This window comes from Pelophylax lessonae (genome assembly GCF_965119305.1).
Source record: "Pelophylax lessonae genome assembly, chromosome: 7".
NCBI lineage: Eukaryota > Metazoa > Chordata > Amphibia > Anura > Ranidae > Pelophylax > Pelophylax lessonae.
In genome coordinates, this window is record NC_138774.1 from 72,057,384 (window position 1) to 72,129,472 (window position 72,089).

At 44.2% G+C, this 72,089-nt stretch overlaps 1 protein-coding gene across 1 annotated transcript; it reads left to right on the forward strand.

Moving 5' to 3' along the window:
• Nucleotides 1-3,994: 3,994 nt before the first annotated feature.
• On the forward strand, nt 3,995-14,913 carry LOC309559631 (olfactomedin-4-like). The gene is made up of 5 exons (XM_082262968.1): nt 3,995-4,099; nt 5,336-5,500; nt 6,738-6,950; nt 10,289-10,448; nt 13,979-14,913. The coding sequence occupies exons 1-5, from the start codon at nt 4,043-4,045 to the stop codon at nt 14,788-14,790; spliced, it is 1,407 nt and encodes a 468-aa protein (XP_082119094.1). The 5' UTR covers nt 3,995-4,042; the 3' UTR covers nt 14,791-14,913.
• The last annotated feature ends 57,176 nt before the right edge of the window (nt 14,914-72,089 follow it).

Genomic DNA, 72,089 nt, shown 5'->3' on the forward strand with positions numbered 1-72,089 from the left:
AAAGCATCAATACAAATATTGAAATTTGTGCAGTAAAAAAGGGGATTTAAGAACCATATCCTAAAATAACAGGGTCACACAGGTCCGACATGTTTCGCCGCCATTTTGTGGGCTTCTTCAGGGAACATAGAGACTGGTGACCTCCGAATAGGTTCTAGGTACAAATGACATATTATAAGTATCATATATATTATTTTATTTTAACATTATAGAAAAGTTAGACATAAATCATTTCTGTAGAGATGTCAGACCAGACACTCACCAATATGATAAAATCCGGGGCACAATTAATAGATCAATAACCAATGGCATAATCTGCAAGTCCATCTGGAGAGTGCTCACACTCATGGACAAAGTCCAGCTGGGTATGTCCTCCTGGTGTGGTAGAAACTGGACCGAATTGTGCCCGACAGCGGGGGTTAGTAAAGCGGTCAGCTATAAAAAGGATTAAGACACTGCCTCCTTAAAATCAAGCAAAAAGGAAAAAGAAAAAAATTGGCACAAAACATATATCTATATATGTGTGGTCTGGGGTGGCGTAAATATGAGCCACCATTTACCAGGCCAATATTATCATCAAAGTTTTAAGCCGGTGAAGCGGACATGAATTGGGCAATATATAGAAGAAAAGAGAAAGGAGTGCTTAAACATTTGGTCATAGCTGGTGCCCAGTAAATGTGGGTAAATGTGAGTAGGAGAGAAAGCAGAGATATATTCATAGAATTACCTTAGGCAAAAAGATATACTCCTGCATTGCCCACAATTGGGATGCCTGGATGTAAAGGATTAGAAATGCAATTAAATAGAAGTATCCACTATAGAACCACCATGATAGCATAGTAGTTCCAGGAAAGGAAAGAGCAAGTGTGTGAATCCATAAACCGACATACCAGAAAAGAGATGGTGCCAGGGTTGAAGCGAGACTAAGATCCAGAGAAAGTGTAAATATCCGTCCCTGATGTCCGCCAGACCGGCAAGCCCTCGATGGCAATAGTTACCAGAGCATCCAAACACATACATTTACGGTCCAGCAGGTAACACTGCCATAGTTGTGACCTGCTTAGACCGCGCCGTGTCCGACAATATATATCCGGTCCCACCGGAAGTGATGCGGTCGTAACTGACCTCTGGGAATCACTTCCGGAGCGGGCGCCATTTTGCAATCCCGTCCCGCACGATCCACCGAAGGAAGAGGCGGGGCGGTAGGACAGGATCACCATTCATCCGTCGAAAAAAGGGGGCAGACTTGGGGAACAACATGGGAGGAGGCAATGCAGATGGGAGAGCAGCCTCAACTCACCAACCCTGGCTTAGCGCCCGAGTATCTATCACTGAAATAGAGGATCATAACCCAACCCAGTGAATCTTATGCAAATAATCATGCCATTGCCAACATGTTATAACAGTTTTAGGTTATCTTGTTCCGTACTTAATACATAATTGTTCAAAAAGACAATGTATACTTCAAAACACTAGATACTAGAACATGGCAACTGCAGCTCTAAATAGTTGCTAGAATGCCATCTTTCTGTAAATCTGTAAATAAGAGGGATTATTTCCACTTTAACATCACCAGCAGTCTTCAGGACCACAAAACCTCAATATGATCAAGCTCACTTCCAGCACTCAGATGCTCTCTGAGTGGGGGTGCTGAAGCTTAAACCCTTTTTAAAACACATTCCATTTCCATAGTGGTCCAGCATCCACACTTCAGCCTCAAGGCTCGCTCTGGTAAGGGAGACACACTTGCCAAGTGTCCCAAATCCTGTTGCACTCTGTGCATGTCCCACAGACCTGGATGCTAAAATACTTTGTGCATTGTCATGTGGGACCAACAAAAAGTCTTCTGCCCGACAGTAAACATTCTGCCCAGCAGAAACAGAGCAAAAGCATGGTAGCATGGGATTATGTAAGTAATCACAGTTTACAATCACTGACACCAACAATTTGGTGTAGATCATGTTCACAATCAAATCAACAGTATAGAACTCATTTTGTCCCACTGATAGCAACATTGGGTCTAATTTTATCCCACTGACACAAATAATGGGACCAATTATATCCTACAGACACCAATGAAGGGGCCAATTTTAGTCCACGCACATCAACAAATGGGGCTAATTTCTTCCCACTTACACCAACAATGGGGCTAATTTTATCATTCTGACATTAACTGTGGAACTTATTTTTTACCCATAGCCAACAATAGAATTTATTTTACTCTCACTGACATACTCTTCTTAGAAATGTGCAAGTCCACATCAGGATAACTTGTGCCAAGAAAAGAGGCAGAGACCTATGGGGAAGGGGATACTGCAATGATCACACAGTTAAATTTCCACTGAGCAGGTTTGGCCAGGGACCATCGGCCATTCCTTGATCCAACTGTAAAAGGCTGGAATATAAAACACTCTCTAAGATTTGAAGGTCATTTTAGGCTTTATAATTCTGGTTGAATCCATATGACAATGTGACAGTTTCCTTTAATCTGGTACATAAAGGCATGCCCATCATGAAATCATAAAGATCTTTACAGCAAACCACCTATTAATGATATATTTTTTAATTTATCCGAGTCAACTTTTCACTTTGGTGTCTCAGACAGAATATATTTTAAGAAGGAAAGGCCAGTAAGGGTGGACATACCATCTGTGCACACTTTACAGTTAAACAAAAGCAATTTGGGAGGTAGGCCCCTCTCACACAGTCAGTCACTCTCAGTTTTTTTGGCGGATCTGATCGGACCATCAATTGCCTTCTATGGAAAGGCAGAAGTAAATGGACATCTGATCCTATCTGCTAAAAACAAACGGTTGGGGATCCGTTCCCCCATCGATTTGGGGGATCAGATCAGGTTATAGGTAGAAATGCCCATAAAGGAAAGCAGGCTATGTCCATATCCACTCTGCATGGACACGGACCTGTCATCCGCCTGCTCAGTGAGATCAGCAGACAGATTCTTGTCAGATTCCCCACTAAGCAGGCGGACACTTTGGTGGAGTCTGCCAAGAGCCCTTAGCAATCTACAGTATTTATATTTAATTCAGGCCTGGAAGGTGCTGGAATCCCTTTTAGAGCCATTTAGACTTGGACACTAGTTAGAAATAGTTAGGTGGAGTAACTCACACAGCATTTCCTGTCTGATCGCCATTGAGAAATACAGATTTCTTTTCACATTTTCTTTTGAAACAATAGGGTGTTTGACTATTTTACTGTTTAGCTATCCACTATTTATACACATTGAATACATTTTTGCATTTGGGCAGTAGATGAATAAGGGCCAAAAACTGATCTTACACAGGGACCCTTTGGTGATCCCCTTGTTAAAAAAGATTATCTTGATGAAATATCATTTAGCATTCAGCACACTTAAGATGTGTTAGGTGTGTTTTGGTTCCTTCTACCAGCCCATTTAATAATTTAGGGGCTGGTGGAGCACAGCAGGGGACACCAGCATTCAAGACTGTCAACAGTGTCAAATGCAGCTAATCTCTGAGCAAGATTCATCCCAGCCAAGTTTGGTGGTATGGGCAGCAGGGCGTGTAAGTATCAAATGTTTGCTTTACATATAGACCCTTATTTCATGTTTTAAAGATGGCCACAGAGTCTCCAAAAATGTCTTTGAGGGATTAGGTGGTCATTGCCTTCAGACCTGCAACTTAATATGCTTTTAGGGAAAATAGACTGGTAGAGCTGGATTCAGTAATTGCTATTCCACCCATATAAGGATAGTTCAAGAAGATTCTGCTGGAGGTAAATTTGCAAATCTAACAAAGAGACATTTATGTTCTTTTTACTCTGAAGGTTTAACAGTCTTTTACACAGTTATCATAATGTCAAATCTGATAACAATAATCATGCAATTTATCTATTTATTCATCAATTTTGATACATTTATAACCTTGTTGTCATTTACAGGTTTTCACATCCTACTTTCATGAATACCAGTGGGACATGAGTGGCGGAGGAGTTCCTATATGTACTTGTATATATACTGGGACAGCAGAAGCTCATCAGTACAGAAGAAGACCAGAGAGGCACCATGTACACCTTCTTCGTTCTTCTGCTCAGCATCTGGCAGACTCAAGCTGTCACTTTGGTAAGTCTTAACAGAGATTCAAAATTATTAACCACTGCTATTATTTTAGGGAAAGGTTTGCTGATTTTTTTTTTTTATGTTTGTTTGAAATACAAACCGCAGTTCATATGCAGATAGAAAAATTTGCTGCAAATTTCATTTAATTTCATTTTCGTGAGTTTTTTCTCAGTAAATATATTTAAAGCAGAATTATAGCCTTGCACTAAAAACTATGTGCTGCAACACTTAAAGCTGAACTCCAGGCAAACCGCTAAATGCAAGAATGGATCGGTTTGGGTACAATCAGCCTGCCTATACATGGACTGAATCTCAGCCAGTCCCTGCTGAACTGGCCGAGATTCGACCAGCTATGGCTGGCTTAAGTCTAAACTCCGTTGCTACCAGAAACATTCACTAATTATTGCAATAAAAAATCCCAGTATATTGACAGCATTAGAATTCTGTCTTTCAAGATAAATTAAATAGGTCTTTGGCTTTAGTGTTCAGCTGGTTAGATACATTCTGTATGAGAACATATGCAATGTTTTCAGGTATTTTTCTCTTTAAAGTCTTGTGTCATGATACGTTAAGATTTAAACTGCTTTTCATTTGGCAATGCCTTAGTACAAAAACTAACTGACTGTAGATCTATTTCTGAGAATTTAGGTGGGTTTTAAGCACCTGCAATGCAGTGCATTGACTTTTTTAGGCTGAAACCCTGGGAAAAGAAAGTGCCCTTGCAATGGGGCTCCTTCCATACGCTAGAAGGGTATGTTTCTTACAGTATATACCTGGGATATCAGTAAAAACTCATTTTAATTACCTTATCTATTGATTCTTTGGCAGCTGTGATTTTTACTGGTACCCTTGGCAAAAGTTATCATTCAATCCCTGCAGTGTGTGCAGTGAGAGAGGCGCTCCACAAGAAGTATTTTTATTTTTTCATTCCCTGGAGTTCACCTTTAGCTTTAGTTGAATCAGACTCTATTGAACTACATGGATTCTCTCACGTCATTTTTTTTTGCCTGCCCTAGAAATTTCAGTAAATACATGACAAAACATTAAATGTGAACTAAAAGGTAGTTCCAGTGTAATTAACATATTGTTGCACATATTTGCATAATGAAATAGAATATTTAGAGCCCATAATATAATATAATATATTATATATAATGTTATTATAATAATAGTACTTTTTGTGTTTATCTGTTAGAGCAATGTATGGGTTAGTTATGTGTATGTTTTGTCTTTTACAAGACGCAGAGTTTGATCTCTGAATCTGGATCTGGATTCCTGGATGAGAATGGAGTTTGTTACTGCACCATCAACCTCCCAGATACCACCTTCCCGGCTGACCGCTTTGAGAAACTAGAGATATCAAACCACAACCTGACAATCACTGTGGAGAAAGAAATCACTAAGGTATAAATACTATATTACAAACACAAAGGACACACACTTGCGATGCAATATGGTATGCGGGTCATAAATTAATTATATGCAAAAATGATTGGTTAAACCCCCAAGTCATTTTCTTTACCACTACTTTTTCTTTAAACAAACAAATACACTTTGCGCCTCAAAGATAACCCAAAGATAACCCTTGCTCTGTGGAAAATGATTACCTTAAAAAAAATGACCTTATATCAAACTAGTATTTAAATCCCGATTTGAGGAAGGACTGTCTGTGATCAATCAAAAACAAGTAAAATTGACCAACATCTATCAATATATATATATAATATATACAGTAGCTACTTGTTCCCCGGTCAGAACTGTAATCACAGCATGTGGCAGATGGAATTCTACCAACATTGAAGCTTTGAGATGTCTTGTAACCAAATGCCCAAAATCAAAGGGGAAGCTGATCCTAAAAGATGTAGAAAGGTTGGTCAATAAACCTTTATGAACATCAACCTTTCACTATGTCCACCATTTACTAATTCATACATTATGACAGCCTTTGTGTGATAAACTTTCTTTAGCCCACAGAAATCTAGCACGAAAGGTCCAGCTGGTTAATGTTGCCTCCCAGGCCAAAGATTCTCCTACCCTAAAAATAACACGGGAGAGTGATCATCAATCATCATGGCTGAACTCTGACTTTATTACCTACAAATAATCACATAATCACATTTAACAACTAAATCATACCGATATTGAGAAGGCGGAGGAGGATAAACGAGAGCTGCATTCTTCAACTAGAAGACCACATACTAATTCCAGGAATGATGTGTAAAGTACATCAGGCAATACTTTTATTATTGTTCTAGCCAGAGTGAGAAAGGTTTAAATCTTTTAGATTTTTTTATTGCTGCGTGTTTTTTTTTTTTTTTTTTTTTTGGGGGGGGGGGTTATTTCCTATAATTTCCTATTGAAAGGGGTCACAGAAAACAACCTGATAGAAAATTCAACCTCACTCTATCCAAATGTTTAAAAATAACTAGTGTTGCATTTAAATATATTTTTAGGCTTTCAATATACTGTTGCCCATATCTCCATAATGGGATGCCGATGGAAAAAATCCTGATAGGAGTATTAATTATTTCCTACATTATTAAAAATGAAAAAAAGAAAAAAGTTTTGTTTACAAATATATTTTCAGCAGACTCTATTGTATACTGGCAGTAATAACTACAGGTTTGAATTCACTTTACAGATCTACATCTATCAGAGCACACTGACCGTGTACATAGAGCAGATGAAGAACTTGACCAAACGCGTGGAGATCATGGAGAGCGGAGGTTTCTCTTACACTGAACTGGACTTTGAGCTCATCAAGTTGGAGATCAAAGAAATGGAGATCCTCATAGTGCAGCTGAAAGAGTCATTTAATGGTTCCAGTGTAATAATAGAGACTCTCTACCAGGAGGTAAGACAAAACTTTGTATTCTCATAGTATGGTATGATCTTCTTACTTTTCTTAAACTGTGCAATTCACTGAGAGCAATGCTACCTTAATCCTTGAAGAGAACATGTTCTCAGACCTTCTATTACAACAAAAATCTTCCTATATATGTGCAATCAACATATATATTTTATGTCATGTAAAAGCTCCTCTTGTGCTGATATCCACCAGCCCTGAGACTGCTGCTGGGCATCACCATCTTGTGATATCAGCAGCCCTAGTTGACTCAGAACTGTCACTCTGGGCTAGCGCAGAGAGTAATTAGACACTCCTAGAGCAGGAGAGTGCTGTAATGTGTACAAAAAGAATGTGCAAAGTAAGCCTTGCAAGGGGAATGGCTAAAAAACAATTTCTAAGCAAATTTAGAGGCACTTTGCAAGTCAATAAAACATCAATGCAGTATACAAAAGAAAGATACTGCAACTCAGAATGTAATATACCTGATGTTTTCAACTCCAATTTTTAAAGAGGAACTTCATACCTCCCTTGGGCGTACGTTTAGTAAACTGAGATAAGCCGAGATCTGGATGATCACGGCTTGTCTCAGAGCATTACCGGTTTAAATTACTGAGAAGAGTAGTGGAGAACATATTCTCCTCTTCTCATCTCAGTACACAAACGGCTTGCATTCACTGCAACAGAAACGGCCAGTTTAGTAACACATGATGTCACCTTATCACTGTGCTTCTCTTTGAAGATCTCCTCTTCCTGCTTCTCCAGCTCAGAGGTGGAGAATCAGGGGGAGAAGCTGTGTGATTAGAGGAAGAAGACTTCTTTCTTCCGATATATCAGCACCAGTGGGTTCAAAATGAATGTATATATTGTATGTATGTATGTATGTGTGTTTGTATGTATGTGTGTGTATATATATATATATATATATACTGGTGTATGTGTATATATATATATATATATATATATATATATATATATATTATGTGTGCTGTTATATATATATATATATATATATATATATATATATATATATACATATATACTGTATGTACTGGTGTATATATATAGATAGATAGATAGATAGATAGATAGATAGATAGATAGATAGATAGATAGATAGATAGATAGATAGATATACTGTATGTACTGGTGTGTATATATATATATATACTGTATGTACTGGTGTATATATATATATATATATATATATATATATATATATATATATATATGTGTGTGTGTGTATATGTGTGTGTGTGTGTGTATAGCGGCCAGTATTACCGGGATTTACAACAAAAGACTTTTGAGCGCTGTATTTTTTACAGATTTTATCAGTTTTATGCTAATTATATGTTATTTAGCACTCTATGCACTTTATGATAGGAGGGTTATACCATCCTTGTGCTACTGAAGTTCTATAGAATTTTTGATGATTTTCTGTGATGAATTTTGCTTTTATATGATTTTGTTTGAAGTAGCAGCACTATTTATATTTATTTTAATATCCTGTCAGCGCAGAGGATCACATTAGCCCATTGAGTGGTTTCGTTTGTGTTATTTTATATATATGTATATATACTGTGCATGTGTGTGTGTATAGATATGTTTTCATGTGTCAGAACATGTCATTAAAAGTTCTTTTAAACTTTAGTTTCACTTTTTAAATTTAGGGGCGGCTGTAATCTCACAATATCTCGTGAGATTACAGGCAGTCCACCCAGTTATACACGTATCTCGGCAGTTCTCAGAGAAAAAACTTCTCCTCTGATCACCCTGTGAGAAGTGAAGTTCTCCGCCTTCTAAACTGGGTGCCAGAGGAGATATTTTTTCTCGGAGTACTGCCGAGAAGTGAACTGAGAGAAAACTTCTCAGTTTACTAAACGTACACCTTGATGAAAGCCTGTGACAGTCCATTAGTTGTAAATAACTCCCACCACACCAGAAGATTGCAACAGAGAGGTGGGGATGGAGTAAGATTTTTACTACAGAAAAAAAGTAAGCACAAGGGACACATCCTACTGACTGTTATTTATGTCCCTTGTGTTGATTTTTGGGATTTTGGCTGCACTTAAGCTTTGCCTTCAACACATAAAAGATACTCTGATTCACTGCAACCTGGCCACACATTCATAAAACCTACTGCTTTCTCCTTATGCTGGGGACTCATTGTTTTTTTTTTTTTTTTTTTTTTTTTTTTAACATGGAGTTCAGCTTTAAAGTACTTGTTAAGCCACTCTGGCTACTAACCTCTCTGTCTCCTAATCCTGTGTGCCATCTATAACCGCTTTCAGAGTGCTGCTTGGCACTCACGTGACCAGCCGCCTCTCTCCTCTCCTCGTCTGACAGTTGCAGTGGGAGGGGCCAAGAATCCCACGCTGATGTCAGCCAGGAGGAGGGGAGGAGGAGAGAAGCGGCTGGTCACGTGAACGCTGAGCGGCGCTCTGAAAGCAGGTATAGACAGAATTCTTTTTATAAATCACACACACAGGGGCACACAGTATTAGGAGACAGAGAGGAAAAATGTAGATGTTATTTCAGCAGAAGGGGTGGATGAAGCGGGCACTGTAACTAGTTGACAGGTAGGGAGGGGAGGGGGAGGAGGACAGAGGTGTCAGGGTTCAGCAGCCATAATATACTGTAGTCAGTTTACAGAGGGGAGGGTAGAATCTTGCAGGATCAGCCAGTTTTTTTAGGATAAACAAGGGGCCAGATTGCACAGCACAAGCACTGTGAGGTATAACATGCTTTAAAGGGAAAGGATCCATTTTTTTTTTTTTTTTTTTTAAGGTAACAAACGCTTTAAGAGGGGTTTCATTTGTGATAGATATAAAAAGATTCAATCACTTGTTGTTTTTTTTCTATATCCTTATCAGACACTGGCAGCAAGATCTCCCTCCTCAGTCTTACCTCAAGACACGATCACCCTTTTGTAAATCACTCATTAGATGATCTTCCCAAGCATGATGTAATCTACCAAGTGCAACTCCAACCTTAAATTGGCTATACATGGTTACTTTTTCATTCAATCAGGAGGTAGAATAGAAAAAAAATCTACAGATTCTTCTATCCATCAGGACATTGTGTTGTGACAGGGGGACCCCCGCCACTCTGATCAACAAAAGTTTTCCAGCATGTCCCTTCATCAGAATTTGATCAAACAATTAGCTTCTGTCGAGCAAGGACAGCCACATACTGATCAGAATTTCGATCAGTGTATGGGCAACTTTAAAGAAGAGACATTCCCACCAATCACTTCACTGAGAAGGGCAGGGTTATGTCCAATTTGAAAGCAGTCACAAGTACAGTTTTAAAATTGTTCTACTGGTTTGTCTGTATTTTCTTTGTAGATCCGTAACATTTCCATCATAGTGAACCAGTTGGAAATCTATGATAAGAACAATGTGCTGGTGATCAGACGGGAGATTGAGGCTCTGAAGAAACGTCTGGAGGATTGTGAGAAGAACAATACAAAACCAGATTCTCCTTCCCTTCCTTCACCAGATATTGGTAGGTTAGAAGACTGAATTTCATGAAACAAAGTTATTTTGGTTGTAATTGATTGTGTACTGTCTGCTTCTATTTTATAAAGTGCTGATCACACTGTTGGTACTATATAAATCTATAATTTTTACCAATTTGAACCAATACACAACAGCCACGGCCCCTTCTCACATTTTGTATTTGCATTGTTGGTGCGTTTTAAAAGAGCCTATCATGGACCTGGAAACTGCCTTTGCTGTTCTCTCCAGGTAAACAAAATCTAGGTCCTGGGCTGTCATGCTGAACCCGTGTCTTCATTTTTTTTTTTTTTCTTTTGAGCTACTGTCCTGCAATAGGTATTAACATAACAAGTTCTGATTTTTCTAATCTGAATACTTGTACTGGGCTGATTACTTTAAAAAATGATCAAAGTGGATGAGCATAATATCAAGTCAGGAATGCTTGGTCTTATATTATTATTATTTTTAGGGGTACGTTTGTACACCTGTTATAAACACAAGATGACTTTTTAATCCAGGTCAGGTCAGGGGGAAATACAAAACCAGAGTGTAATGTCTATGGTAGTTCTCTGGGAGAGCACAAGTATTTAGGTTAGGAAACTTGCTTAAATGCATGTGGGTGGGTGCAGCATGGCATAGCTGGTTGCAATTAACAAAACTTCTACTGAAGGAATGGCTCAAAGATACAAACAGCCCAGTGGGACAGCACCCAAGTCATGTGAAGCAGATTCTGATGCACTAACAGCATCTGTCTCCAAGGATGGAATGCAGCCTAGCCAGACTGAGCCCAATGGGGTGGATTCCTAGGAAGGATAGCGTGTCCCAATCCTGTCTCTACTCTTCTGGAACCTTTCCCTGCCACTTTTTACTTTCCCTGACAGATGGCTACCCTGTCCCTACCATAGGCATGTGCAGGTGGTGGGCCTGGGCACACCCTAATCACCAAGGTTGCCAATCATACAGTGTCTGTAAAAAGCCAGTTACTCTGCGTCTCTGCTGCCTCCTTAGCCAATGGGAATGACACTGTACCTACCCCCTTCCCCAGCATGCCTTATTTGACTTTACAACAGGAGGTGGCGGCAGAGAGAGGAGTAAACACAGCCTGCAGTGTGGAAAGGACTTCAGCCTACCAGGAGAAGGTGCGCTGGGCTGAGCACAATGCAGTCAGTACACATACATACATACATACATACACATGCATGCAGGTGTGCTTGAGCTTTGGGGTGCACACCCTAATGCAATAGGCTGCGCACACCTATGGTCCCTACATTGTCCACTACCTATAAAAAGGGCTTTCCTTACCTTAAATCTCGCTCCTCTAGCATCTGGCACTGACCTCCTCTCTTCAACATTCCGGTTTGTGGGTGGTCATTTACTGTACTCAAGTGCAATGCAGGACTATTGATTCTGCATTGTACCTGATTATATCAGCATGCAACTACCAGCCAGGAGCACCTTAGAAAAGACGCTTTAGGACAGTTGTATATGGTGAAGGGAGCTTGTGGGAATGAGGGATTAGGGAAATAAAAGCCCCCTTTCCTGTTACAATAGGCAAAAACTATCATTTAGCCCTTGCAGTGCGAGAAGGGCGGGGAGTCGTAAGAGAATATTTTTCTTTTCCCCAGAGTTCTGCTTTAAAAGTGGGCAGATTGTGATTGTACTGTATGTCCCATCAATATTTGCTTAGTCCATGTATAGCAAAGTAGTAAGTTTACTTAACTGGTTGCCGATCGCCTGCTGCAGTTATACAGCGGCAGGCAGCCGCTCCCAGGCAAATTGCCATACATGTACGGTGCTCGCTCTCAGGAGGCTAGGGGGCGAGCACACACCACCGGTGGCGCGCTCCCGCCCCCCCGCTCGTCATCGGGGAAGCCGATGCAGCAGGCAGGTGGCTCTGATTGCCGTTGTAAACACAGCTGACCGTTCTTCTCCCTGGAATGATCATAGAGCCCATGTGATCCTTCTATATAGGATCACATCTCTCTACGGTCATTTCAGAAGCCACAACCCCCCCCACTGTTAGAACCACTCCCCTAGGCTCACATTTAACCCCTTGATCACCCATAATGTTAACCCCTTCCCTGCCAGTGTCTTTATTAAAGTAACAGTACACATTTTTATCACTGATTACTGTAGTAATGTCACTGGTCCCCCCAAAAGTGTCAAAAATGTCCGTCAGAGGTCCGATTTGTCTGCTGCAATGTCGCAGTCCCGCCAAAAAAAAAATCGCAGATTGCCGCCATTACTAGTAAAAAAAACAATAAAAATGACATAAATCTTTCCCGTAGTTAGTAGACGCGATAACTTTTGCGCAACCCATCAAAATACGGGTATGGCGATTTTTTTACCAAAAAAAATGTAGCTAGCAGAAAACATATTGGCCTAAAATGTTAAAAAATTGTGATTTTTTAATTTCTTTTTTTTTTGGGAATGTTATATAGCAGAATGTGAAAAATATTGTTTTTTGTTTTTTTTTTTTTCAAAATTGTTGCTATTTTTTTGTTTATAGCGCAAAAAATAAAAATCTCACATGTGATCAAGTACCACCAAAAGAAAGCTCTATTTGTGGGTAAAAAGGTACATCAATTTTTTTTGGGTACAGCATCGCAAGACCGCGCAATTGTCCATTAAAGTAACGCAGTGCCGAATCGCAAAATAGGGCCTGGTCAGGAAGGGGGCAAATCCTTCCGGTATTAAAGTTGTTAAATGCCCCTCCCCAGCAGTATATACTTACCTTCCTGTTGCTCCCTCATGGCTCCATTCATCCAAAGGGGAAGACAACCTTGTGTAAGCCCTAGGCATATTTCCAGCTGTAAAAAGATCATCACTTTAGCAAGAGAGGATTGTAAGGAACTCCTTCACACACACAGAAGAAATGTGTATTCACTTTGCCCCCCAGGCCCCAGCTGAGTGAAGTGGGGAGGAAGCAAAAGAAAAGTTTGCATATTCTGCTGGGGTACCTAGATTTAAAGACGACCTAATGCCTTACTTGCAGCCTCTTTTATAATCTGGTTTGTTACTTTATTTTTTGTGCACCAGAAAATGTGGTTTGCTATTAGTGCCTGATGTTTATGTTTATGATATTCATTCAGTACGTCTGCATGATCTTGTCTTTCACAAATCCTGTGATTGTCATTTTCAGTCTGATATTGCTTTAAAAATGTATAATGAAAAAGAATAAAATGCTGTTAAAAAAAGGGGAAGGTCTTTCATGATCCCACTTGAGTTTAAGGCTGAAATCTTGAATTAAGATGCTTTTTCAAAACATTTTGAAGTTTTCCCCTACTCCCAAAATAACATTTATAACATTAAAAAAAAAAAAGTGACAGAGGACTTACAATACCACTCCATAACCCCTTTTTCACTCATCCGCATCACTGTTTATAGTAAATCAAGATAATCCATAAATATATTATGTCTGTATCTTATCAGACCGATTTACCTGCAGATATTATTGTGGCTGACTCAGATGAAACATTTTGCTGCATTTACATTTTGTTTTTGCCTTTAAAACATTTATATGAATTCCTTTTGCAGGTACTTGTAAAGATGGGCAAATCATCAACGACATCAGTGAACCGTTTCTAATCCAACTAGGCTCGCTGGGAGCCGACTATTTGTATGGAGGATGGGGGAGAGATTCACTACTAGGCGCTGATCAGAATCTTCAGTGGGTGGCACCACTAAATGGTGCAAGGACTATGAATTATCTGTACACCTACCCTTCATTTAATGATCTGAGAGTCTATAGAGGTCAGAAACAAACAACTATTTCAACTTCATATTATGGTCAAGGTGGTGGAATGATCCTGTACAACAACATTTTGTACTATAACTGCCTATCCACTTTGGACATCTGTAAATATGACCTGGCACGCAATGTGTACACCCGGGCTGCTCTCCCTGGTGCCACATATACAAACCGGTTCTCTTACTCACACACTGCTTGGCAGGACATTGACTTATCAGCTGATGAAGAGGGTCTTTGGGTCATTTATGCAACTGAGCAGAATCATGGAAATATTGTTATTAGCAAACTTAATGCTTCCAGTCTTGCAGTACTGCAGACCTGGAACACAAACCAATACAAACCTGGAGTCAGCAATGCTTTCATGGTGTGCGGAGTCTTGTACGCTACGCGAGGCTTCAACACAAAGCATGAGGAGATCTTCTACATGTATGATACCAAAACTTATGAGGAAGGGAAGCTGAGTGTCAGTTTTGATAAGCCAAAGGAGAGAGTGCAAAGTCTGTCCTACAATCCTAATGACCACAGGCTCTACCTGTATAATGATGGCTTCATGGTCTATTATGACATTTCTTTCACTCAGCTATCCAAACCCAAATAGAAAATTTTACATTCCAAAATAAACACTATCTAAATCAAATAGATGAACCAATATAAATGAATACAAGCTATTCCATGTTATTGGTGTCAGACGTGGTAAGAAATCTGTGTTCATCAACCATGAAAACCCAGAACAACCATAAAAATAAGGTACTAAAGTGTGAAGATTTCTATATTCTGCCAGTCCCAAGAAAACCAAAATACATGGGAATGCTTGTTGAATAACACTGGTAATTATAAAGGGGAATATACTGTATAATATTCACCTGTAATTGTCTATTCTAAATCAAAGACATTAACTGATAAATAAATTCTATTAATTTCTTACTGATTAAATAAACACTTGAGCATGGCATATGGTGTCAGTGAATTTTTGTTGTCCCTACTTTATGATGAAATTTGTTGCCTGAAACTAAACTGTTCAGCTGACCTGATTCAGGGCATCCATAAGGAACTTGTTTCTACTTTACAAAGAGTGGAATACGGTTAGAACCTCTGTCAGGTTTTTGTTGCTGTCTCTGTTCCTTGTTAGGGAGATTTTATCTCATTTCTGGTCCTGGAGGCACAACAGTGAGTGAGGGGAAATTCAATTTTTATTAGCAGACACCTAAATAAGTGTCCCCAATGGTTAATTTCCATTCTACTCCTATTCTGGGGACAGTAGTTAGATTTCCCCTCTCTTCCAGGCACAGTGGAAATAATTAGCAGACAGAAACTGGGAGTGAATGTTTTACTTTTTTTTTTGTGCACCAGATAATGTGACTTGCTGTTACCACCACGTGTGTTTGTGTTAATTAGGCTTACTTTCCTTTTGTTGGACAAGCCGCAATGACATCACTCCTGTGCATGAGCGTGGGAGCCATTATTTAAGGCACAGGGCTCTAAAAGACCAGTACCGCTATGCCGTTTGTTTAGAGTGCATGACGGTGGCTTCACAAGTAAATATCTCCTAAACTGAGATATTTACTGTACCTATAGAAAACCGGAATGGGCTGTGTGTTCAAGTCACATGTAAGTTCGACTCGAACCTCAGCTGTCCGTGTGGTTGCTGAACACACAAACAAATGGGGTGCTCGGCAGGAAGTTTGCCCGCTGATTAGCAGCCCATAATGCACTGCTCTCTTGCAGTGCATTGATTGCTGATGATTGGCCAAAGCATGCGTTTGACCTGTAAGCTTTGGCCAATCACAGCACAATGTACTGTGACAGCCATGATTGGCCAAAGGCAGAGTGCCTTTGGCCAATCATGGCTCAGGGACTAAGTCCACGCCCCACACTATATCAGGCTGCTTGGCAGCCGTGTATAGTGTGTGACAATAGAGATTAGGCAGGTAGTTAGCAAATAGTGTGTTCAGTCAGTTAAGTGCAGGGCCGTCTCTAAGGCAGGGCAAAAGGAGCACCTGCCCTGGGCCCTGTCATTGTTGAGGGGCCCAACCAGAGCTGGCACTACCATGGGACCCAGGTGGAAATTTGAGGGGGGTGGCAGAGGCGGCTCCTTAATTAGGTGGTTGTCTTAGACCTCGCGGCTGCCTAATGAAAGAGCCGGATCTGGGAGTGAGCGGCAGAGCTCCCTGCTCTACCACACTGACTGCTCTTGGCTTTGCATCCCCTGCCCGTGTGCTCTGCTGGCTCCTCCGGGTACCTCACTCCTGCCCTCAGCACAGTGGCTGCATCCATTCCAGCAGAGTACCCTCCCCAGCCAGAGACCCCCCCCCCCCAGTCGGCTGCATCCATTCGGGCAGAGTATCCTCCCCAGCCAGAGTCCCGCCCCCCTCTCCGAGTGCCTGCATTCATTCTGGCAACGGTGAAAATTAAGTTTAAGCACACAGGTGCTACGGTGCAGGAGCCATATGAGAGGTGGAGGACACCGCAAGTTTGTCTGCCAGGCCAGTCCCCCCCCATTCCTTCCCCCCGCCATACACATGTCTCCCTCGTAGTCTGAGATATGCTGATCACCCTGTTTGTGCTGCTGCTATGCATGAGAGCCCATTCAGCTTTGTCATGGTGAGTGATATGACCCCATATCCCCCACACACCATCCCATACCCCACCAAATCTCCCCTGGGGACACTGACCCCTTCTTCTCTGGGGACAGGGGCCCCCTCGACAGGGGCCCTATCTCTCCTGGGGACACTGAACCCATCTCCCCTGAGAACAGGGACTGCTTATCCCCTGGGGACAAGGCACCCTTACCCCTGTGGACAGGGACCCCCCTCTCCCCTTGGGACTGAGACCCCTTCTCCCCTGGAACAGGTACCCCATCTCCCCTAAGAACAGGGAACCCTTATTCCCTGGGGGCAAGGACACCTTCTCCCCTGTGGACAAGGACCCCTTCTCCCCTGGAGACAGGGACCCCTTCTCCTCTGGGGACAAGGACCCCTTTTCCCCTGAGGATGGGGTCCCTTCTCCCCTGGGGACGGGGACCCCTTCTCCCCTGGGGACAGGGATCCCTTCTCACCTCAAGGCTTCTCCACAGCTATCTCCCACCAGGAGCTCTTTCCCTGGGGTGAGTCCCAGGGGACCTACTGCTGCCCTATGGGGATGAGGAGACCTCTGAGGTGGTGAAACTCACACATCGCCTTCTCTTTTGTGGGGCCAAGTTCAAGGAGCTCTATGTGAGTACAGCACTTATAGAGACAGAGCAATGACATCAACACTGAGATAGAGGAAGCTGACACCAGCACTGAGAGACAGAGTGCTGACACCCACTGACATAGAGGACACTGACTCCAGCACAGAGATAGAGAGCACTGACTTTAGCACCGAGATAGAGGACACTGACTCCTGCACCAAGACAGAGTGCACTAAGGGAGTGCCATGACACCAGCATTGAGATAGAGGACACGGAGATAGATGAAACTGACACCAACACTGAGATAGAGGACACAGAGATAGATGACACTGACACCATCACTGAGATAGAGGACACGGAGATAGAGCACACTGACACCAGCACTGAGATAGAGGACATGGAGATAGATGACACTGACACCAGCACTGAGATAGAGGACACGGAGATAGATGACACTGACACCAGCACTGAGATAGAGGACACGGAGATAGATGACACTGACACCAGCACTGAGATAGAGGACACAGAGATAGATGACACTGACACCAGCACTGAGATAGAGCACATGGAGATAGAGCACACTGACACCATCACTGAGATAGAGGACATGGAGATAGATGACACTGACACCAGCACTGAGCTAGAGGACACGGAGATATATGACACTGACACCAGCACTGAGATAGAGGACACAGAGATAGAGCACACTGACACCATCACTGAGATAGATGACTCGGAGATAGAGCACACTGACACCAGCACTGAGATAGAGGACATGGAGATAGAGCACAATGACACCACCACTGAGATAGAGGACACAGAGATAGATGACACTGACACCAGCACTGAGATAGAGGACACAGAGATAGAGCACACTGACACCAGCACTGAGATAGAGGACACGGAGATAGAGCACACTGACACCACCACTGAGATAGAGGACATGGAGATAGATGACACTGACACCAACACTGAGATAGAGGACACGGAGATAGAGCACACTGACACCAGCACTGAGATAGAGGACACGGAGATAGAGCACACTGACACCACTAGTAACCAATCAGTGAGCAGTAATGATGTGCAGTAACCTCTGGCAACCAATCAGCAGTATTAGTGTGCATTAACCTCTAGCAACCAAGCAGTGAGCAGTAATAATGTGCAGTAACTTCTAGCAACCAATCAGTGTGCGGCAAGGATGTGCAGTAACCTCTAGCAACCAATCAGTGAGCAGTAATAATGTGCTGTAAACTCTGGCAACCAAAGGGTAAGCGGTAATAATGTGCAGTAAGCTCTAGCAACCAACCAGTGAGCAGTAATAATGTGCAGTAACCTCTAGCAATCAATGGGTGAACAATAATGATGTGCAGTAAGTGATGTGCAATGGGTGAGCAGTAATGGTGTTCAGTAACCTCTAGCAACCAATCAGTGTGTGGCAAGAATGTGCAGTAACCACTAGCAACCAATCAGTGTGCTGCAAGGATGTGCAGTAACCTCTAGCAACCAATCAGTGAGCAGTAATAATGTGCTGTAACCTCGCACAACTAATCAGTGAGCCATAATGGAATTCTATAACCTCTGACAACCAATTGCAATTGCTGTCTGATCTGCTGCAGTAAACTGATTTTGGTGTATTGTATGCAGAGTTGTATAAAGTACTCGAAACCCATACTTGAGTAAAAGTACAAGTGCTCGATCAAAAAGTGACTTGAGTAGAAGTGGAAGTGCTCGATCAAAAAGTGACTTGAGTAGAAGTACTAAAGTATTCAACATTTTTTGTACTTAAGTATTGCAAGTAGTTTTATTTTAAATTTTGTTACTCAAATACTGAAAGTAAAAGTACCAGTAGTTTTGAAAAAAAAAAATGCTACTCAAGTACTGAAAGGAAAAGTACAAGTACTGTGTTATGCAGTTATTAAAGAAAGAAGTCAAAAGTTTGAACATCATATTGTTTTTTATTATTTCAAATGCAGCTTTTATTTATACATACAGTAGCATTTATTTTCGTATGCGCTGATAATACACATATTTTGAGCTTCATGAAACCTGCCATCTACTGTTCTGGCAGTGGTAATTTTTATAATAGTAACGAGTAACTATGCAGCACAAAAAAAAAATATCGGAGTAGAAATATTGAAATCATCGAAAAAATGTAGTGAAGTAAAAGTGGAAGTAGGAGAAAAAAATTCTACTCTACTAAAGTACAGATACCGCTTTTCGGTACATAAGTACAATAGTGAAGTAGTTCTACTTAGTTACTATACATCTCTGATTGTATGTCTCAGAACTTGCGAGAAATTGCATAGTGGGGGGCCGAGGGGTGGTGGTGTTGGGCTGTGGGGGCCAAAGGAAAATGTTTGCCCAGGGTCCAATCAATATTAAAGACGGCCCTGGTTAAGTGCAGTCAATGTAGTGTATAGAAATACCCCACTTTGAAATTCATGGATATGTTGCAGTCCTGGGTCCCCTCTCGATGCTCCGTGTTCATGTCACTTATGGTTCGGGAGCAGTGCCATGTCAAGCTAACCAAGATTTCCCACAGACGCCAATGTTATACAGTTCCCTACTGAGTGCATAGTAATATGGTGCTGGCAGGAACACTCAGTCCCTCCAGGCGGGCATCATATGACATCCACCCGTTCCTGCCGCTCCTGCGTGCCCCCGGTCACATGAGAGGTCCCTGTGCAAGCTGCTCGTGCGCGCCCCACAGACAAAGCCCATCCCTGATCAGGGTAAAGAGCCAATGAATTGGCTCTTTACCACGTGACCGGCTGCGTCCAATCACAGCCTATCATAAATGTAAACAAAGAGGGGGTAACTGCCTGTTACCGGGTTTTCCTCCTCACACACCGATCCAGTGTGAGGCGGAGATCGTGGAACAGTGAGTTACCAATTTACTGTGACATTTACTGTGCCCAGATTGCCCCACTGAATAAAGAGGACCTGTTACAAGCTGATCAGAGTACCTATCATCAGCCCATCAGAGTACCCGAGTACCTGTCACCAGTGCATCAGAGAACCCGAGTACCTGTCACCTGTTCATCAGAGTACCTAAGTACCTGTCACCTGCTTATCAGAATTAGGGATGATCGAACGGTTCGGGTCCACCATCGGTTCGGCCCGAACATTGGGTGTTCGAGGTTCGGCCGAATTTAGAACTTTTTACCCAAAAAGTTCAGAATTCGGCAACCAGAACCGACCAAACTGCAATGGGACAGGAAATGGGCTTTAAAAGCCCGTGATTGGACCAGAACCATTAGCAAAAGCCAATTGAGGGGGCAGAAGAATGCTAGGAATGTGATTGGAGTGACTAGGGGGTCCCTAGACCAATCATTAGTGAATACGCCCCCCAGTAAATAAGATAGCCCCCGCCAAATTCCTAGCATTGTTATACTGGGCATGGAAGAGAGTGGAAGCAGTTCTGTTAATTTTACTTTAAAAGTGTCATTTAGCATTTATTAGTGTGAGGAAAGGGATATCTAGTGTAGTTAGAGTGCTCCTTTACACTTTAGTTAGCTTCAAAAATTTAGTTTCTGTAGGGAAAGTATGAAGTGTCAGGGTGACCGTAATGTAGTGTAGGGTTAACTGACTGCTATGGCAGGGTGACTGAACCCTTCCATACCAGGGTCACCGTAATGTAGTGTAGGGTGAACTGACAGTGACTGCTATGGCAGGGTGACCAAACCCTTCCATAGCAGGGTGACCGCAATAGAGAAAAGCTATTTTCTCTTAGCTGACTTTAGTTTCTGTAATATGGCTTCGCCGCCGCCAGCATTTTTGGCTGAAGGCGTTGCTAGTGCTTTTTTGAGCACATGTTTGGAGTCAGACATGACATCTGAACATGTGTATAGGGGGTATATATACACACCCATGTCTGTATATACTGATAATGAAAAGTGCAGCGCTAAAACAATAAGACAATAAAAACATCAATGGATAAATGAAGAGTCTATGAATGGCACACAGTAGTCTTGTAAAAAAGAGGAGAAAACAGTCCAATAAGAAATCCCAATGAAAGTGCTCAGTGCTGATCAGTAAACAGGACACAAGTGCTTGTTCAGTGCAATCCTTCACCAGAGGTGCTAGCCTCTCACCTGTAGGCTGTGAAAAGACAGCCTTAAAAGTACACTCCCAGCAATGTGAAAATCCTGACCAGGACAGCAATCACAGAGGGCATCTCTCCTTTTTGTTAAGGTGTTCACAACGATCCCCATGTAATAGAAAGGGGGCAGACCATAGTGCAATATGTTTCAAACACCACAATTTATTGATAAAACAAATGGACAGCCTCTTACTTCAAGGTAATGCAAAAAACGAGCAGTACAGCAATCCAGCTGGTCTCCAGACAGAGCGGAACGCTCTGCTGACAGGGGCTACGAGTGACGTCACGATCTCCTCTCCCTTGCGCACGCGTATCGTCCGTGGGCGGGACTTCCTCAGCATATGGGCGGAGGGGCGGACGTCACTCTTTTTATATGCATCACTCCGCTCAATTCAGCGTCGCTGCTGGCATAGCAACGTCGGAGGAAAACCGGAAGTGCCCCAGGGCCCGCCCCACACAGGAAGCAGTACATTGACCCAGGAACATAAACAGAGTCCTCCATATACACCGAGACAGCAACAAGGGCTAAAGGGCTAGTAACGCCCATTACTGTTCAAGAGCGGGGGGATATAGAATATCAGAACTAACATAAATATGGCAAAACATATATTAATAAAAATTACAGAAAAAACATATATTTGGGAACTAATGCCCCTAAATATATAATTACATGAGGGGATCATGATAAATCACTCGCAGCCCCTGTATACAAAAGAAAGCAGTACAGAAAAAAAAAAAAAAAAAAGACAATATATAATAAAAAACATATGATAAAAACATCAAATGTATATCCATAAATACAATAGCGTTCAAAGGTCAAAAAAACATACATAAAATGGGTATATAATAGAGTCCATATCATAAAAGCCCATATGTATAAGGGACCTAAAATTCATATGTTGATAAAAAGTATTGATAAAAAACTTGAGGGTAAAAACGAAGTAAAAATTACCGATCTGAGATAAAACAGTTGAGGTCGAAGTCCACATTTAGACCTCAGGGGACCCCAACTTTTGTCTCAAAGATCCAGTAAGATTCACGCTTACTTATTTGCCTAATAAAATTACCCCCCCTTCAATGTTTCTTGACCTTTTTCGATCCCCCAAAATTTCAAGTCCTTGGGATCTTTGTTGTGAAATTGTTTGAAGTGTTGGGCAACATGATGGGCTTTCTTGCCCTTTCTTATACTACTCATATGTTTTCCAACACGGACTTGTAGCGCCCTAGTGGTCCTGCCCACATACTGGAGCCCACACTTGCACTGCAGCATGTAGACCACCCCTGTGGACGCACATGTGATCAGGTCCTTGATTTTATAGGATTCACCCGTGGTGTGGGCTACAAATTCCTTTTTCTTCTTAGTATTAAACTTAGAAGTTTTACAGGCCACACACCTTCCACATGCATGAAAACCCGAAAGAAATGAAAAAAGCTTATTTTCACCCGGGTTGGGGGGATCAATTACCCCTGGTGCCAGGAAATTTCTCATTGTGGGGGCTTTTTTATAAATAAACGCTGGTTTATTGGGTAAGGTAGGGCCTAGGATCTTGTCCTGCTGGAGTATTGGCCAATGTTTGGTGATGATTTTCTCCACTTTCTTAAATTGTGCATTATATTCCATGACAATCTTATATCCACCGTTGTCATATGGTGCTACCTGTGTCTTATCTGCCAATAAACTGGACCTCTCTTTATTTTTTACTTCAAGGATGTCACTCTCAAGTTTTGTAGTGTCATAACCCTTTTCGACAAACCGATCTTTTAATATATGTGCCTGTGTTTCATACTCTTCAACTAGTGTGCAGTTCCTTCTTAAACACATAAACTGCCCTTTAGGTATGTTACATAACCAGTTCCTGTGATGGCAGCTGTCTAATGGAATGTACGAGTTACGGTCAGTTACCTTAAAGTGCGTGTGCGTTTTGAAGTGATCATTGTCCTTAGAAATGACAAGGTCAAGAAAGACAATATCACTGTCACTCACGGTCCATGTGAGGACTATATTTTTATCATTGTTGTTCATTTTATCCATGAATCTATCTAAAGAATCTCTTGTACCATCCCAAATGAGCAGCACGTCATCTATATAGCGTTTGTAGCAAAGTAACTCGGGAGGGCGCTCTTTAAAGATGACTTCTTCCTCCCAGTGGGCCATAAAAAGATTGGCCACACTGGGAGCAAAACGAGCGCCCATCGCTACGCCTCTTGTTTGTAAGTAGTATTGTCTGTCGAACCAAAAGTAGTTCTTAGACAAACAAAAAAACAAACTACTCAAAATGAAGCTACGTTTCTTTCTTGAGAGATCCGATTGTTTAAAGGCCCATTTAACTGCATCCTGGGCCTCTTCATGATTGATGATGGTATAAAGAGAACCCACGTCTGCTGTCACCAGCAGTACCGTGGGATTACATGGTAAGTCCTGTAGAATTTGTATCACATGCTTAGTATCTCTAAGGTAAGCTTGTGTGGAAATGACGAGAGGTTGAAGATGTAAGTCAGTGTATTGACCCAGTCGCGATGAGACCGAGTCAATACCATTGACAATTGGTCTACCCGGAGGGACCTCACTGTTCTTGTGTATTTTTGGTAGGAAATACACAACTGGTGTACGGCAGAACAGTGGGTCCAGATAGTGTGATTCCTTCTTACTTAATATACCTCTCTCTTTTCCTGTCTTGTCCAGCTTTTTCAACTCTCCCTTATATTTAATAAGGGGGTCTCCTGGTAATATAGTGTATGTTTCTTTATCAGACAGAAGCCGGTTCATTTCGTCCTGATAATAACTTTTGCTAAGGACTACCAGACCGCCTCCCTTATCGGCCGGTCGGATGACAATATCCTTATTGGCTTCTAAGGATTTGATACCGGCTTTAATCGACCTAGGGTCGGTATATGGTTTGATCTTCAGATTCTCCAGATCACTGCACACTAGATTTTTAAAAACATCTAAAAATGTATTATCTTTGTTTGGAGGGTTAAAAACAGATTTGTTTTTTAACTTGGTGAATAGGGGGTACTGGCCTTTGATCAGCGATCGCTGTTTGTTCAGAGTTCCGCACTATAGGATTTGAAAGGTAGTACTTTTTGATGTTTAGGCTCTGAACAAATTTCTTTATTCCTACATATGCCTGGAATTTATTTAAGTTTTTAATTGGAGCAAACTTAAGACCTTTGTCCAAAACCCTTATCTCATTTGCATCAAGAGGGACTCCGCTTAGGTTAAAAATACCTGTACCTATCGGGACTTTTTTCTTTTGAACTCGCCATCTCCCTCTATTGCCTCTGAGTTTTTTCTTTTTCCGGGGAACGGACTGGCGGGCCCCGGACTCCGGTTTCTCCACCAGCCGTTCTCCTGTGCAACACGAGGTGGAAGGGGTGGGGGAAGGGGGGTGGGGGGAGGTGGTCTCTCCCAACCCCCCTGATACCCTAAAAAATTATCCTGCAGGGGTTCAAACCTGTTATGAGTATTTAGGGTGGGATTAGGTAGTCTGGGTGGTGGTCTAGAGGGTGGTCTCCCTCTCCCTCTATTGCCTCCTCTCCTAGGGCTTGGCACATACTGATTAGTGTTATGAGCATAGTATTGATCATTCTGATAATAATGATGAGGGTCACCATGGTTACCTCCTGGGTTTTCATGGTGATAATAACCTCTCCCTCTTCCTCCATTTGAGTTACGTCCCCCCCCCCTTCCTCCTCCCCCACTCTTTTTCTTCCCCTTGTTGTGAACCACTGGGACAAACTCCTGTGTTTCTGGGTGAACTAGAGGGGGAGGATGCATTATGGGTCGGGATGATGCAACCATAGGGGTTTGGGGTGGGTCGGATTCACCAACCTCCATATCATTATCCAAATTGGCTATGGTCTTCTGCCATTTGAACACATTGTCTGTGTTCAGATCAGTAAGATCCCTAATAAATTTCTTTCTTTTCTTATTTTGATTCTCCACATCCCATTTGGCCAATCTGTTTTTGAGGATACCAGAAAGTCTGATATATTCCTCAGAATCTTTATGGGTCTCCAAAAGGGATTGGATCTCTTTAATCTGATTTTCCACTATTTTTAATTTCCGCTTCTTTCTCAGAAGCAGGAAATCAATAAGTTCTAAACCTTTCTTAGTGAAGAAATCTCTCCATTCATCAAGTGACTCTCTGTCCAAAAGGCCATCATTGGGTGGGATATCCCACCGCTCTTGAACAGTAATGGGCGTTACTAGCCCTTTAGCCCTTGTTGCTGTCTCGGTGTATATGGAGGACTCTGTTTATGTTCCTGGGTCAATGTACTGCTTCCTGTGTGGGGCGGGCCCTGGGGCACTTCCGGTTTTCCTCCGACGTTGCTATGCCAGCAGCGACGCTGAATTGAGCGGAGTGATGCATATAAAAAGAGTGACGTCCGCCCCTCCGCCCATATGCTGAGGAAGTCCCGCCCACGGACGATACGCGTGCGCAAGGGAGAGGAGATCGTGACGTCACTCGTAGCCCCTGTCAGCAGAGCGTTCTGCTCTGTCTGGAGACCAGCTGGTTTGCTGTACTGCTCGTTTTTTGCATTACCTTGAAGTAAGAGGCTGTCCATTTGTTTTATCAATAAATTGTGGTGTTTGAAACATATTGCACTATGGTCTGCCCCCTTTCTATTACATGGGGATCATTGTGAACACCTTAACAAAAAGGAGAGATGCCCTCTGTGATTGCTGTCCTGGTCAGGATTTTCACATTGCTGGGAGTGTACTTTTGAGGCTGTCTTTTCACAGCCTACAGGTGAGAGGCTAGCACCTCTGGTGAAGGATTGCACTGAACAAGCACTTGTGTCCTGTTTACTGATCAGCACTGAGCACTTTCATTGGGATTTCTTATTGGACTGTGTTCTCCTCTTTTTTACAAGACTACTGTGTGCCATTCATAGACTCTTCATTTATCCATTGATGTTTTTTATTGTCTTATTGTTTTAGTGCTGCACTTTTCATTATCAGTTTTACATTGGGTTTTACATATTTTTTACCTTGGTGTCCGCTGCTTTTATATATTTCCATCCATTTATTTATTCATGCTTGCGCTGATATTCTTGTTTTTTCATTGACTTGTGGTATTTTAGAATATTTTTATATCTAGCTGCAGCATTAATATGGATAATCTTGATGTGTTTAATTACGTGGAGAAAAGGGAAATTAATTTAGGGGATATATTCTCCAGTAATCCTTTACCCAAGGTGGAGGGAGATGTTGCATCCTGTTTCAAAAGGCTGAATTACGCCCTAGAAAAGAAACTAAAGTTATGGTGGGACATCACCTCATTCGAACATTATTTAACCACCAAGATTGTTCCAAGGCGCCTAAGGTGGGATATCCCACCCAATGATGGCCTTTTGGACAGAGAGTCACTTGATGAATGGAGAGATTTCTTCACTAAGAAAGGTTTAGAACCTATTGATTTCCTGCTTCTGAGAAAGAAGCGGAAATTAAAAATAGTGGAAAATCAGATTAAAGAGATCCAATCCCTTTTGGAGACCCATAAAGATTCTGAGGAATATATCAGACTTTCTGGTATCCTCAAAAACAGATTGGCCAGATGGGATGTGGAGAATCAAAATAAAAAAAGAAAGAAATTTATTAGGGATCTTACTGATCTGAACACAGACAATGTGTTCAAATGGCAGAAGACCATAGCCTATTTGGATAATGATATGGAGGTTGGTGAATCCGACCCACCCCAAACCCCTATGGTTGCATCATCCCGACCCATAATGCATCCTCCCCCTCTAGTTCACCCAGAAACACAGGAGTTTGTCCCAGTGGTTCACAACAAGGGGAAGAAAAAGAGGGGAGGAGGAAGGGGGGGAGGACGTAACTCAAATTGAGGAAGAGGGAGAGGTTATTATCACCATGAAAACCCAGGAGGTAACCATGGTGACCCTCATCATTATTATCAGAATGATCAATACTATGCTCATAACACTAATCAGTATGTGCCAAGCCCTAGGAGAGGAGGCAATAGAGGGAGAGGGAGACCACCCTCTAGACCACCACCCAGACTACCTAATCCCACCCTAAATACTCATAACAGGTTTGAACCCCTGCAGGATAATTTTTTAGGGTATCAGGGGGGTTGGGAGAGACCACCTCCCCCCACCCCCCTTCCCCCACCCCTTCCACCTCGTGTTGCACAGGAGAACGGCTGGTGGAGAAACCGGAGTCCGGGGCCCGCCAGTCCGTTCCCCGGAAAAAGAAAAAACTCAGAGGCAACAGAGGGGGAAGGCGAGTTCAAAAGAAAAAAGTCCCGATAGGTACAGGAATTTTTAACCTAAGCGGAGTCCCTCTTGATGCAAATGAGATAAGGGTTTTGGACAAAGGTCTTAAGTTTGCTCCAATTAAAAACTTAAATAAATTCCAGGCATATGTAGGAATCAAGAAATTTGTTCGGAGCCTAAACATCAAAAAGTACTACCTTTCAAATCCTATAGTGCGGAACTCTGAACAAACAGCGATCGCTGATCAAAGGCCAGTACCCCCTAAATTCACCAAGTTAAAAAACAAATCTGTTTTTAACCCTCCAAACAAAGATAATACATTTTTAGATGTTTTTAAAAATCTAGTGTGCAGTGATCTGGAGAATCTGAAGATCAAACCATATACCGACCCTAGGTCGATTAAAGCCGGTATCAAATCCTTAGAAGCCAATAAGGATATTGTCATCCGACCGGCCGATAAGGGAGGCGGTCTGGTAGTCCTTAGCAAAAGTTATTATCAGGACGAAATTAACCGGCTTCTGTCTGATAAAGAAACATACACTATATTACCAGGAGACCCCCTTATTAAATATAAGGGAGAGTTGAAAAAGCTGGTCAAGACAGGAAAAGAGAGAGGTATATTAAGTAAGAAGGAATCACACTATCTGGACCCACTGTTCTGCCGTACACCAATTGTGTATTTCCTACCAAAAATACACAAGAACAGTGAGGTCCCTCCGGGTAGACCAATTGTCAATGGTATTGACTCGGTCTCATCGCGACTGGGTCAATACATTGTCTTACATCTTCAACCTCTCGTCATTTCCACACAAGCTTACCTTAGAGATACTAAGCATGTGATAAAAATTCTACAGGACTTACCATGTAATCCCACGATACTGCTGGTGACAGCAGACGTGGGTTCTCTTTATACCATCATCAATCATGAAGAGGCCCAGGATGCAGTTAAATGGGCCTTTAAACAATCGGATCTCTCAAGAAAGAAACACAGCTTCATTTTGAGTAGTTTGTTTTTTTGTTTGTCTAAGAACTACTTTTGGTTCGACAGACAATACTACTTACAAACAAGAGGCGTAGCGATGGGCGCTCGTTTTGCTCCCAGTGTGGCCAATCTTTTTATGGCCCACTGGGAGGAAGAAGTCATCTTTAAAGAGCGCCCTCCCGAGTTACTTTGCTACAAACGCTATATAGATGACGTGCTGCTCATTTGGGATGGTACAAGAGATTCTTTAGATAGATTCATGGATAAAATGAACAACAATGATAAAAATATAGTCCTCACATGGACCGTGAGTGACAGTGATATTGTCTTTCTTGACCTTGTCATTTCTAAGGACAATGATCACTTCAAAACGCACACGCACTTTAAGGTAACTGACCGTAACTCGTACATTCCATTAGACAGCTGCCATCACAGGAACTGGTTATGTAACATACCTAAAGGGCAGTTTATGCGTTTAAGAAGGAACTGCACACTAGTTGAAGAGTATGAAACACAGGCACATATATTAAAAGATTGGTTTGTCGAAAAGGGTTATGACACTACAAAACTTGAGAGTGACATCCTTGAAGTAAAAAATAAAGAGAGGTCCAGTTTATTGGCAGATAAGACACAGGTAGCACCATATGACAACGGTGGATATAAGATTGTCATGGAATATAATGCACAATTTAAGAAAGTGGAGAAAATCATCACCAAACATTGGCCAATACTCCAGCAGGACAAGATCCTAGGCCCTACCTTACCCAATAAACCAGCGTTTATTTATAAAAAAGCCCCCACAATGAGAAATTTCCTGGCACCAGGGGTAATTGATCCCCCCAACCCGGGTGAAAATAAGCTTTTTTCATTTCTTTTGGGTTTTCATGCATGTGGAAGGTGTGTGGCCTGTAAAACTTCTAAGTTTAATACTAAGAAGAAAAAGGAATTTGTAGCCCACACCACGGGTGAATCCTATAAAATCAAGGACCTGATCACATGTGCGTCCACAGGGGTGGTCTACATGCTGCAGTGCAAGTGTGGGCTCCAGTATGTGGGCAGGACCACTAAGGGCGCTACAAGTCCGTGTTGGAAAACATATGAGTAGTATAAGAAAGGGCAAGAAAGCCCATCATGTTGTCCAACACTTCAAACAATTTCACAACAAAGATCCCAAGGACTTGAAATTTTGGGGGATCGAAAAGGTCAAGAAACATTGGAGGGGGGGTAATTTTATTAGGCAAATAAGTAAGCGTAAATCTTACTGGATCTTTGAGACAAAAGTTGGGGTCCCCAGAGGTCTAAATGTGGACTTCGACCTCAACTGTTTTATCTCAGATCGGTAATTTTTACTTCGTTTTTACCCTCAAGTTTTTTATCAATACTTTTTATCAACATATGAATTTTAGGTCCCTTATACATATGGGCTTTTATGATATGGACTCTATTATATACCCATTTTATGTATGTTTTTTTGACCTTTGAACGCTATTGTATTTATGGATATACATTTGATGTTTTTATCATATGTTTTTTATTATATATTGTCGTTTTTTTTTTTTTTTTTCTGTACTGCTTTCTTTTGTATACAGGGGCTGCGAGTGATTTATCATGATCCCCTCATGTAATTATATATTTAGGGGCATTAGTTCCCAAATATATGTTTTTTCTGTAATTTTTATTAATATATGTTTTGCCATATTTATGTTAGTTCTGATATCCTATATCCCCCCCCGCTCTTGAACAGTAATGGGCGTTACTAGCCCTTGTTGCTGTCTCGGTGTAAATGGAGGACTCTGTTTATGTTCCTGGGTCAATGTACTGCTTCCTGTGTGGGGCGGGCCCTGGGGCACTTCCGGTTTTCCTCCGACATTGCTATGCCAGCAGCGACGCTGAATTGAGCGGAGTGATGCATATAAAAAGAGTGACGTCCGCCCCTCCGCCCATACGCTGAGGAAGTCCCGCCCACGGACGATACGCGTGCGCAAGGGAGAGGAGATCGTGACGTCACTCGTAGCCCCTGTCAGCAGAGCGTTCCGCTCTGTCTGGAGACCAGCTGGATTGCTGTACTGCTCGTTTTTTGCATTACCTTGAAGTAAGAGGCTGTCCATTTGTTTTATCAATAAATTGTGGTGTTTGAAACATATTGCACTATGGTCTGCCCCCTTTCTATTACATGGGGATCGTTGTGAACACCTTAACAAAAAGGAGAGAGCCCTCTGTGATTGCTGTCCTGGTCAGGATTTTCACATTGCTGGGAGTGTACTTTTAAGGCTGTCTTTTCACAGCCTACAGGTGAGAGGCTAGCACCTCTGGTGAAGGATTGCACTGAACAAGCACTTGTGTCCTGTTTACTGATCAGCACTTTCATTGGGATTTCTTATTGGACTGTTTTCTCCTCTTTTTTACAAGACTACTGTGTGCCATTCATAGACTCTTCATTTATCCATTGATGTTTTTATTGTCTTATTGTTTTAGCGCTGCACTTTTCATTATCAGTTTTACATTGGGTTTTACATATTTTTTACCTTGGTGTCAGCTGCTTTTATCTATTTCCATCCATTTATTTATTCATGCTTGCGCTGATATTCTTGTTTTTTCATTGACTTGTGGTATTTTAGAATATTTTTATATCTAGCTGCAGCATTAATATGGATAATCTTGATGTGTTTAATTACGTGTAGAAAAGGGAAATTAATTTAGGGGATATATTCTCCAGTAATCCTTTACCCAAGGTGGAGGGAGATGTTGCATCCTGTTTCAAAAGGCTGAATTACGCCCTAGAAAAGAAACTAAAGTTATGGTGGGACATCACCTCATTCGAACATTATTTAACCACCAAGATTGTTCCAAGGCGCCTAAGGTGGGATATCCCACCCAATGATGGCCTTTTGGACAGAGAGTCACTTGATGAATGGAGAGATTTCTTCACTAAGAAAGGTTTAGAACCTATTGATTTCCTGCTTCTGAGAAAGAAGCGGAAATTAAAAATAGTGGAAAATCAGATTAAAGAGATCCAATCCCTTTTGGAGACCCATAAAGATTCTGAGGAATATATCAGACTTTCTGGTATCCTCAAAAACAGATTGGCCAGATGGGATGTGGAGAATCAAAATAAGAAAAGAAAGAAATTTATTAGGGATCTTACTGATCTGAACACAGACAATGTGTTCAAATGGCAGAAGACCATAGCCAATTTGGATAATGATATGGAGGTTGGTGAATCCGACCCACCCCAAACCCCTATGGTTGCATCAAACCCCGACCCATAATGCATCCTCCCCCTCTAGTTCACCCAGAAACACAGGAGTTTGTCCCAGTGGTTCACAACAAGGGGAAGAAAAAGAGGGGAGGAGGAAGGGGGGGAGGACGTAACTCAAATGGAGGAAGAGGGAGAGGTTATTATCACCATGAAAACCCAGGAGGTAACCATGGTGACCCTCATCATTATTATCAGAATGATCAATACTATGCTCATAACACTAATCAGTATGTGCCAAGCCCTAGGAGAGGAGGCAATAGAGGGAGAGGGAGACCACCCTCTAGACCACCACCCAGACTACCTAATCCCACCCTAAATACTCATAACAGGTTTGAACCCCTGCAGGATAATTTTTTAGGGTATCAGGGGGGTTGGGAGAGACCACCTCCCCCCACCCCTTCCACCTCGTGTTGCACAGGAGAACGGCTGGTGGAGAAACCGGAGTCCGGGGCCCGCCAGTCCGTTCCCCGGAAAAAGAAAAAACTCAGAGGCAACAGAGGGGGAAGGCGAGTTCAAAAGAAAAAAGTCCCGATAGGTACAGGTATTTTTAACCTAAGCGGAGTCCCTCTTGATGCAAATGAGATAAGGGTTTTGGACAAAGGTCTTAAGTTTGCTCCAATTAAAAACTTAAATAAATTCCAGGCATATGTAGGAATCAAGAAATTTGTTCGGAGCCTAAACATCAAAAAGTACTACCTTTCAAATCCTATAGTGCGGAACTCTGAACAAACAGCGATCGCTGATCAAAGGCCAGTACCCCCTAAATTCACCAAGTTAAAAAACAAATCTGTTTTTAACCCTCCAAACAAAGATAATAAATTTTTAGATGTTTTTAAAAATCTAGTGTGCAGTGATCTGGAGAATCTGAAGATCAAACCATATACCGACCCTAGGTCGATTAAAGCCGGTATCAAATCCTTAGAAGCCAATAAGGATATTGTCATCCGACCGGCCGATAAGGGAGGCGGTCTGGTAGTCCTTAGCAAAAGTTATTATCAGGACGAAATGAACCGGCTTCTGTCTGATAAAGAAACATACACTATATTACCAGGAGACCCCCTTATTAAATATAAGGGAGAGTTGAAAAAGCTGGTCAAGACAGGAAAAGAGAGAGGTATATTAAGTAAGAAGGAATCACACTATCTGGACCCACTGTTCTGCCGTACACCAATTGTGTATTTCCTACCAAAAATACACAAGAACAGTGAGGTCCCTCCGGGTAGACCAATTGTCAATGGTATTGACTCGGTCTCATCGCGACTGGGTCAATACATTGTCTTACATCTTCAACCTCTCGTCATTTCCACACAAGCTTACCTTAGAGATACTAAGCATGTGATACAAATTCTACAGGACTTACCATGTAATCCCACGGTACTGCTGGTGACAGCAGACGTGGGTTCTCTTTATACCATCATCAATCATGAAGAGGCCCAGGATGCAGTTAAATGGGCCTTTAAACAATCGGATCTCTCAAGAAAGAAACGCAGCTTCATTTTGAGTAGTTTGTTTTTTTGTTTGTCTAAGAACTACTTTTGGTTCGACAGACAATACTACTTACAAACAAGAGGCGTAGCGATGGGCGCTCGTTTTGCTCCCAGTGTGGCCAATCTTTTTATGGCCCACTGGGAGGAAGAAGTCATCTTTAAAGAGCGCCCTCCCGAGTTACTTTGCTACAAACGCTATATAGATGACGTGCTGCTCATTTGGGATGGTACAAGAGATTCTTTAGATAGATTCATGGATAAAATGAACAACAATGATAAAAATATAGTCCTCACATGGACCGTGAGTGACAGTGATATTGTCTTTCTTGACCTTGTCATTTCTAAGGACAATGATCACTTCAAAACGCACACGCACTTTAAGGTAACTGACCGTAACTCGTACATTCCATTAGACAGCTGCCATCACAGGAACTGGTTATGTAACATACCTAAAGGGCAGTTTATGCGTTTAAGAAGGAACTGCACACTAGTTGAAGAGTATGAAACACAGGCACATATATTAAAAGATCGGTTTGTCGAAAAGGGTTATGACACTACAAAACTTGAGAGTGACATCCTTGAAGTAAAAAATAAAGAGAGGTCCAGTTTATTGGCAGATAAGACACAGGTAGCACCATATGACAACGGTGGATATAAGATTGTCATGGAATATAATGCACAATTTAAGAAAGTGGAGAAAATCATCACCAAACATTGGCCAATACTCCAGCAGGACAAGATCCTAGGCCCTACCTTACCCAATAAACCAGCGTTTATTTATAAAAAAGCCCCCACAATGAGAAATTTCCTGGCACCAGGGGTAATTGATCCCCCCAACCCGGGTGAAAATAAGCTTTTTTCATTTCTTTCGGGTTTTCATGCATGTGGAAGGTGTGTGGCCTGTAAAACTTCTAAGTTTAATACTAAGAAGAAAAAGGAATTTGTAGCCCACACCACGGGTGAATCCTATAAAATCAAGGACCTGATCACATGTGCGTCCACAGGGGTGGTCTACATGCTGCAGTGCAAGTGTGGGCTCCAGTATGTGGGCAGGACCACTAGGGCGCTACAAGTCCGTGTTGGAAAACATATGAGTAGTATAAGAAAGGGCAAGAAAGCCCATCATGTTGTCCAACACTTCAAACAATTTCACAACAAAGATCCCAAGGACTTGAAATTTTGGGGGATCGAAAAGGTCAAGAAACATTGGAGGGGGGGGGTAATTTTATTAGGCAAATAAGTAAGCGTGAATCTTACTGGATCTTTGAGACAAAAGTTGGGGTCCCCAGAGGTCTAAATGTGGACTTCGACCTCAACTGTTTTATCTCAGATCGGTAATTTTTACTTCGTTTTTACCCTCAAGTTTTTTATCAATACTTTTTATCAACATATGAATTTTAGGTCCCTTATACATATGGGCTTTTATGATATGGACTCTATTATATACCCATTTTATGTATGTTTTTTTGACCTTTGAACGCTATTGTATTTATGGATATACATTTGATGTTTTTATCATATGTTTTTTATTATATGTAGCACCACCCCCGCAGGAGCTGCTGATTATGTTATTGGGTCTACTCCCTGCCTAACAACCCAATCAAATTGGCTCGATCCCTCCTCAGGCACAACTGACCCAGAATAGGACTGGACTATCAAATGGATACACAGATTGGAATACAATACTTCAATATGCAACAGTACCTTGTTACCTTCTTTAACAGTAGTCCTTCTGGGTGACACAATGGAACAGCACACAGGATTGTAATTAATCAAAACTTAGTTTACTATGTATCAAATTGAGTAAGGGAGATACAATACCATACAAGCCCATAAAAGGTTACTTAAAACAACTTTAAAAAGATAAAAGAAATACCCCCACACTCCTCCTTCATTAAGGCTAGACACAGTACCAGATAGGTAGGCCTATCTGAGTCCCTCCCCCAGAGTTCTCTTCTTTCTTGTTGATCTTCGCTAGCAAGGTTATTGAATAGAGCTCATTTGTAATCCAAATTAGGAATGAAGATCAAGAGAGAGAAAGAAAGAACCAGCAAGCTGTTGGTTGTCACCGCAGGGTGTCTGTGTAACTGAGCAATAACTTCTGCAAAAGCGGTAGCCTCTGGCGACTCCTTTTTAGATATTATCGTTTGTCTATGAGTCTCCTACTGACAAACCCCAGGGTTTATCACCTCCTGTTGCGCTACCGCTATCTGTAGATAAAGCTATCTCTTTGGCAGATAAAGTCAGTTATTGGGCATGTGCCCTCTCACCAACAGAAGTTCCTCCTTCGCGCGCTCCACTGCGGTCTCAGTCCTTTGGCTATATGCCAGCCGCGCGAGGTCTTTCTGGCGGATGACTTCCAGTCTCTGCAAACAGCAGTATGACCTCCAGAAATGTGCCTCGTGCTTGAGATGGGACGGTTCAACGTCGTCCCTCCAGGCTAAGAGGCTTTGGCCCAATATCCAGCATCAGTCCTCCACTCTCGCTCGCTGGTTCCTCAGAGTCCAGCGCAGAAAGGCGGCCCCCCCTGGCTTAGCCTCTCTCTTCCTTTAAATAACTTCCCCCATAGTGCCGTGCGGTGCAGCCGTGCACCCTGGATCTTGCAAAGCAGCACACTCCCCCCACTTGAGAAACTTTGGTCCCCAAAGAGGTCAACAGTATGTACCCTAGTGCATAGGTTGGCATTATACAACAAAACATTAACATTTCGCTGAAATAAATCAATCTGAATATTTCCAAGTTTGCATTCTGTAAATAGTGCAAACAGTAAAACGATAAAGTGCAATTAATAAACAAATAGGTGATTTCTACAGTGTTAATATAGTGCTGATTTCTAGTGCTTTTATATAGTGCTCCTTTAAAAAGCACATGTGCATTTGCAATTCCTTAAACACTTACATCTTAAAGTTTGTGTTGTAAAATAAAAAAAAAAAATATCAAAAGGTGAGAAAAAAAAAAAAAAAAAAAACACATATAGTGAGGTCAGAGCAACAAAATGTGCACAAACATTAACTCACAAAGTAAACCAAACTGTGAACATCAAAAACTGTGCTTATTATAATGGCCAAACCCAATATCCTTATGTACAAACTTGAATGCAAACGTTTTCTACTTCAATACTTTGTTCTCATGATCTCTCACAGACCCCCGAAACTTGGGTGGCTTGTACAGATGTGCCTGGGGGTGAGCTAGGGTTGTCCCCCACCAAATCTACAGTGGAAGAGCTAGGCTGGTCAGGAGATCTTTTGGAGGTAAAAACAGCTTCTTCTGAACATTCCCCAATTGATCATAGGTCAGTCTCTTAGGTGGGTGAATGACTCTCCTTTCCCTCTGTTTCCGTGGAGGCATACTCTCAGAGGTACTAGGATCAGGCACTTCTGAGGATTCTTCAATGTCCACCTCCTCATGTTCCAACACAGAGGAACCTGATGGTTCAAGAGCGGTCAGTTCTTCTTCAGAGAAGGGTGCAACCTCCTCCTCAGGATCTTCATCCTCAGCTGCTTCTTCTGGAAGCATATGAAAGGGTATGAATTCAGGGGCTTCTGCCCGAAGGGCTCCTCTATCAGCCAAGTCAGATGAAGACAGGGAGGCAAGTGTGGGTTCTGGCAACTGAGATGACCACAACCAGTCGGGTACCTCCTCTTCATCTTCCAAATCTTCAGATGGAGAACTTCCCTCTCCCTCATCTGGGAGCGTCGTCTGAGATCTGGTAACTGGTCTGGACCGGCGAGAAGTCGAAGGGGCCTCTGACAAGTCTTCCACAGGGGGCATACGAACCGCTTCAGAGAGAGGCAGCAAATGGTTCCGATGCCAAGCCTTCAATGGACCCACACTTCCTTCAGGCCGAATTTGGTACACAGGAAGGTTTGGCAGTTGCTTGCAGATAACATAAGGTTGGGACTTCCAGCGGTCTGCCAACTTGTGTTTTCCCGGGACACCCAAGTTTCTCAACAAAACCCTGTCCCCTGGTTGCAGGTCATGGATCCGAACTTTTAGGTCGAAATTTTTTTTATTCCGCAGTCCACGTTGATCAGATGTGGCCTGAGCCTTGTCATAGGCCGCTTTCAGACTCTTCCGCAGTCGGTCCACATATCCTCTATGCGATGCTGAAGAGGTATGATCAGGCGAAATGCCAAAGGCCAAATCCACTGGCAACCGAGCCTCCCTTCCAAACATCAGCCGATAAGGGGAATATCCAGTAGCATCACTGACAGTGCTGTTGTAGGCATGCACAATGGCAGCTACATGCTTGCCCCAATGCTGTTTCTTCTCTGAGCTCAAAGTCCCCAACATATCCAAAAGAGTCCTGTTAAATCGTTCAGGCTGGGCATCCCCCTGTGGATGGTAGGGAGTGGTTCTAGTCTTTTGAATGCCTAACATATCTAACAGTCTCTTGATCAGTCTGCTTTCAAAGTCCCTTCCCTGATCAGAATGGAGGCGTTGTGGTAACCCATAATGTACAAAGAACTTCTCTACAAGAACTTTGGCTACCGTTGAGGCCTTCTGATCCCTTGTTGGGAATGCTTGAGCATATCTGGTAAAATGGTCTGTTACCACAAGGACATTCCCCTGGCCACTCAGATCAGGCTCTAAGCAAAGGAAATCAATGCACACCAGCTCCATGGGTCCCTGACTTTGTAGATGGCCCATTGGGGCTGCTTGACGTGGCAGAGTCTTCCTCTGTATACACCGGACACAAGAATGACAGTATCCTTCAACTTCGGCCCTCATACAAGGCCAGTAGAACCTGTCTCTGACAAGCTGAAAGGTTCTTTCGGGCCCCAGATGGCCATGATTATCATGAAGAGCGGCCAGAACTCCCTCTCTGTATTTAGCTGGTAAGAACAGTTGCCACTTCTCCTCCAGATCTTCAGATGGACCTCTCCGGTAGGCCACTCCTTCTCTGATCTGTAACCGGGTCCACTCTCTATGTAACAGACGGGCCCCCTGAGGGGAGTCAGTTAGAAGCAACTCAGGGCTCTGGATCTCCAAGGCTTCCAAGAGAAGTTTTCCCAAAGGGTCTTCCAACTGCTCCTTCCGCAAGTCCCTTTTGGACAGCCGGGGCAAACCCTCCCCTTCAACCTGGGTCACCTGGCAGTAGCATTTGGGTACTCCGATAGCCGAAACCCCAATCTCTTCTGCTCTTGACCCTCCTCGGGATTGAAATTCAGTTCCCTGATATAAGGCACGCACCCCTTCTGGAGCCAAATGAGTCCATTCTTCCGCAGGCTCCTGTGGAGCATGCAACCTTCTGGATAGGGCATCTGCATCCCTATTTCCGATTCCTGGCCGATACTTCAGGCTAAAATTGAAGCTAGAGAGGGCAGACAACCATCGGTGTCCTGTTGCATCCAGCTTGGCCGTAGTCAACAGATAGGTGAGGGGATTATTATCGGTCTTGACAATGAATTCAGCTCCGTACAGGTAGTCTTTCAATTTGTCAACCACTGCCCACTTCAAGGCCAAGAATTCAAGTTTGTGGGTAGGATAATTCCTTTCAGCAGGCAGTAGGCTTCTGCTCACATAGGCAACAGGTCGCAGATGACCCTCATGCTCCTGATAAAGTACCCCCCCCAGCCCATCTCGGCTGGCATCAACATGCAGTTCATATGGTTTTGTGGGGTCCGCATAGGCCAACACAGGGGCAGTGGTTAGGGTTTTCTTCAGCTGGACAAAGGCCCCTTCGCATTCCGGGGTCCACTGATCCTGGATGGATTCCTTAGCCTTCCGGGGTCCCATGGTGGACTTCGCCGGCTTTACCAACTCAGGGACATCATCTTCTTCATTGTTCAGGAGCTCATTTAGGGGTCGGGCAATCTGGGCGAACCCCTCCACAAACCTCCTGTAATAGGAGCAAAAGCCCAAGAATGACCGGAGTTCGGTCACATTTGTGGGTCTCGGCCAGGAAGCAACAGCATCCAGCTTGTCCGGGTCAGTGGCCACCCCTTCTTCAGACACGATATGGCCCAGGTAATGGACCGAGGACTGATAGAATTGGCACTTCTCAGGAGAAAGTTTCAGACCTTCTTTATGTAGCCTCTTCAAGACCTTCTCCAACCTCTCCTCGTGTTCTTCCAAAGTTCTGCCAAAAACGATAACATCATCCAAGTATACCAGTACCTCTATCAAATTCATATCTCTAACGGTCCTTTCCATCAGCCTTTGGAAGGTAGCAGGGGCCCCGGACAACCCCTGAGGCATGCGATTGAACTCAAAGAACCCCACAGGGGTGATGAAGGCTGTTTTCTCCCGATCTTCAGGGTGCATGGGGATCTGATAATACCCACTCTTTAAGTCCATCACACTGAACCACTTCGCCCCTGACAGACTCTGTAGGGCATCTTCGATTCGAGGAGTGGTATACTGGTCTGGGATGGTTCTTCTGTTCAGCGTTCGGTAGTCGATACAAAGCCTCAGAGATCCATTTTTCTTCCGGACTACCACTATCGGGGAAGCATACGGGCTCCTGGATTCTCGGATAATCCCGATCTTTTTGAGCTCTGCCAGCTGTTGACGTAGATCTTCTAAGTCACCTAAGGGGACTCGCCGGACTCTCTCCCTGAAAGGCTTGTCCTCACTCAGGCGGATCTTATGAGTGGCACTCCTGGCACATCCCACGTCAAACTCGTCCTTAGAGAATATTTCCCTCCATCGAGCAAGTTGTGCCTTAGCCCTCTTCACCCATTCCGGCGGGAGGGCAGCATTTCCAGAGCAGAGCTCCTCTATAACCGCTTCACCCTGTTCCTTTTCTTTGAAATCAATGGGGGCAACTGGGGTAGCCGGGTTGACTTGGCCCAGGAGCACTCTGGCCGGTACCTTCACCGGTGTAATAGAGGTGTTTCTGACACTCACTAAAACCCTTCCACGGTTTTCCTGTAACACCTTCAAAGGGATCACCTCAGGGATCACTTCTATCCCTCTCTGTCTCTCCTTTTGACCTGATTCAAAGATAATGAAAGGACCCGGCTGTTGCCATGTGAGTTTAACAGAAGCCTTAAAACAGGCCACCTCTCCTGGCTGTAAGACCTTTTCCGCTCTGTCCAGCTTCCAGAGTCGTCCAACTCCTTCTGCGGGGGTCTCTTGCTCCAACACTAATCGTTGGTAGGCCTGCCGTAGCATGGGATGGATCCTTGGCGCCTGAGCATCTTGTCCCTGGACCAGTTGTATCAGAAGGCGCCTTACCAGGTCAGTGTTTGTTCCTACGATGAGAGAGCTTTTGTTGGCCCCTGGTGGACGAGGACAGACCACCGCTAAGGTGTCAAAGGTTTCCGCTTCACCAGCCACTGATGGATCAAAAGTCAACTTGATTGGCAGATACCCGTCATAGGGAAAACTTTGGGTCCCGATACCCCATATCTCCAGATCTTCCAACTTCTGCAAAGGTAGATGGGTAAGATGTTTATCATAGAAGTCTCTATACAAAAGAGTCACCTGGGCCCCTGTGTCAAGGAGGGCTCTTGTGTAAATTCCTTCTACCTGAACCGAGACCACTGGGGAGGGCCCGACCAAGTTAGTTGGGAATTCTCTTGATGTAGCCTTGTTGTCTGATTCAGTCCTCTGTACCCTGGCCCTCTTCTCCTTTTTCTTCCTTGATCTGGGCCCCCGCTGAACCCGGTGTGCATTGACTTTCCTTCCCTCAGTAACCCGGAGTCTAGAACTGGGGATGTTGTATTTGGGCCTGACCCCCTGACTCGGTTTCCCTGATCCTGCACCACTCCTGGAGTCCCTTAAAACTGGCGGACACCCGGTTGACTCCTTCACCGGTGTCCTCTGAAGTTTCCCGCTGGCTCGCGAGGTTTCGTGGCAACCTTTCCTGAGCTGGGACATACCCTTCTAACATGCCCAACTCCCCCGCAGTTGAAACAAGTTAACAATCTTGCAGGCCGTGGCTCTGGATCTGTGCTGAGACGAACAGGTTCATCTGGCCTCTCCGATATACTCCCCTTGGGTAGAGTGGATACCTGACCAGTCAGGATGGACACCATTTCTATCAACTGAGACACTTGGGTCTTTAGGAGTTCAAATTGAGAGTCACCCTCTTCCACACTTATCACTCCAACCCGGGCAGTTGAGTCAAACTGCCGACTTTTCTTCTTGTTGTCCAACATGACCTCTTCCTCTCTGACCATTCGAATCAGGTCGGGGTATTCTAGAATGCCGCCATCTTGACGAGTTCGTAACAGTATAGCAATGGGATCTAAAGGTTGAGCCCCTTTCAGAACCTGTCGTGCACGAGTCTCATCTATTTTCCGAGGGTCTATTCCTTTCTTTAACAGGATCTGGTGGATAATCCTATCCAGACGTTTAATGAATTCGGACAACTTCTCCCCCTCTTCTTGATAACAGTGGTCCAACTGGTAGAGAAGTTCAGCCGCGTTCTCCGTCCGACCAAACACATCTTGCAGAATGTCCAAATAATCCTGTGCAGTGCAGTCCTTCTTGCTAAGCTTTAGATTACGTACAGCCTCTAATGCAGGTCCCCTTAAACTCTCTGTGATTCTCTGCTTCTTGTGCTGTTCTGGTACCTCCCATTCCTCCAAAGCCTGAGTGGCGGTATCTAACCACTCTTCGAACCCATCTTCTGCTGAAGGCACAGGCTGTTTCCCAGAGAATGTCCGGAGCTTCCTATATCCAGTCATCAGATAGCTCGAGGAGTCCCTACTACATTTTGCTACAATCTCCCCAAGAACAGCACACAGTTCTGAGCTAAAAGTCGACAAAGGTGATGACTCAGGATGCCCTTCTTGGACACCTTTTTCTTGGCTGGATACCCCAGGAGTGGTGGATGAGGGACCCGCAGTAGGAACTCCTGGATGTATCAGGAAAAGTTCTGTTTGGTCAGTAGTTTTTACACTGTTTCCGTTGAAATAATCAGGGACCCCTTTCCTCCACTCACACAGTGCATACGTGTGTGGGACAGTGGTGTCGGTTTTTATGTCAATCACCCAGAATTTCCTGTCTGTGGATAGTGCCCTTAAAACTGGGAGGAGCTTTTCTTCAGTCCAGGCTTCTCCCTTGATTTCAACCACCAGGCCATTTTCCACTATGACATTCTCTTCCTTGCACCACTCAGCAGCAGCGGCAGGATCCATTTCTGCGTGGGAGGGGATTCTGTGGCTGAGAGGGTTGTGTTGCAGGACTGTAGAAATCCCGGACGAGCCCCCACGTGTAGCACCACCCCCGCAGGAGCTGCTGATTATTTTATTGGGTCTACTCCCTGCCTAACAACCCAATCAAATTGTCTCGATCCCTCCTCAGGCACAACTGACCCAGAATAGGACTGGACTATCAAATGGATACACAGATTGGAATACAATACTTCAATATGCAACAGTACCTTGTTACCTTCTTTAACAGTAGTCCTTCTGGGTGACACAATGGAACAGCACACAGGATTGTAATTAATCAAAACTTAGTTTACTATGTATCAAATTGAGTAAGGGAGATACAATACCATACAAGCCCATAAAAGGTTACTTAAAACAACTTTAAAAAGATAAAAGAAATACCCCCACACTCCTCCTTCATTAAGGCTAGACACAGTACCAGATAGGTAGGCCTATCTGAGTCCCTCCCCCAGAGTTCTCTTCTTTCTTGTTGATCTTCGCTAGCAAGGTTATTGAATAGAGCTCATTTGTAATCCAAATTAGGAATGAAGATCAAGAGAGAGAAAGAAAGAACCAGCAAGCTGTTGGTTGTCACCGCAGGGTGTCTGTGTAACTGAGCAATAACTTCTGCAAAAGCGGTAGCCTCTGGCGACTCCTTTTTAGATCTTATCGTTTGTCTATGAGTCTCCTACTGACAAACCCCAGGGTTTATCACCTCCTGTTGCGCTACCGCTATCTGTAGATAAAGCTATCTCTTTGGCAGATAAAGTCAGTTATTGGCAGAGATGTATAGTAACGAAGTAGAACTACTTAAGTACTGTACTTAAGTACCGAAATGCAGTATCTGTACTTTCCTAGAGTAGAATTTTTTTCTCCTACTTCTACTTTTACTTCACTACATTTTTTCGATGATTTCGATACTTCTACTCAAGTATTTTTTTTTTGTGCTGCATAGTTACTCGTTACTTTTAAAAAAATTACCACTGCCAGAACAGTAGATGGCAGGTTGCATAAAGCTCAAAAAAATGTGTATAATGTCATTTGTAAATCAGCGCATACGAAAATAAAGGCTGTGTATAATAAAAGCTGCTATACCAAATCTTTCCAATAAAAAGAAAATATGAAACAAACAAATAAATGGTGCTACAGCGCTTAAAGTGCATCAAGAAACTACTAACAAACACAACTTGGCTGTGCGAATAAAGTGCCTGTGCAATCGATATAATATCATCGTTGCCCCCAGTGCCCTGCCCACACTCCACACAGTATCAAAAATAAAGTGACATGAATGTGCTAAAGCCTAAATGCAGTGAAAATAATTATTCCCACAATGTAACAGTAAATTCAATTCATATAAAATATGACAATAAATCACAATAAAATAAGTTATGAAATAAGTTAGGTCAGGTGCGTGCAACAAGTTGAAGTGTGTAAACCTATTTATAACGAAAAGTCCATAAATTAATTCCAGTGTGCAAATCTAAAGTGTGACTTCACTTGTCAGATGCTTCCACCTCCTTCAGTGCTCGAGTGACCGACCAACACACTTAATGGTGGTGGCACTGGTGGATAGCGTCTGGGTGGCACTGGCACTGACTGCACTGGTTCAAAAAGCCATATATATTTAATTATTTCAATTCTCAATCTCATAGGTCCTCTCCTCATAAGATATTAATAACTTAAGATTAGGTGATGAACTTCTTGGCGGCCCTGGCAGGAAGACGGGACACCCGCCACTTCTGGAGCCGAGCCGCTGTGATTCCCCAACATGTGACAAAGTGACAGCCAGGAGATCTAGTGGCTAGTAGTGCTCAACAATACCGCTTTTATATATAAAAATGAAATAAAATATACTGACTCACAATTTAGTAGTAGTAGTAGTAGTAGGTAGCGTGTAGCAGTAGGCAGCACAACTCAATTCAATCAATCCCACAGCCTCGCTCGCGCCGCGGCCCGCGGAATCACTGTCATGATCATTCAAGTTAAGACCGCACTGGAGGAGCCGTGCTGCCATCTTCCCACTTGAGGTCTCTGCCTCTAAACGTATTGTGTGTCACTCAGACTCCACCCCTTAGGGCCCTTACTGAGAGGAGTTGTGAAGCGGGCGGCGGGACGCGGGAGCAGGACTCGGAGCATTTTCTTCGTTATCTCATCTTCTTCTCTATGAGGTGAGTGAGGTGGACCGTGGAGAGGGCCTAATCCTTACCATGGCAAATGTGCCATTTGAGAATCAAATAATCAATGTAAAATATTAATATATTATATACACAAGGGTCATGGGTGGCTTTTTTGAACCAAGAAGAGTGAGACTGACGGCTATGATGATTATCCGACCATCCATGGTCCATGGACCATAAGTGTTGTGTTGTGGTGGTGCCTGTGCTTCCTGCGGCCTGCCTCTGCCTGTGTGGCTGTGCCTGCACTGCAGTGGCCACTGGCAGTGGCACTTGACTTGAGCAAAGCAAATGAGCACTACTAGTGTGAAGGACAGGTGGTGGAATCATGTTCTGACAAGTTCTTATAATGAAAATAATATAGACAGCTTTTTGAACCAGTGCAGTGCCAGTGCTACTAAGGTGAGAGGCAGAGAGAGAGGCTATCCAGTCCACCACTTTACTTGAGCAGATCACAGAAGAAAGGTGGAAGCATCTGACAGCAAGTGACAAGCACTTCTTAGATTGCACACTGGAATTCAGTTATGGACTTTTCCTTATAAAGTTTAGTTTACACACTTAAACTTGCATATATATAAAAATAAGCCGCGCTGCGTGAAGTGGGTAAACAAAAATTAATGTCCAAACAAAAATCAATGTCCCATATATCAACTTGATTGACGCTGAAAGCATAGATCACACTCCACGGTCTCTGTAGGAAATCGCTATGCCTCGAGTGCTCCTGGCTGTGTAAGTCAACACCATTGATGCTGTTGGTCCCGGAGCTTCACGCATGATGGGCAAGCGTTATTAGATCTACTGCTTGGATTATTTGTCATCTGGTAAGAGGCCAATAGGGCTTTTGAGTGACGTTTCTGGTTTCTTGGCGATCTGGATTTATCTATTTGCTCATTTGACCTATTTTTTCGGTAAGAGGCTTCACAATTGGTGGTGGTTTGTTCCACATTCCTCTCCTTACACTGGATTATTCACGTTTTACTCATTATTCATTTGGTGAGCTGCTGCACGATTGATAGGGATTCCTTATTGGTGGTGGAAACTTTATTTAACTATATTTAAATTACGGCATCACACTATGTAAGTTTTTTTCTTTTGCATATTATTCACATTATTCGCTGAGGACCCTGACAACTCCCATCTCCCGGATCTGTGACTATATCTCAGCATATGAATTTGCAGACTTTTAGTGGTTATCCGGTAAGCACATTTCCTACAGAGACCGTGGAGTGTGATCTATGCTTTCAGCGTCAATCAAGTTGATATATGGGACATTGATTTTTGTTTGGACATTAATTTTTGTTTACCCACTTCACGCAGCGCGGCTTATTTTTATATACATTATTTGAGGGTGTGGTCGCACTTGAAGTCGCTGCTCTTTATATACTATTCACTTTAGCGCGGTTATTTTTCTCTTTTTACACTTAAACTTGCACCTAACTTATTCACAATCACAACTTATTTTATTGTGGTATTGTCATATATATTTTATATGAATTAAATTTACATTGTGGGAATAATTTGCACTGCATTTAGCACAGACATGTCACTTTATTTTTGATACTGTGGGCGATGATTTTGAATACAAGAAGAATATATATATATATATATATATATATATATATATATATATATATATATATATATATATATATAATTGCAGGCACTTTATTAGCATTTTTAGCACAGCCACTTTGTTAGTAGTTTTTGATGCATTTTTCACTTTAAGCGTTGTAGGTTTGATGAAGCTGGCCTGGCACATCATCATCAATTGAGCAAATCAAATCAAACCGCGATTAAGAAGACTGCGCATGCTCCTGTTCTGCCTTTTGATCAGCTGAAAAGATGGACGAACCAAAAACACCACCTTCCACCCCTGGCCCTTCAACTTCAAGTGATCTGCCTGGCTGTGAGAGTGAGGAAGCTCAGGAAGGAGACCACCCCTGGCTTTAAAAGGGGAAGGGAGGGACATACTTTATCTGTTTTTTGTTTACAAAAAGTTACAGCCTAAGGAATTGTGATTGTCCTTTAGGTTAATCATTTGAATAAATCATTTGAAATAATAAAAAACAATATGATGTTCAAACTTTTGACTTCTTTCTTTAATAACTACATAACACTTGTACTTCTACTTTCAGTACTTGAGTAGAATTTTTTTCAAAACTACTGGTACTTTTTACTTTTAGTACTTAAGTAGCAAATTTTTTGAAAAAACTACTTGCAATACTTAAGTAAAAAAAATGTTGAATACTTTAGTACTTCTACTTAAGTAACTTTTTCTGCGAGCACTTCCACTTCTACTCAAGTCACTTTTTGATCGAGCACTTGTACTTTTACTCAAGTAGAAATTTTGAGTACTTTATACAAGTCTGGTTATTGGGCATGTGCCCTCTCACCAACAGAAGTTCCTCCTTCGCGCGCTCCACTGCGGTCTCAGTCCTTTGGCTATATGCCAGCCGCGCGAGGTCTTTCTGGCGGATGACTTCCGGTCTCTGCAAACAGCAGTATGACCTCCAGGAATGTGCCTCGTGCTTGAGATGGGACGGTTCAACGTCGTCCCTCCAGGCTAAGAGGCTTTGGCCCAATATCCAGCATCAGTCCTCCACTCTCGCTCGCTGGTTCCTCAGAGTCCAGCGCAGAAAGGCGGCCCCCCCTGGCTTAGCCTCTCTCTTCCTTTAAATAACTTCCCCCATAGTGCCGTGCGGTGCAGCCGTGCACCCTGGATCTTGCAAAGCAGCATGGGAGATGTAGTTTCTTCATCTTACCAAAAGGAAGTCACAGCCCGGGAAATTCCATGCAGCTACCACTAGAGGGAGCCTAGTTCCTTCTCACATATCAAACAGTATCTTTAGGCATATTTAACCCCGCTACATATATATTGTCGTTTTTTTTTTTTTTTTTCTGTACTGCTTTCTTTTGTATACAGGGGCTGCGAGTGATTTATCATGATCCCCTCATGTATTTATATATTTAGGGGCATTAGTTCCCAAATATATGTTTTTTCTGTAATTTTTATTAATATATGTTTTGCCATATTTATGTTAGTTGTGATATCCTATATCCCCCCGCTCTTGAACAGTAATGGGCGTTACTAGCCCTTTAGCCCTTGTTGCTGTCTCGGTGTATATGGAGGACTCTGTTTATGTTCCTGGGTCAATGTACTGCTTCCTGTGTGGGGCGGGCCCTGGGGCACTTCCGGTTTTCCTCCGACGTTGCTATGCCAGCAGCGACGCTGAATTGAGCGGAGTGATGCATATAAAAAGAGTGACGTCCGCCCCTCCGCCCATACGCTGAGGAAGTCCCACCCACGGACGATACGCGTGCGCAAGGGAGAGGAGATCGTGACGTCACTCGTAGCCCCTGTCAGCAGAGCGTTCCGCTCTGTCTGGAGACCAGCTGGATTGCTGTACTGCTCGTTTTTTGCATTACCTTGAAGTAAGAGGCTGTCCATTTGTTTTATCAATAAATTGTGGTGTTTGAAACATATTGCACTATGGTCTGCCCCCTTTCTATTACATGGGGATCGTTGTGAACACCTTAACAAAAAGGAGAGATGCCCTCTGTGATTGCTGTCCTGGTCAGGATTTTCACATTGCTGGGAGTGTACTTTTAAGGCTGTCTTTTCACAGCCTACAGGTGAGAGGCTAGCACCTCTGGTGAAGGATTGCACTGAACAAGCACTTGTGTCCTGTTTACTGATCAGCACTGAGCATTTTCATTGGGATTTCTTATTGGACTGTTTTCTCCTCTTTTTTACAAGACTACTGTGTGCCATTCAAAGACTCTTCATTTATCCATTGATGTTTTTATTGTCTTATTGTTTTAGCGCTGCACTTTTCATTATCAGTTTTACATTGGGTTTTACATATTTTTTACCTTGGTGTCAGCTGCTTTTATCTATTTCCATCCATTTATTTATTCATGCTTGCGCTGATATTCTTGTTTTTTCATGTCTGTATATATACACCTGCACATATATAGGTGTGAAAGGAGCAGAAAAAACTACTTGCGTTAATGAAATAATTAACACCAATATATTTCTGCTCCTATCACACCTATATATGTCTAGGTGTGTATATACATATAAGTATGTGTGTATATACACCACTATACACAAGTTCAGATGTTTTGCCTGCCTCCAAAGAACCCCAAAAAATGCCCAAAAAACGCTAGTGTCAAAAAAAAAGCCCAGGTGTGTTGTTGCAGGTATTTTTTGGGGGTTTTTGGAGGCAGGCAAAACATCTGAACTTGTGTATACAGTACCACTATACACAAGTTCAGATGTTTTTCCTGACTCTGAGCCAAAAAATGATGCCCAAAAAAAACGCCTGCTATTAAACCGGCAAGGTGTGAAAAGCGAGAAGCCATATTCCAGATCTATAACTGCACAAATACAAACGATCTTCTTTTTTATGGTTCTGGACATGCTATTTTTTTTATTTTTTTATTTTTTTTTAATTTTTCAATAATTGGCTCTCTATCAAAAATCTATCAAAAATTACAATTTTAAAGAACTTTTTTTGTGTGATTTTGTGTCTGGGTGGTCTAAAAGGTGTACCTGTGAAGTTTCAGCTCTGTATCATGTCCAAAACCCCCCAAAAAATCATATAAGTGTAAAAGCGGGGTCCCACCATCCCTGCTCTACTGAAAAATTATCTTTTTTTCTGTTTCTAGACATGCTACAGAGCTGAAACTTCACAGGTACACTTTTTAGACCCCCCAGATACTAAATCCAAAGATTTTTTTTTTTAAATGTTTTAAATAATTGGCTCTCTATCAAAAATGACAATTTTTAAGAACTCTTTTTTGTGTGATTTTGTGTCTGGGGGGTCTAAAAGGTGTACCTGTGAAGTTTCAGCTCTGTAGCATGTTCAGAACCCCCAAAAAAAGATAATATAGGTGTAAAAGTGGGGTCCCAAGTTCCCTGCTATAATGAAAAATTATCTTTTTTTCTGGTTCTGGACATGCTACAGAGCTGAAACTTTACAGGTACACTTTTTAGACCCCCCAGTGTAAGATTCTGGTACCTTCGGTACCCTTATTGCCCATTTTCCTTTGCATATTGCGTCCCACCTTTTTAGTTAGGTGGAACGCATATACCTTTAAGCCGCATGACATCATCACTGAGCGCCGCTCTGAGCGGCTATTTCAATCGCCGGCTTTCTCTCACAGGTTGTTCGTTCAAACCGCATGCTTAACAGCCTTGTCTTATGCTGCCGGAGCCTCCAGCTAATTCCCTTACCTGGAACAGACCGGAACCTCGCTATGATCCCGTATCTCGCTACCGGATCACTCTCTTACTACCGGACCCTTCTGCTTACTAACCTCACTAGTGATAAGTACCCCACAGGGGATTCCTTCATAACAAACTTACACTATCTACTTCTGCACACTAAGGACTGTTACTATCTATGCATTACTATTCTATCATCTGCACTGTTACATAGATTGCTAGCTCTTGAGTCTACTACCATCTATATCCTTGCACTAGGTTAGTCTCTCCTGTATATATCATCTGCTGTCCCCTACCACCTGTTACCATACATGATTATTAACCTATCTGCATTCTACCTATTACCATCTACTACTCTCCTGAACATTACTATCAAGTGCTTATCATTGCTATCACTGCTCACGCCTGTCCCTTCAGCACATCACCTCTATACTATCGTATACATCCTATCACTCCAGGAACATCTTATTGAGTGTATGTATATTTGCATGCTGAAGCAGGCCGGGCCACAATGATGAGTCTGGAGAGTTGGATCTGGTAATTCAACACATCTCTACACGACTACTGAGTGGAGATTCTGCAGCTGCAAATCCAGCACACTAGAACAAAAACGCAGGAGCGTTACAGATTGAACGAACCCAAAAAATGGATTCAGCAGAATTACCCACTCAAGTGATACAATTAACACAAAAAGTAGATGCATTAATACTTGCTCTTACTGAAGTAAAAAATGAAAATCAGACTCTGAGACAGCAGATAGCCCGTCTTTCACAGCTCACTGATGCTCAGCCCCGTGAACCTAAAATAAACCCTCCTCTAGTGTTTACAGGTGATCGGAAAAAATTTTGTGAATTCAAAAACGCATGTCAATTGCTTTTCTTGCTAAACCTCGTACTTACCCTACTGATCAAATTAAAGTCTGTACCACTATCTCATATTTGTCGGGTGATCCACGGGCCTGGGCAGACTCTCTCTTTGAGAAAGATGATCCTCTTCTCAACTCCTATCCTTTATTCCTAGCGGAACTCGCTAGCTTATATGAAGACCCCAATAGGCAGAGTACTGCTGATAGCCAATTGAGGGCTTTAAAACAAGGAAGGAGACCTGTTGAAGACTTTGTAGCAGAGTTCAAAAGATGGACCCTTGATTCAGGGTGGAATGATACATCTCTGCGAACTCAGTTCAGACTCGGGTTGTCAGAAGCCGTTAAAGACAAGCTCGCCCGAGCGGATTTACCTGGCACTTTGGATGCCTTAATCCAACTCAGTATCAACATTGACAGGCGACTGCGAGAAAGAAAGGCTGAGAAGATGGGAATGCCATTGTCCAGTCCTTCTCGGATTTCTCCCGTTGACCCTACTCCTATGGAGGTAGGAACGATACGCCCACCTTTATCGACTACTGAACGAGCCAGGAGAAGATCCGAAAATCTCTGCATGTACTGCGCCTCCCCGGATCATTTGATAAGCGTCTGTCCCCTTGCCCGCAAAAAAGAGGGTGAGTGTTCACATGTCTTGCTAGGGGGATTAACGACTTCCTTTTCTAATCCCTATCTCTTTATTCATTTGACATTACAGTGGGACCAAACTAGGATCACCACCAAGGCTATGATCGACACAGGATCTTGTGGGAACTATATCGATACTCGTTTTGTTACCTTAAATAAAATACCTATTATTTCAAAACTTAAACCTGTCTCTGTTAGTTTCATTAACGGTATTCCGTTATCTTCTGGTCCAATCACCAATCAGACACAAGCACTCCTTGTCACTGCTAACGAGTCTCATAGGGAGACCACCACTTTCGATGTACTATCTTCACCACATTTTCCCATTATTTTGGGACTTCCCTGGTTACACATACATCAACCAACCATTGATTGGAAAACACGGACTCTAACCTTCCCTTCTCACTATTGCGAGATCACGTGTAACCTCCCATCATATGGAAAGATCCTGTCTGTGGTGTCAGATGAGATTACACCACTATGCTACCAGGATCTGTCTGAAGTATTCCTTGAGAAAAATGCTCAAGTGTTGCCTCCCCATAGGGACTATGATTGTTCTATCGATCTACTCCCTAATGTGGAAGAAGTGGAAGGTCTAATAAAACCAATTCATACCATTACGATAAAGGATCGCTATCCTTTACCGCTCATCCCTGAACTCATTGAACAAGTGCGTGGGGCTACCTACTTTTCTAAATTGGACCTAAAAGGGGCATACAACCTAATCCGAATCCGTGACGGAGATGAGTGGAAGACAGCATTCAGAACCAGATACGGATTATTCGAATATCTTGTGATGCCTTTCGGGTTGTGTAATGCTCCCGCAGCTTTTCAACGATTCATAAATGACATCTTCAGAGACTTACTCGATGTTTGTGTTGTGGTATATCTGGACGATATACTTTTCTATTCTCGATCTTTGTCTGAACATATAAAACATGTAAGACTGTCATGGTCTTACCTTCTTGCTGTTCTCCTTCGTTTGACATGTGCTGGCGGCCATCTTGGTTTCTGGGTTTCTTGTAGCCTCCCACCCTGCGGCTCCTCCTTCCCACTGGGAGGAGCTGGATGCCTAGCTCATATATATAAGAGGTCTGTGGCTTCAGTTCCCTGCTTGGTCCTCCTGTGTTCACATGCTACTAAGACTGCTGCTACTTCTGGTTCCTGTTCCTGGCTTCGTCTGACTACCCTGTTGGTTCCTGATCCTGGCTTCGTCTGACTACCCTGTTGGTTCCTGATCCTGGCTTCGTCTGACTACCCTGCTGGTTCCTGACCCCTGGCTTCGCAAAGACTCTGCATCGGTTTCGCCATCCGTTTGGACTTTTGCTTTATAGCTTGTTTTTCAATAAAGCTGTCTTATTTTCACTTATCTGTTGTTGTACGTCTGGTTCATGGTTCCGTGACATTAGGACCAAGCCATGAATTCTGACGGTACAGGGCCATCCTCGCTACCCACGCTGGTTGCCAGACTTGATCAGCAGGATCACCTGTTGGGTCGGTTCGCCGTGGCGTTGCAAACCCTGCTTGAACGCACGGTACCACAGGCCACGAATTCTGACGGTACAGGGCCATCCTCACTACCCACGCTGGTTGCCAGACTTGATCAGCAGGATCACCTGTTGGGTCAGTTCGCCGTGGCGTTGCAAACCCTGCTTGAACGCACGGTTCATTTCGCTCCCGTTGCCGATGGGTCGGTTGTCGCTCCTGGGTCCGCTCCTACTGCCGCTCCGGTTGTTGCGCCAGAGTCTACCCCGACACCTGTTGTTGCGCCCGCGGTGTTTCGGGGTATGTCCGGTTCTGCCCCCCTTCCACAGCGCTTTGGGGGAGAGCCAACTCAGTGCCGAGGTTTCCTTAACCAGGTGGGCATTTATTTCGAGTTGCTGCCACATGCCTTTCCTACTGAGAGATCAAAGGTGGGCTTCTTAATCTCGCTGCTCTCGGACAAGGCCTTGGCCTGGGCCAGCCCTTTATGGGAGAACAACAATCCGGTGGTTGCCGAGTTTTCCGGTTTTGTTGCTTCTCTTCAGAAGGTATTCGATGTGCCGGCTCGTGCTGCCTCTGCTGCGAAGCTCCTTATGTCCATCAGACAGGGTTCACGATCCGTAGCTGAATACGCCATTGAGTTTCGTACCCTGGCAGCAGAGGTGGGCTGGAATAATGAGGCTCTGGTCGCTGCTTTCTCTCATGGTCTCTCGGATGCCTTGAAGGATGAGGTTGCAGCTAAGGACCTACCAGTGGAGCTCGAGTCTCTTATTTCTTTCCTGATTTTGATTGACACCAGACTCAGGGAGAGACCTTCCTTTAAGGAGAGTCTGCGGAGGCCTCCTAACAGATTGGCGCCTACCTTTGTTGTCCCACCCGTGCCTCCCTCTCCTCCCACGCCTCCTGGGGATGACTTGTCTGGGGGTGAACCCATGCAGCTGGGGTTTGCTCGCCTGTCCGAGGGGGAGAGGGTACTCCGGAGACGCGAGGGCCGATGCATGTACTGTGGTCTCGGTGGGCATTTTCGGTTGGCATGTCCGAACCGTCCAGGGAAACGCTCGCACCTGAGATCCTGTCGGGGGCAGATCTTGGGTGGAGTCTCCTCGTCCCCGGTTTCCCGTGTTGACAAACCACTGATCACTGTTGTCCTTTCCTGGGTCGGGGGCTCGGTGACGACCCAGGCGTTGGTGGACTCTGGTGCTGGTGGTTTGTTCATTGATAGTGTGTTCGCTGCCGCCAATTCCATTCCTCTGCAGGCTCGAGGTTCTCCTCTGGCTCTTGAGGCGATAGATAGCAGACCCCTTCTGCCGCCACACGTGACTCATGAGACCCTTCCAGTGGGGTTAGCCATTGGTGCCGTCCACAGAGAGTCGGTCTGCTTCCAGGTTATTTCGTCTCCACACTACTCGGTGGTCTTGGGGTACCCCTGGCTCCAGAAGCATAATCCGATTTTCGATTGGAGATCGGCCGAGATCCTCTCGTGGTCACCGCAGTGTGGGACTAGTTGCATCCATGGGCCTGTCAAGTTGCTGTGTACTTCCTCGGACTCTCTGTTGCCCCCTGAATACGAGGAGTACCGGGATGTATTCGATAAGGTGCGCGCGGTTGCCCTACCTCCGCACCGCCCATACGATTGTGCCATCGAGTTACAATCTGGTGCCGTTCCTCCTCGTGGCAAAGTCTATCCACTGTCGGTAGCGGAGAATGAGGCCATGGAGGAGTACGTGAGGGAGGCGCTTTCACGTGGACACATTCGCAAATCCTCGTCCCCGGCAGGGGCTGGATTTTTCTTTGTGAAAAAGAAGGGCGGTGAGTTGAGGCCTTGCATCGATTACAGGGGTCTCAATCGCATCACGATCAAGAACGCTTACCCGATACCCTTGATTTCCGAGCTGTTCGATCGCCTTAAAGGGGCCACGGTCTTTACCAAACTCGACCTGAGGGCGGCATATAACCTCGTAAGGATCAAGGCGGGCGATGAGTGGAAGACCGCGTTTAACACCAGGACCGGTCATTATGAATCCTTGGTTATGCCCTTTGGGCTGTGCAATGCGCCCGCAGTCTTTCAGGAATTCATCAACGATGTTTTCCGTGACCTGTTGCAGCAGTGTGTGGTGGTCTACCTGGATGACATCTTGGTATATTCTGAGTCCATGGAGACCCACATTCTGGATGTCAAACGAGTGTTGCAACGGTTACGAGAGAACAAGCTGTTCGGTAAGCTTGAGAAATGCGAATTTCACCGATCCCAGGTAACCTTCTTAGGTTACATCATTTCCGCTGAGGGGTTCTCCATGGATCCTGAGAAGGTTTCGGCTGTCTTACAGTGGCCCCAGCCCAGTGGTCTTCGCTCCCTGCAGCGCTTTTTGGGCTTCGCCAATTATTATCGGAAGTTCATCAGGGACTTTTCCATGCTAGCCAAGCCTCTCACGGATCTGACCAGGAAGGGCAGTAATTCCCAGGTCTGGCCGCCCGAGGCCATCCGAGCTTTTGAGGCTCTAAAGTCCGCCTTTGTATCGGCTCCGATTCTGTCGCATCCCAACCCTGGGTTGCCCTTTGTCCTCGAGGTGGACGCGTCTGAGACGGGAGTAGGCGCCCTTCTGTCTCAGCGTAGAACACCAGAGGGTCCTCTGCTTCCTTGTGGGTTTTACTCCCGGAAACTGTCTTCCGCGGAGTGCAACTACCAGATTGGTGACAGGGAGTTATTGGCCATCGTGCAGGCTCTTAAAGAATGGAGGCACTTGCTCGAGGGTTCGGTGGTTCCGGTCCTCATCCTGACGGACCACAAGAATCTGACCTACCTCTCTGAGGCCAAGAGATTGACACCACGTCAGGCCAGATGGGCTCTGTTCTTGTCACGTTTTAATTACGTGGTCTCCTACCTACCCGGTTCCAAGAACATCAGGGCTGATGCCTTATCACGGCAGTACTCCGACCTGTCCAGGGAGGAGTCGATTCCGACTTCGGTCATACCTCCGAATCAGATCCTGGCTGCCATTCGCACCAGCCTGACCTCTCCCCTGGGTGAGCAGATTTTGGCGGCTCAATCTGGTGCTCCCTCTGGGAGACCCAACGGCAGATGTTTTGTGCCTGAGGAGTTGCGCACTCGGTTGTTGCGAACCTACCATAACTCCAAGACCGCGGGGCATCCTGGAAAGAATCAGCTGTCCTGGGCTGTTTCACGTCTGTTCTGGTGGCCTTCCCTACGTTCCGACATCGCCGCATATGTAGCGGCATGCTCCGTTTGTGCCCAGAGTAAGTCCCCTCGGCACCTTCCGTTGGGCCTTCTGCAACCCTTAGCCACCGGGGAGCGCCCATGGTCACACCTGGGGATGGATTTCATTGTGGACCTCCCTGCATCCCGAGGCCATACGGTCATTCTCATGATTGTGGATCGGTTTTCCAAAATGTGTCACTGTGTTCCTCTCAAGAAGTTACCCTCTGCACAGGAGTTGGCCACGATTTTTGCCAGGGAGGTCTTCCGGTTGCACGGTTTGCCCAAGGAGATTGTGTCGGATCGGGGGAGTCAGTTTGTGTCCAGGTTCTGGCGCGCCTTTTGCTCCCAGTTGGGGATTCATCTCTCCTTCTCCTCGGCCTACCACCCTCAGTCCAATGGGGCCGCAGAACGATCCAATCAGGCCTTGGAGAAATTCCTTCGTTGCTATGTCTCCGATCACCAAGACAATTGGGTTGACCTCCTGCCTTGGGCTGAGTTTGCCAGGAACACGGCGGTGAACTCTTCCTCTGGGACGTCTCCCTTCATGGCCAACTATGGGTTCCAACCTGCCGTGTTACCGGAGGTATTCTCTCCCCAGGATATTCCGGCTGTGGAGGATCACCTTTCCGTCCTACGTGCTTCTTGGGTACAGATCCAGAAGTCCCTTGAGGTCTCTGCGCAGCGCCAGAGACTCCAGGCTGATCGCAGACGAGCGCCTGCTCCTTCCTACCAGGCCGGAGACCGTGTATGGTTGTCCACCCGCAACCTCAACCTTCGAGTGCCCACTCCCAAGCTGGCGCCTCGCTTTGTTGGTCCCTTCCGAGTGCTTCGCAGGGTAAACCCGGTAGCCTATGCCCTTGCGCTTCCTCCTGGCATGCGGATCTCCAACGTGTTTCATGTCTCCCTGTTGAAGCCTCTGGTGTGTAATCGTTTCACTTCCTCGGTTCCTCGGCCTCGTCCGGTCCGAGTGGGCAATCGTGAGGAGTATGAGGTGAGCAATATCCTGGACTCACGCCTGGTCCGCGGTCGGGTGCAGTTTTTGGTTCATTGGCGTGGTTATGGTCCAGAGGAGCGTTCCTGGGTTCCCTCCGCAGATGTCCATGCTCCTGCCTTGCTCCGAGCCTTCCACGCACGCTTCCCTCAGAAACCGTTCTTTACTCCGCGGAGGAGGGGCCCTTGAGGGGGAGGTACTGTCATGGTCTTACCTTCTTGCTGTTCTCCTTCGTTTGACATGTGCTGGCGGCCATCTTGGTTTCTGGGTTTCTTGTAGCCTCCCACCCTGCGGCTCCTCCTTCCCACTGGGAGGAGCTGGATGCCTAGCTCATATATATAGGAGGTCTGTGGCTTCAGTTCCCTGCTTGGTCCTCCTGTGTTCACATGCTACTAAGACTGCTGCTACTTCTGGTTCCTGTTCCTGGCTTCGTCTGACTACCCTGTTGGTTCCTGATCCTGGCTTCGTCTGACTACCCTGTTGGTTCCTGATCCTGGCTTCGTCTGACTACCCTGCTGGTTCCTGACCCCTGGCTTCGCAAAGACTCTGCATCGGTTTCGCCATCCGTTTGGACTTTTGCTTTATAGCTTGTTTTTCAATAAAGCTGTCTTATTTTCACTTATCTGTTGTTGTACGTCTGGTTCATGGTTCCGTGACAAAGACTTGTGTTGTCCAGATTACTCGCACACAATCTATACGTGAAATTAAAAAAATGCCTATTTCATAAAGAAGAAGTACTATTCCTAGGATACATCATATCTAAAACCGGAATCAAGATGGATATGAGTAAGATATCGTGTATTCTGGATTGGCCTATACCAACAACTCGTAAGGCATTACAACGATTCCTCGGATTTTCAAACTTCTATAGGAAGTTCATCAAGAACTTCTCTGCTATTGTGAGACCTCTCACACAACTTACAAGTATAAAGAAACCATTCAAATGGTCAGAAGAAGCAAATGGAGCTTTCCGCTTGTTAAAATCAAGCTTTACTTCTGCTCCCATACTACGCCATCCAGACCCATCCCTCCAATATATCCTGGAGGTAGATGCGTCAAATATGGCTGTAGGAGCAGTTCTCTCCCAACGACCAACAAATACTTCACCACTCCACCCAGTTGCTTTCTTCTCTAAATCACTAAGCAGCCCAGAGGTGAATTACCCAGTGGGTGAAAAAGAGTTGCTTGCCATAAAACTGGCACTAGAGAATTGGTGACATCTACTTGAAGGTACTCGATTGCCAATACTCATATATACAGATCATAAAAATCTTCAATACCTTCAGACAAATAAAACTCTTTCCCACCGGCAGGTACGTTGGTCATTATTCTTCCTAAGATTCAACTTCCTAGTGACCTACACGCCTGCAGACAAAAACAAAAAAGCGGATGCGCTATCACGATTAACCGAAGATAACTGCGCCGAAATCCCTTCAATTCCTATAATACCCTATGAACGTATTATTGGTGTTGTTCGTTCCCTGAAGGAAGAGATTTTGCACAGTATAGGACTGGATTCACCACCACCACAACTAAGTGCTGATGCAGAAGGCTTCCTCTACTACAACGACAAACTCTACATACCCCCTACTATGCGTACCAAGATCTTGGAATTGTCACATGATGTGCCTATGGCAGGACAAATGGGTATGACTAAGACCTTTAATTTGCTTACCAGGCAGTTCTGGTGGCCTGATATGAAGACGTCTGTACAAAAATTTGTTTCTTCATGTGACATCTGTGCAAGGTCCAAAATTGACACCACAAAACCATCTGGTCTACTTTGCAGTCTACCAATACCCCAGGTTCCATGGGAAGTTGTGTCCATAGACTTTATAGTACAATTACCAACTTCCAAAGGATTTAATACCATTCTAGTGTCAGTGGACCATCTGACAAAGATGGCACATTTCATTTCTATTCGCAGACTACCTTCATCTAAACAAACAGCGGAATTACTAGTGAAACATGTGTTCAAGTTACATGGAATTCCAAAGACTCTTTTATCTGACCGTGGTTCACAGTTCATCTCCAAGTTTTGGCAAGCTCTATGTCATATACTACGAATTGAGCGAAAACTCACTTCTCCTTACCACCCTCAGACCAACGGACAGACTGAAAGAGTCAACCAGGGCATTGAACAATATCTACGTTGCTACACCTCATACCTACAGGATGATTGGGTGGACCTCCTCCCTCTGGCGGAATTTGCTTATAACAACGCAACCCACAGTACTACTAAGCAAAGTCCGTTCTACTTAAACTATGGGTTTCATCCCACACTTCTTCCACCACGCATCCTACCATCAAGTAACCCAGTAGCCTCGAATTATCTTACCCAAATAAAAGACTCTCTGGGTTTACTTAATACCACCATCTCAAACGCTCATAGTCAACAAAAAAGGTACTACGACCTTCGTAGGAAACCTTATCCTCAATATGCTATTGGGGATCTCGTGTGGCTATCGACAAAAAATTTGAGGTTAAAGATCCCTAGTAAAAAACTTGGACCTTTATTTCTGGGACCCTTCCCAATTAAGAAACCCATTGGAAAAGCTGCAGTGCAACTCACTTTACCGGCAGATCTCAGAATACATCCCATCTTTCATGTGTCGTTACTGAAACCACATGTTCCTAACTGTAATGTAATTATTCCACTTTCTAACTCAGTGTATGCGTCTCACCATTCTCTTCTGGTAAGTGCGCATACACCTTTAAGACCAATGCTGTCATCACTGAGCGCCGCAGAGCGGCTATTTCAACCGCCGGCGTTCTCACTCACATGTTCGTTCAACCTGCCTTGAAGCTCATATGCTTACAAACGTACCTCGCTGTCGGAACCTCGCTGCTGATCCCTGTATCCCGCTACCGGATCACTCGCTCATACCGAACCTCTCTACTACTGCTTGCTATTAGTGATAAGTACCCCACAGGGGAATCCTCCATAAACCTTCCTACTAAAGCTTACACTATCTAGCTCTGCATACTAAGGACTATACCTATCATCTGCACTGTTGTTTTAGATTGCTAGCTCTTGAGCCTACTAACATCTATACTTGCACTGGGTTAGACTCTCCTGTATGTCATCTGCTGTCCTACCACCTACTACCATACACGATTGCTAACCTATCTGCATCCTACTTGCTACCATCTATACTCTCATGAACATTTCTCTCAAGTGCTGTTCATCTATTGTCACTGTTTATACCTGTCTCTTCAGCTCATCACCACTATACTGCTATATACATCTATCACTCCAAGGAACATCTTATTGAGTGTGTATATTTGTATGCTGAATCAGACAGACCACAGTGATGAGTCTTGGGAGTTGGGATTGGTATTTCAACATATCCCTACATGACTGCTGAGTGGAGTTTTTCTGCAGCTGCAAATCCATCTTGTTTCAGAAAACGCAGGAGCGTTACAGATTGAACGAACCTAAAATGGATTCAGCAGATTTACCCACTCAAGTGACACAATTAAAACAACAGGTGACTGCGTTAATACACGCTCTCACTGAAATAAAAGAAGACAATCAGGCTCTGAAGCAGCAGATAACCCGTCTATCACAACTTGCTGCTGCTCAGCCCCCTGAACCCAAAATAAATCCTCCTCTAGTGTTTACAGGTGATCGCAAAAAATTTAGTGAATTCAAAAACGCCTGTCAGTTACTTTTCTTGCTAAAACCTCGTACCTACCTTACTGATCATATCAAAGTCTGTACTATTATTTCATACCTAACAGGTGATCCACGGGCCTGGGCAGACTCTCTCTTTGAGAAAAATGATCCGCTTCTCAACTCCTATGCCTTATTTTTAGCGGAACTCGCTAGACTATATGATGACCCCAATAGGCAGAGTACTGCCGATATTCAATTAAGGTCCTTGAAACAAGGTAGGAGACCTGTAGAAGACTTTGTAGCAGAGTTCAAGAGATGGACCCTTGATTCAGGGTGGAATGATACATCTCTGAGAACTCAATTTAGACTCGGCCTATCAGAAGCCGTTAAAGACGAGCTCGCCCGAGCGGATTTACCGGACACCCTAGATGCTTTGATACAACTCAGTATCAACATAGACAGAAGGCTGCGAGAAAGAAAGGCTGAAAAGATGGGAATGCCATGGTCCAGTCCTTCTCGGATTTCGGCCGTTGATCCTACTCCTATGGAGGTAGGAACCATACGCCCACCTTTATCAACCACTGAAAGAGCCAGGAGACGATCCAGCAATCTTTGCTTGTACTGCGCATCCCCGGATCACATGATAAGCGTCTGTCCCCTTGTCCGCAAAAAAGAGGGTGAGTGTTCACATGTCCTCCTAGGGGGATTGACAACTTCATTTACTAACCCTTATCTTTTTGTTCGTTTGACATTACAGTTGGGACCAGACTAGGATTACCACTAAGGCCATGATCGACATAGGATCTTGCGGAAATTATATCGATATACGTTTTGCTACTTTAAATAAAGTACCTATTATTTCAAAACCTAAGCCTGTCTCTGTGAGTCTTATTAACGGTATTCCGTTATCTTCTGGCCCAATCACTAAACAGACACAAGCACTCCTAGTCACCATTAACGAGTCTCATACGGAGACCACTACCTTCGACCTATTGTCTTCACCCCACTTTCCCATTGTTCTAGGACTTCCCTGGTTACACACACATCAACCAACCATAGATTGGAAGAAACGGACCCTAACCTTCCTCTCTTACTATTGCGAGAGTACGTGTAACCTCCCGTCGTATGGAAAGATCCTGTCTGTGGTGTCAGATGAGATTGCACCACTATGTTATCAGGATCTGTCCGAAGTTTTTCTTGAGAAAAATGCTCAAGTACTGCCTCCCCATAGGGATTATGATTGCACTATTGATCTACTCCCAAATTCTAAATTACCTTTTGGTCATGTTTATCCTCTTTCACAGGATGAACTTTCCTATCTCAAGGAATACTTGGATGAGAATTTGACAAAAGGTTTTATTAGACCTTCCACTTCTTCCACAGCTGCAGGACTTTTTTTTGTCCGCAATAAAGACTCAAGTCTCAGGCCTATTATCGACTATAGGCAATTGAACGCCATTACAGTAAAAGATCGTTATCCTTTGCCGCTTATCCCTGAACTCATTGAACAGGTGCGTGGAGCTACCTACTTTTCAAAATTAGACCTGAAAGGGGCATACAATCTAATCCGAATCCGTGATGGAGATGAGTGGAAGACGGCATTCAGAACCAGATACGGATTGTTCGAGTATCTTGTAATGCCATTTGGGCTATGTAACGCTCCCACAGCCTTCCAACGATTCATAAACGATATCTTTAGAGACTTACTTGATGTCTGTGTTGTGGTATATCTGGACGATATACTTATTTATTCACGATCCTTATCTGAACATATAAAGCATGTAAGACTTGTGTTATCCAGATTACTCACACACAATCTATACGTGAAACTAAAAAAATGCTTATTTCATAAAGAAGAAGTATTATTCCTAGGATACATCATATCCAAAACAGGAATCAAGATGGATATGAGTAAGATATCCTGTATTCAGGATTGGCCTATACCAACCACCCGCAAAGCACTACAGCGATTCCTTGGATTTTCAAACTTCTATAGGAAGTTCATTAAGAACTTCTCTGCCATTGTGAGACCTCTCACACAACTCACAAGTATTAAGAAACCATTTAAATGGTCAGTTGAAGCAAATGAAGCTTTTCGCTTGTTAAAAACAAAATTTACCTCTGCTCCCATACTACGCCATCCAGACCCATCCCTCCAATACATTCTGGAAGAAGATGCATCAAATATGGCAGTAGGAGCAGTACTCTCCCAACGACCAACGAATACTTCACCACTCCATCCAGTCGCCTTCTTCTCTAAATCTCTAAGCAGCCCAGAGGTGAATTACCCAGTGGGTGAAAAGGAACTGCTTGCTATAAAACTGGCTCTGGAGAATTGGCGACATCTACTTGAAGGCACCCGATTACCAACACTCATATATACAGATCATAAAAATCTTCAATATCTTCAGACTAACAAAACCCTCTCCCACCGGCAGGTACGATGGTCACTATTCTTCCTAAGATTTAACTTCCTAGTGACCTACACACCTGCAGACAAGAATAAAAAAGCGGATGCGCTATCACGATTAACTGAAGATAATTGCTCTGAAATCCCTTCCGTTCCTATAATACCCTACAAGCGTATTATTGGGGTTGTCCGTTCCTTGAAGGAAGAGATTCTGCACAGTATAGGTTTGGATTCACCTCCACCACAACTAAGTGCTGATGCAGAGGGCTTCCTCTACTACAACGACAAACTCTACATACCCCCTACTATGCGCACCAAGATCTTAGAATTGTCACATGATGTGCCTATGGCAGGACACATGGGTATGACAAAGACCCTTAATTTGCTTACCAGGCAGTTTTGGTGGCCTGATATGAAGACATCTATACAAAAATTTGTCTCCTCATGCAACGTCTGTGCCAGGTCCAAAATAGACACTACAAAACCATCCGGTCTACTATGCAGTCTACCAATACCCCAGACTCCATGGGAAGTTGTGTCCTTGGACTTTATAGTAGAACTACCACCTTCCAAAGGATTTAATACCATTTTAGTGTCAGTGGACCATCTGACAAAGATGGCACATTTCGTTGCTATTCGCAGACTACCTTCGTCCAAACAAACAGCGGAACTACTGATGAAACATGTCTTTAAGTTACATGGTATTCCAAAAACTCTTTTGTCTGACCGTGGATCACAATTCATCTCCAAGTTTTGGCAAGAACTATGCCACATACTACGAATTGAGCGAAAGCTCACTTCTCCCTACCATCCTCAAACCAACGGACAGACTGAAAGAGTCAACCAGTGCATCGAGCAATATTTACGTTGCTATACATCTTACCTACAGGATGATTGGGTGGATCTCCTCCCTCTGGCAGAATTTGCCTACAACAACGCAACCCACAGTACGACCAAACAGAGTCCGTTCTACTTGAACTATGGGTTTCATCCCACTATTCTTCCACCACGCATCCTTCCATCAAGTAACCCAGTAGCCTCAGACTATCTTACCCAAATAAAAGACTCTCTGGGTTTACTTAATACTACCATCTCACACGCTCATAGTCAACAAAAAAAATACTATGACCTTCGTAGAAGACCTTCTCCTCAGTATGCTATTGGGGACCTCGTTTGGCTATCAACAAAGAACTTAAGATTAAAGATCCCTAGCAAAAAGCTTGGGCCTCTATTCTTGGGACCCTTCCCAATCAGGAAACTTATTGGAAAAGCTGCAGTACAGCTCACATTACCAACAGACCTCAAGATACATCCCATCTTCCATGTGTCGCTACTGAAGCCCCATGTTCCTGACCAAGGAATAAGGCCTACCATCCCACCTCCACCTCCTGTACAAGTTGAAGGCGGAGAAGAATATGAGATAAAGGAGATTCTGGATTCCCGTATCCACAGAAGAAGACTCCAATATCTAGTACGATGGAAGAACTATGGGCCCCAAGATGACACCTGGCTGGATACCTCTGATATACATGCCCCTAGACTGATTCGCAACTTTCATGCGAAATACCCGGAAAAAACAGTTCTAGAGGCCTTCCGGAGCCGGCCTTAAGGGGGGGGGTACTGTAATGTTCTGGTACCTCTGGTACCCTTATTCCACTTTCTAACTCAGTGTATGCGTCTCACCATTCTCTTCTGGTAAGTGCGCATACACCTTTAAGACCAATGCTGTCATCACTGAGCGCCGCAGAGCGGCTATTTCAACCGCCGGCGTTCTCACTCACATGTTCGTTCAACCTGCCTTGAAGCTCATATGCTTACAAACGTACCTCGCTGTCGGAACCTCGCTGCTGATCCCTGTATCCCGCTACCGGATCACTCGCTCATACCGAACCTCTCTACTACTGCTTGCTATTAGTGATAAGTACCCCACAGGGGAATCCTCCATAAACCTTCCTACTAAAGCTTACACTATCTAGCTCTGCATACTAAGGACTATAACTATCATCTGCACTGTTGTTTTAGATTGCTAGCTCTTGAGCCTACTAACATCTATACTTGCACTGGGTTAGACTCTCCTGTATGTCATCTGCTGTCCTACCTCCTACTACCATACACGATTGCTAACCTATCTGCATCCTACTTGCTACCATCTATACTCTCATGAACATTTCTCTCAAGTGCTGTTCATCTATTGTCACTGTTTATACCTGTCTCTTCAGCTCATCACCACTATACTGCTATATACATCTATCACTCCAAGGAACATCTTATTGAGTGTGTATATTTGTATGCTGAATCAGACAGACCACAGTGATGAGTCTTGGGAGTTGGGATTGGTATTTCAACATATCCCTACATGACTGCTGAGTGGAGTTTTTCTGCAGCTGCAAATCCATCTTGTTTCAGAAAACGCAGGAGCGTTACACTAACCAAGGAATAAGGCCTACCATCTTGCCTCCACCTCCAGTACAAGTTGAAGGCGGAGAAGAATTTGAGATTAGGGACATTTTGGATTCTCGTATCCACAGAGGAAAACTCCAATATCTCATAAGATGGAAGAACTATGGACCCCAAGACGACACCTGGTTGGATACTTCTGACGTTCACGCACCCAGGCTTATACGAAGGTTTCACTCCAAATACCCGGAGAAACCAGTGCTATAGGCCTTCCGGAGCCGGCCTTAAGGGGGGGGTACTGTAAGATTCTGGTACCTTCGGTACCCTTATTGCCCATTTTCCTTTGCATATTGCGTCCCACCTTTTTAGTTAGGTGGAACGCATATACCTTTAAGCCGCATGACATCATCACTGAGCGCCGCTCTGAGCGGCTATTTAAATCGCCGGCTTTCTCTCACAGGTTGTTCGTTCAAACCGCATGCTTAACAGCCTTGTCTTATGCTGCCGGAGCCTCCAGCTAATTCCCTTACCTGGAACAGACCGGAAACTCGCTATTGATCCCATATCTCGCTACCGGATCACTCTCTTACTACCGGACCCTTCTGCTTACTAACCTCACTAGTGATAAGTACCCCACAGGGGATTCCTTCATAACAAACTTACATTATCTACTTCTGCACACTAAGGACTGTTACTATCTATGCATTACTATTCTATCATCTGCACTGTTACATAGATTGCTAGCTCTTGAGTCTACTACCATCTATATCCTTGCACTAGGTTAGTCTCTCCTGTATATATCATCTGCTGTCCCCTACCACCTGTTACCATACATGATTATTAACCTATCTGCATTCTACCTATTACCATCTACTACTCTCCTGAACATTACTATCAAGTGCTTATCATTGCTATCACTGCTCACGCCTGTCCCTTCAGCACATCACCTCTATACTATCGTATACATCCTATCACTCCAGGAACATCTTATTGAGTGTATGTATATTTGCATGCTGAAGCAGGCCGGGCCACAATGATGAGTCTGGAGAGTTGGATCTGGTAATTCAACACATCTCTACACGACTACTGAGTGGAGATTCTGCAGCTGCAAATCCAGCACACTAGAACAAAAACGCAGGAGCGTTACACCCAGATACTAAATCCAAAGTCAAAATCAAAAAATCTCTTTTTTTTTTAAATTTTTTCAATAATTGGCTTTTTTTTATAAAAAATGACAATTTTTAAGAACTTTTTTTTGTGTGATTAATAGTCCCTGGGGCATGACCTAGAACCCTAGGCACTTTTTAGGGGCATGACCCAGAACCCTAGGCACTTTTTAGGGGCATGACCCAGAACCCTAGGCACTTTTTAGGGGCATTTATTGGGTTTTAGGGCTTTAAAATTGTGTTTTTTGATTACCGAAGTTCGGATCCATTGATTTCAATGGGGTTCTGAAATCCGGGCCGAACTTTCGGGTAGTTCGGATGTTCTGGCTGAACCGAACTTTACAAAAGTTCGATCATCCCTAATCAGAATACCCGAGTACCTGTCACCAGCTCATCAGAGCACCCGAGTACCTGTCAGCAGCTCATCAGTGCACCAGAGTACCTGTCAGCAGCTCATCAGTGCACCAGAGTACCTGTCACCTGCTCATCAGAGTACCTGTTGTGCAGCCCAACAGTACCTGATGCGCATCCCATTTGTACCTGATGTGCAGCCCATCACTACCTGATGTGCAGCCCGTCACTACCTGTCGTGCAGCCTGTCACTACCTGTTGTACAGCCCGTCACTACCTGTTGTGCAGCCCATCTGTGTCACCCATCATACAGCCACCATGTCCAAAAAGGTTTTAATACCGAAGAAGCATACCAATTCCTAAGGCTGATGGATGACAGCAGTGGGGAGCTCTCACTGTCTGATTCCAGTTCCGAATCCAGTTCAGAATTCAAGCCCTTTGAAGGCAGTACATTGGCAACAAAATCGGAGGAGGAAGTAGTCCATCCTAAAAGAAGATGCTCTGAAAACTAAGCAGCCACCAGCAGCACAATACATCCCGATGGCCAGGAGGAAAGGCCCAGTATGAGCACTGGAATTTCACACCAGACCCAAAGAACCAGACCCCAAAATCATCTTCTGGAGGCCTTAGCAAACCCATTGCAGCTGTCTTCTAGCCCAGGGTCAGCTACAATTCTCCCTTTCACAGCACAGCCAGGTATGCTGGTCAACATCGAAAATGTTTCTGTGATTGATTTTTTTTATTTTATTTTTCCCTGGAGTGTTACTTCTAAGCATCATGTACCAAACAAATCTTTTTGCCCGACAGTACATAGAGAACAACCCCGACTCATGCTATGCCCGTCCTTTCGAATGGAGACGCCTAACAGTGGAGGAGCTTAGCTTGTTTTTGGGCCTTACAAAAAAACAAATCACATTCTTATTGGTCTACCAGCCCCATCCACCACATGCCAATTTTTTCAGCTGTCATGTCCAGGTCCTGCTATGACATTTTAATGCGCTTCCTGCATTTCAGCATTAACTCGCAGTGACTTGGAACATGGAGCTTCAGACATACTATATAAAATTCATAATTGGATCAATAATTCATTTTATTTCTAAGAGGTTTCCGGAACTTGATGTCCCTGACCAGAACATCTTTGTGTACGAATCCCTGGTCAATTTCACAGGCCGGCTGGGATTTAAGCAGTATATTCCCAGTAAAAGGGCCAGGTATGGATTAAAGCTCAACAAGCATGTACGAAGGCAGAGACTCTCAGCTCCTGCCCCCTGAGTGCCCAACGTACATAGGGAATAGGTGGAAACATTGTCTGGGACCTAGCATTTACATGGACAACTATTATACAAGTTTGCCCTTTTTTCGCCACCTGTACCTTAAGAAAACTTTGGCCTGCGGTAAAGCAAGAAAAAGCAGGAAGGGCTTCCCACCGCGCCTAGTCACCACAAAACTACGAAGGGGGGAGTCCGCAAGCCTAAGGAACAAGGCCGTGTTGCCCGTGAAGTCGAGGGATAGGAAAGATGTGTATATAATGTCCACCATCCACAATGACACCTCGGTTGAACTGCACAGAAGAGGCGGTCTTGTTCAAAAGCCTGAGTGTATCCACGAGTACAATGAATAAATGGGTGGTGGATTTAAATGACCAAAGTCTGCAGCCCTATCTATTACAATAGAAGTCCCTCTTCTGGTATAAAAAAAGTTGCAATTTATTTTTCCGTTTGGCCATTTATAACGCATACATCACCTATCCAAAATCTACAGAAACACCAAACACCTTCCTTAAATTTATCGAAGATACTGTCACTGCCTTGATTTACCAGCAAGGATCCTTCCAGAAAGCATTCACTCTGATTGTGTCAGCAGACTGCATGAGCGCCATTTCCCTGACAATATCCCACCATCAGAACCCGGAAAAAAACTCCAAAAAAAATGTCGGGTGTGTAGCAAAAGAGGAATTAGGAAAGACACCAGTTTTCATTGTCCCCAATGTCCCTCGCAACCTGGCCTATGCATCGGAGAATGCTTCAGATGCTATCACACTGCCCTAAACTATTAGCCCATATTTCTAACAGACTACCATTTCCCTGTTTTCAATTTCTGTGCTGAATATTTCCCTGCTGCCTCAACTAACCATATCACTGCCTTCCATGTGACCGACTGGGGCCCTAAGCTTGATGATCCTGCTTGCTGCCTGGACCAATACTTTTTTTTTTTAAATCTTTTTTATTATTGCAACACACAAACCAACAAAAAATAAAACAACAAGGTGCAAAGGGTCACCCATAAGCACACGATGACATCATATAAAGTAAAAGGTCACCCACGCAGGGGTACTCAGCAAGAAATACAGGTGGCATCAAATCAGGTGAATACACATATTAAGGCACCTAGCTGTACTCTGAAAAGCGGCCATAAAGACTTGCAGTGAGGCAGACAGAGAAACTATCGGAAAACATTAGCAGCCGGAACCCCCCCTGTGGCCAGCAAGTCAGAGGTGGAGTCCGAAAGCCAACGGGCCCACACCCTGTCATGTTTCCTGGGGCACCCCCTATGCTGATAAGTGTCTCCATAAAGTGGGATCACCGAGTCTACCAGCGTCCGCCACCGCTGAAGCGAGGGGGGAGACTGCTGTTTCCAGTGCAAGACGATATTCTTCCGGGCATAGAAGAAGAGAAGACCCATCAAGGTGCGGTCCGCCACCCTAGGAAGCAGATCATCAAGAAGGCCCAATAGCGCCACCGCAGGCGAGGGAGCAAAGGCGGTCTCTAGCACTGCGTTGGCTACTTCGAATACTCTCGACCAGTAGGGCACGATAGTTGGGCAGGCCCAGAAGATATGTATGAAGTCGCCCGGGGATTGGCCACAACGCCAACAGTCCGGGGAATGGGAGACACTCATCTTGTGCAAACGATGAGGAGTGAGATAAGTCCTGTGGACAATTCTGTATTGAATCATTCTATCCCTGAATGAGACCAGGATCTAAAAGGGGGTGTCCCAAATCTGCTGCCAGTCCTCCGCGTCCAAGTCCGGAACATCCCGGGCCCAGCGGGAGTGGAGGCCCGAGAGCTCCGGAGAAAAGACTCTGAGAAGATGCCCGTATAACACCGAGGTGGCACGCTCGGAGCAATCGAACCCGAGAACCCTCTCCAGGTCCGACTGCACCACCTGCGCCACCCCTCGCGGAAACTGAGCTCTGAAGGCGTGGGACAACTGCAAATATTTGAAACGGTGGGAGGGGGGCACGCCTCTAGAGGCAATCAATTGGTCAAGCGTGGGGAGGGTAAGGTCTGAGGATAAATCCGATACTCGTTTTACGCCATATTTCGTCCAGCCTGCTGGGTCAGGGAGGGAAAACAGGTGAGGCAAGGTGGGATTGATCCATAGGAGCGCCTGGGGGGAGACGGCGGTGTCCGGGTATGACTCCAGAGCCAGGCCCTGCCGCCAGGCTCAGAGTGTCGTGCGCATGGAGGAAGTCAAGTGATAAGGGGCCCTAGGGCCCCTAAACAAAAGGTGAGAAAGCGCCTCCATAGACCCAAGCACCTCCGCCTCCACCACCACCGCCGAGTTAGAGGCATCCGGAGTCAGCCACCACGCCGCCGTGACCAACTGGCAGGACAAAAAATATTTATGGCAGTCCAGAAAGGCCAAGCCACCCTGTGAAAGGGGGCGCATCAGCGTGGAAAATTTAATCCGAGGGGGGCGGGAGCCCCACAAAAAGAAGGAAAAGAGTGTATTCAAATTAGTAAAAAATACCTTGGGAATCCATTGGGGGGAGTGTCGAAATAAATACGTAAGTTTAGGAAGAAGTTTCATTTTAATCAGATAATACGCCCTAACAAGGAAAGTGGAAGGTTCTTCCACGCCTTCAGCCTGGTCCTGATCTCCCTCACCACCGGGTCCAGATTAAGGGTGATAAAATCGGAAGGTAGCCTAGAGACCGTACACCCAGGTACACTAAACTGTCCACCCATTGTAACGACAAGTCTGCCGGGGCACTGCGTTTGGCCCCGTCATCTATGGCAGTGGTTCTCAATTCCGGTCCTCGGGACCCACTAACAGGCCAGATTTTAAGTATTACCTTGGGGGATGCAGACTAGAATACTGCAATCACTGAGCAGCAAATGAGATCACCTGTGATGTAATTTAGTTATCTTGCAAACCTGGCCTGTTGGTGGGTCCCGAGGACCGGAGTTGAGAACCACTGATCTATGGCAAGTAGTTGGGACTTGGACCAATTAACCCGTAAGCCCGTCACTCGAGAGAAGCTGTCCAGAATGAGGAGAGCCCCCTGTAGGGAGGGGCCCGCATCCTGGAGGAACAGCAGGAGGTCATCCACATACAGTGCTACCCTCTCCTCCAGCCACGCCACCCGCAACCCCCGAACCTCCGGAGAGATCCGGAGCGCCTCCGCTAGCGGCTCCATAGCAATAGCAAACAGGGCCGGAGAGAGAGGGCACCCCTGCCGTGTACCTCAGGACAGTCGGAACCGGGCAGACAGCCTGCTGCCAAGGCGGATGGCGGCCTCCATGGACCGGTAGATGGTTTGCAACCAGGAGATAAAGAGAAGGGGAAAGCCCATTCTGCAGAGAACCTCCCACAAGAAGAGCCACTCGACAGAATCAAATGCCTTCTCAATGTCTAAGGAGGTGACAACCCTGGCCCCAGCATTGGAGTGGGGAGCCTGTAAATGTGTATACAGTCTGCGGAGATTTATATCGGTAGACCTGCGGGCCATGAAACCTGTTTGGTCCTGGTCAACCACAGAGGGGAGGATAGGGCGGAACCTGGAGGCAAGAATTTTAGTTAAAATTTTTAAATCATTATTGAGCAAAGCTATAGGCCTATAGGAGGCACATAATTTGGGGTCCTTGGGTGACTTATGAATCAATATGATGTGAGCTTCGGCCATAGACTGCGGGAGTGAGCCCATTGCAAGGCAGTCATTGTACAATGCGGCCAAAAGGGGGGCCAGGACCCCAGAGTGGGTTTTATAAAACTCAATGGGCA

Bases quoted from the DNA above. Each gene is read 5' to 3' on its own strand.
- LOC309559631 (XM_082262968.1), top strand. From the start codon at position 4,043: ATGTACACCTTCTTCGTTCTTCTGCTCAGCATCTGGCAGACTCAAGCT. The intron at 5,501-6,737 runs GTATAAATACTA...TTCACTTTACAG, and splicing joins TGGAGAAAGAAATCACTAAG to ATCTACATCTATCAGAGCAC. The intron at 6,951-10,288 runs GTAAGACAAAAC...TTTTCTTTGTAG, and splicing joins TAGAGACTCTCTACCAGGAG to ATCCGTAACATTTCCATCAT.